At 34.3% G+C, this 58,051-nt stretch overlaps 7 protein-coding genes across 14 annotated transcripts; 4 read left to right on the top strand and 3 right to left on the bottom strand.

Annotated features, from left to right (window-relative positions):
• Positions 2,664–6,998, top strand: LOC18601148 (putative serine/threonine-protein kinase). Of its 4 annotated transcripts, XM_018119625.1 has the most exons (9): positions 2,664–3,410; positions 3,656–3,799; positions 3,905–4,122; positions 4,222–4,427; positions 4,771–4,897; positions 5,028–5,099; positions 5,297–5,501; positions 5,591–5,723; positions 6,473–6,998. In XM_018119625.1, the coding sequence occupies exons 3-9, from the start codon at positions 3,972–3,974 to the stop codon at positions 6,734–6,736; spliced, it is 1,158 nt and encodes a 385-aa protein (XP_017975114.1). In that variant the 5' UTR covers positions 2,664–3,410; positions 3,656–3,799; positions 3,905–3,971; the 3' UTR covers positions 6,737–6,998. The 4 variants fall into 4 exon arrangements, with proteins under 4 accessions (XP_017975114.1, XP_017975115.1, XP_017975113.1 ...); XM_018119626.1 differs by lacking the exon at positions 3,656–3,799; XM_018119624.1 differs by having other exon boundaries at positions 2,664–3,799.
• LOC18601147 (UPF0496 protein At3g19330) lies at positions 7,315–9,709 on the top strand. Of its 3 annotated transcripts, none has more exons than XM_018119633.1 (3): positions 7,315–7,479; positions 7,576–8,637; positions 9,281–9,709. In XM_018119633.1, the coding sequence occupies exons 1-2, from the start codon at positions 7,389–7,391 to the stop codon at positions 8,628–8,630; spliced, it is 1,146 nt and encodes a 381-aa protein (XP_017975122.1). In that variant the 5' UTR covers positions 7,315–7,388; the 3' UTR covers positions 8,631–8,637; positions 9,281–9,709. The 3 variants fall into 3 exon arrangements, with proteins under 3 accessions (XP_017975122.1, XP_017975121.1, XP_017975120.1); XM_018119632.1 differs by having other exon boundaries at positions 9,254–9,709; XM_018119631.1 differs by having other exon boundaries at positions 7,576–9,697.
• Positions 10,480–13,041, top strand: LOC18601146 (rRNA-processing protein UTP23 homolog). Its single transcript, XM_018119650.1, has 6 exons — positions 10,480–10,830; positions 10,942–11,022; positions 11,182–11,302; positions 11,530–11,832; positions 12,262–12,327; positions 12,610–13,041. The coding sequence occupies exons 1-6, from the start codon at positions 10,640–10,642 to the stop codon at positions 12,700–12,702; spliced, it is 855 nt and encodes a 284-aa protein (XP_017975139.1). The 5' UTR covers positions 10,480–10,639; the 3' UTR covers positions 12,703–13,041.
• Positions 17,145–21,711, top strand: LOC18601144 (LRR receptor-like serine/threonine-protein kinase RPK2). 2 transcript variants are annotated; one of them, XM_018119583.1, is made up of 3 exons: positions 17,145–20,724; positions 21,117–21,194; positions 21,319–21,711. In XM_018119583.1, exon 1 carries the CDS (start codon positions 17,592–17,594, stop codon positions 20,637–20,639), a length of 3,048 nt encoding a protein of 1,015 aa, XP_017975072.1. In that variant the 5' UTR covers positions 17,145–17,591; the 3' UTR covers positions 20,640–20,724; positions 21,117–21,194; positions 21,319–21,711. The 2 variants fall into 2 exon arrangements, with proteins under 2 accessions (XP_017975072.1, XP_017975073.1); XM_018119584.1 differs by having other exon boundaries at positions 21,117–21,206.
• Positions 21,830–27,440, bottom strand: LOC18601143. 2 transcript variants are annotated; one of them, XM_007031979.2, is made up of 15 exons: positions 27,045–27,440; positions 26,849–26,943; positions 26,633–26,746; positions 26,338–26,442; positions 25,608–25,679; positions 24,831–24,943; positions 24,587–24,730; positions 24,336–24,404; positions 24,059–24,146; positions 23,855–23,926; positions 23,660–23,760; positions 22,969–23,086; positions 22,713–22,772; positions 22,468–22,581; positions 21,830–22,125 (listed from the first exon to the last, which is right to left on the bottom strand). In XM_007031979.2, the coding sequence occupies exons 1-15, from the start codon at positions 27,139–27,141 to the stop codon at positions 22,015–22,017; spliced, it is 1,473 nt and encodes a 490-aa protein (XP_007032041.2). In that variant the 5' UTR covers positions 27,142–27,440; the 3' UTR covers positions 21,830–22,014. The 2 variants fall into 2 exon arrangements, with proteins under 2 accessions (XP_007032041.2, XP_017975098.1); XM_018119609.1 differs by having other exon boundaries at positions 22,048–22,090.
• Positions 27,892–33,806, bottom strand: LOC18601142. Its single transcript, XM_007031978.2, has 17 exons — positions 33,737–33,806; positions 33,492–33,605; positions 32,899–32,993; positions 32,691–32,804; positions 32,322–32,426; positions 32,116–32,187; positions 31,459–31,571; positions 30,959–31,093; positions 30,560–30,628; positions 30,081–30,168; positions 29,923–29,994; positions 29,707–29,807; positions 29,250–29,367; positions 28,733–28,792; positions 28,476–28,586; positions 28,211–28,335; positions 27,892–28,134 (listed from the first exon to the last, which is right to left on the bottom strand). The coding sequence occupies exons 2-16, from the start codon at positions 33,601–33,603 to the stop codon at positions 28,222–28,224; spliced, it is 1,479 nt and encodes a 492-aa protein (XP_007032040.1). The 5' UTR covers positions 33,604–33,605; positions 33,737–33,806; the 3' UTR covers positions 27,892–28,134; positions 28,211–28,221.
• LOC18601140 lies at positions 45,876–52,975 on the bottom strand. Its single transcript, XM_007031976.2, has 10 exons — positions 52,750–52,975; positions 51,105–51,509; positions 50,875–51,011; positions 50,477–50,590; positions 50,287–50,370; positions 49,781–49,957; positions 48,829–48,985; positions 48,196–48,356; positions 47,985–48,111; positions 45,876–47,804 (listed from the first exon to the last, which is right to left on the bottom strand). Exons 2-10 carry the CDS (start codon positions 51,420–51,422, stop codon positions 46,443–46,445), a joined length of 2,637 nt encoding a protein of 878 aa, XP_007032038.2. The 5' UTR covers positions 51,423–51,509; positions 52,750–52,975; the 3' UTR covers positions 45,876–46,442.

Genomic DNA, 58,051 nt, shown 5'->3' with positions numbered 1-58,051 from the left:
GGACACTTCCATTCCATAGAGAAGTTTTGTGTATATATCAATATGCCTTTTAGAAGTTAGGATTGAAGCCCATATATCCTAACATTGCACCGTGGGCTCGCTGCTTGGCTCGAAGAGCCCAAATCAGCGCACACAGTGCCGTTGGAGAACAATACTCTTTGTGAGAATAAACAAAAAATGTTGTATATACTGACCTTGCTCGCCACGGACATTATAAATCTCTGCCTCTTCCTTGATCATTAAAACAGGTTTAATGAATTTCTGCTTCCAATAAATTACTAATTGCATGTTTAAATCAATTCAATGTTAAAGTTGTTGGAAACGGGGTTCTTGGAACAACAGCCATGTTATACCAAGTGAGAAGAAAATTGTGGGTTAGACTGAGAAAGTAACTTTAGGGAAGAAAAGCAATTTCCTATCATTGGTAGTGAAAAACCCAATGTCCAAAACCTACAAAAGTGTTAACAAGATGAGTGTATTGATCATTGCTATTCATGTTCTTCCATGGAAATCCAAACTGGCATATCAACTTCCACCTTTAAGTGGGATTCATCAAGCTGGAAAGCCTTATTTAATTAAGGTTTTCAACAAAGGTCCATTGCTACTGCAATCATAGATCAACGAGCTTGGATGGTTGTCTTGATTTGATTGTCTCTGTAAACATAATAATAACAATTATACAAATTACAAAAAAAAATTTAGAAAAAATTATATAGATTATAGGTTAAAATAATAAAATTATAATATATGAAATTTAGATCAATAAAGGTTTATTGTTCATTATGATCCATTAGGTCTCACTATTTTGTCCACTAACTTGCAAGATGTTGTTCGCTTTAGCTTGTTAGATCTTACGATTTTACTTCATAAAAAACGTCCCCGCTAGATGAAAGTTGTGTGCATATTTAAATACTTAGCTTCACTATAATGCACAAATAATATTAGATTTACGACTCTCCTTTGCTACCATGACACACGTCATCGCTATCACCAACTTGGCAACTTAAGTTGTTTCAATTTCCATTATGGCAATTGGTATTGGATACTACATTTTGTAACAAATCAATATCACTATATTCGTATGATTTCAAACATTCTTGTAATTTTCAAGTGTTCCTCTTTGATCAAATCCTTGATCATAAGAGTATGGTTTGATTTGCTGATGACGGACATGGGTGAGTGAAAGTCATTTAAAGCATCAATTCAACATCCCATTCAAACTGCAACTAGGAAACTAGGAAACCGAGAGATGATGACTGCTAAATAAATGAGTTCCACCTAATTCTCAAAGCTTCTGCAAAAACAAATCAAGACCGATGCTGCTAACATTCTTGAAATGTGTTGTTTTCACATGTAGAAATTATTCCACGATGTAAATATGGTTGAATGGAAATTGAAACATTGATGAGGTACATAGTCCTTAATATCCTTGATTAAGGGGGGTGGATTATGGAGTGTGAACGCGGATTGGGAAAAGCAAATGGCAACCATTTTGGGTGAGACCAAGAGGTCCATATGACAAGAAAACACACTTTGAGTGAGACCAGGGATGAAGTTCTAGCAGTAATCCAGATTCCAGAGGTTCAAATGTCATTTAATCCACAATAATGCTGGACGTTGACATGTATTTAAACATATTTAATCAAAGTAGTTCCTGCATTACGATTATCCTTGGTGTCACACATTAAATAATGGAAGCCTGAAGTCATGGCTCTTCACTTTCAAAAACCCAATCATGCCCTGCATTTGGTGTTGCTGACTGCTGATATTCACCCATAGATGATACAACAAAAAAGGAAAAGAAAAGGGTATCTCTAACTGCAACACCTTTGGCCGCATCCTAGAAATCATCCCCCTCAATCTTCCATCATTCATGCTTAGGGCCACGAGAATCCAAAGTGTTTTCATCTTCCATATGAGAGTTTAGAATAAACAAAAGGCAAAAAGGGAGCAGAGAGCTGTAGAGGTAGCCGTTTATATATTTTCTTTGGACTTCGCTTTATAGTAGTTCTCAATACTTTTTTCCTTCTCATCTGCTGCTGTAAGCTGTATACATATATTATAAAATAAAATAAAGATAAAAACAACATTATTGAAATCAATGAGTTAGGAGCAATGTCAACATAGCTGGCTGGTGGGGATAGCAACCCCACAGCTTTGAATCTCTCTCACTTGTTCTTTCTTTATTGCGTACTTATACATTTGTTTGTCCTCTGTTTCATCATTATATAAAAGTTAGTGTGTTTGCCCCTTGTTTTTCCCTGATTTCATACACTATATAGATAGAAAATATAAAAAAAAATCCTTGGTTAGAACCAATAGAGTATATCGTTGGTAGTAGAATATTTTGTTATCAGAAATAAGAGTACAGTTTTTTGGGTATTGGGTGTATATTCTACTGCTGTAAATGCCATCTGTTGTTGGATGTAAAAATTGTGAATTTGTGAGTGCGTGGGGGTGGGGGTGGGGGTGGGGGGGGGGGNGGGGGGGTGTTACAGCCAAGATGCCTTGTACAGGGCATACCAAATAAAACCATCTCAACTTGCAGTACCAGACAACCATGATACTGCTTTACAGCCCACAAAAACAAAAAACCAAAAAGGAAAACACATCAAATTCAAATCAAAACAAAGAAAGAATTGCTTTTCTACCAAAAAAAACAAGTTCCTTCTTCTTTCTTGTTTATATTGTTTATCAGTAATCTCTTGTGCTTCAAAACTTAGAACTTTTTTCGGGTTGTTAAGTTTTCCGGGTTGTTTCTTTACTTTGGTGGGTGTGTGTATAAATTTGCTGAAGGAATTGTTGGGGGTGGTTTGGTAGAGAGAGAGGATATTAAACCCTGAGAGATAGTGTTGTCGGCGCAGGGTCACTTTCTGTCGGCATTGTCTGTATCCAACGATGATTCTCAGTGATTATTAATTTCTATTAAATTCTCAATTCATTTATATTTTTTTAATTCAAAAGTACAAGCGGAGATAGGTAGATGCTTCAGGGAGCGTGATTCGTTTTCATTAAACTTGCAGCCCAAAGCTGTCTCTGTGTTGTGTTGTGTTGTTTTGTTTTGGTGTTGTTTCATTGCTTTTGATGATTTGGACCTTCCTCCTCGTTTTTAAAGCCAACTACACCAATTCCAACAACTTCAACTATTGCTCCTCAATTCCTCATCATTGCTTTCTCTTCTCTCTGCCCACACCCTTTTCCCTGATTTCACTCATTCACTCTATCTAATTCTGGGCATCTCTTGATTTGTTCCCCCAAGATCATAAGATTTTCCTGTTTCTTTCAATGTGGCAATGTGGGTGATTTTCAATTTGGGTGATTCTGCTCCTAGGAGATCAATTCAATTTCTCATTGCCAAATGAAGCTGAGGTTTCTGGAGATCTGGCTGCATTATTTCTCTGGGAATACAGGTCTCAAGCTTCGGACTTTATTCTGTTTTCCCTATTTCCATCAATGTCTTACCATTGTTTGTCTGTGATTTGACTTAAAAAGTAATATCGGTTTTTAACCACCAATTGAATTGTTGCCGTGTTAGACTGTACTTTATATGTCCAATTGAATGATTTTGATGTGCATGATTCGGATAACTACAATGTTGAGCGTTTCTATTTAATGGGTATTCAGTATTACTGAATGTGAAACGTCCTCATGCCAGTTGCTTCTTTGCGTTTGGTCTGCTTCCATCTACAAAGTTTCTTAACAAACGCAAAACATCATCTCTGTTCTATAAGATTGTCTTCCGCCTGCTAGCTACCAACTTGCTTGCGTTACCTTCACATCTATACGAAATGGATCATATGTATGCCGTTTCTTTTTTATGCACTCTGCTTTTGTTGCTTGAAATGAATGCTTATGTTGATTCTAGATAAAGATTTATCTGCTTGTGCCATCCTATTTATTTCAGGTTCAATGTATAGTCAATCAAATCCCAGTTATACTTTACTGCATAGCTGAAGTAGTTCCCATACCAGATGTCAAGGACTCTTGCAGCAATATTAGGAGGTGCTGCAGGAGCCATGGCATTGGTGGGGATAGTTGGCTTGCTTATATGGTTCTGCCTATTTCATAAACGTGGTGTTTCGAGAAGATCAGAGACAGGGTCCTCGGATCCATCTGTTCAAGGTAACATTTATGTCATGTATGTTTTTTGGACTCCCTTAAAGGCCCACAGGCAGAGTGTACAGATAACTGATTTGTGGTGTTTCCACTGACATTTTCTAGGAAGACATCTTGGGGTTGAGTTATCATTACGAGAAGCTAAACGTTTTGAGATTGAGGAGTTGTCTTCGGCGACCAAAAATTTTAGTGATCGAAACCTGATTGGGGAAGGAAAATTTGGTGAGGTATATAAGGGTTTGCTTCAAGAGGGGATGCTGGTTGCCATCAAAAAGCGAGCTGGAGCGTATAGTCAGGAATTCATTGATGAGGTAACTATCACTTCCCTGCCATCTACCTAAAAGTGATTGCATAAGGCTGCCTGGATCATGCTAAAGGCGAATGATAACTAATATTTCTTCTACTGAAAACTATTTCAATTTAAGCAGTTAATTGAGTCTATTTCTTCCGTTTTAAGATTCGTGTTTACTTCTAAGTCAGGATTGCTTTGAAGTGTGGTAGAGATTTTTCAGTGGCTTCCAAAAAATTCTAAAATTTAGATTTGCCTTTAAATTGACCTAATATCTTTCCCAATTTATGCTTCTTTAGTACAAACTTTATCTTATTCTTGCACTGTTTATCCTTTGATCTAATGGCACTGAACTTTACTCCTAGGCGTGCTATCTTTCATCAATTCAGCATCGGAATCTTGTCACTCTTTTGGGCTACTGCCAGGAAAATAATCAACAGTTTCTAATATACGAATATATACCCAATGGAAGCGTTTCCATTCACTTGTACGGTAACTCTCTATCCAGTCACAATTTTTGCATTTGTGAACAAGACTTTTCCTCCTATATATTGTATATGTGTGTTTAGGATTTGGTGGTGAAAATGAAATGGTATTTATTTTTCCTGATTTGTTTCTGCAGGAGCTGGTCAAGTGTCACCTCAGAAGCTAGAATTCAAGCATAGACTTTCAATAGCTCTAGGTGCAGCTAAAGGTGATCCTCTGCAAAATCAGTGAGCATTTGTGGCTTTCCTGGTATCAGTTTTTCTTTTCTTTAGATAAACTATCCAAATAGCAATAACGGTCCTACAAAATTCTTTTGTAAGCTTCTGTAACACTTTGAAATTCAGATTTTCATCTTCTATGGTTGTAACATTTTGAAATTTTACTGCCTCATTTATGTTCTCTCAGTTATTGGTCCCTTTGCAGGTTTGGCTCATCTTCACTCCCTAAGTCCTCGATTGGTACATAAAGATTTCAAAACAGCCAATGTTCTTGTAGATGAGAATTTTATCGCTAAGGTTGCAGATGCAGGACTACGTAATTTCCTGGGAAGAATTGATGTTGCTGGTCCTTCTTCTCAAGTGACAGCTGATGAGATATTCCTTGCTCCTGAGTACTATGCTCTTGACTCCCTCTTCACTCTGTGACTGATCTGGTGATGCATCATTCGTTATTCTTACCTGTATGCATTGACTAATGCAGGGTGAGGGAGTTTAGACGTTTTTCTGAAAAAAGTGATGTATATAGTTTTGGAGTATTCCTTTTGGAGTTAGTAAGCGGACGGGAAGCATCAGAATTACCATCTTCAGACTCCACAGAGAACCTCGTTGAGTGGGTATGATTTCGGCTCCATATCTGCTTGTTATTTCTATGTTTTTGAATTATTTGTTTGGTACCACATGAGTTAGTGGGAGGGGGATGACCAGGGTGATTACAGCTATCGGTATCTTGCTATTGAAAGAATACTTGCAAGCTTGCATTTCTTTGTGAGGAAGCATTTGCATGTTTGTGCATCTATGGAATTTTCTGTGTCAGCATATGTTATTGGCTTCATAAACAGCATGGATGCAGACAGGCAAAGTTTCTGGCCGTGTGCAATTCATTTGTGTGTTTCTAAATCATGCATCAATGGCCACATGATTAGCAGGTAGGTGCTTACTATATGGATCATGGCTATCAGTATCTTGCTACTGAAAGATTTGACTTACAAGCTTGGGGATGTTCTTGTGTCTGCATATGTTAGTGGTTTCATAAACACCATGGATGCAGATATGCCAAGTTCCTGGTCCTGGGCCGTGCATTTTATTTGTGTGTTTCTAAATCGTATAGTCACAACCACATGATTTAGTAGGTAGGTGGTTACCATATGGATCATGGATATCAGTATCTTGCTACTGAAAGATTTGACTTACAAGCTTGCAATTTCTCCCCGAGAGAGCATTTGCCTGTTTGCAGACATCTACAGCAGTAGTTTGTGCCTGCACGGGCATGGTGATTGTAGCTTATCTTATTACTTTTAGACCAATGTAGGCTTAGAGGAAAATCACTACTGTTGCTTGTCTGATATCTCTTTTGTTTCGGAAGGTGCAAAATAGTCAGGACTATAGCAACATTTCCAGCATGATCGATCAGAGGTTGGGGAGTAGCTTCACAGGTGAAGGCATGGAAGAATTCATAAAGTTAATGGTCCGATGCGTGGAACCTTCGAGCGAGAGGAGACCTGCAATGAGCTATGTGGTAATGGAACTGGATAGGATACTCGATAAAGAGATGAGCTTGACAACAGTGATGGGGGAAGGAACCCCAACTGTGACCCTTGGGAGCCAGCTCTTCAGAGCAACAAAATAAAAAAAAAAAGAAAAAAAGGAAAGCTGTGTTTGCCGCCAAATTGTGAGAGTGTGATATTGGTGAAGTAGAAATTTTTGCATTGTCTTTTTCCTTTGGGAAAACTTAGAGAGGAGAATCAGCTGTTTGCTAAGTGTATAAAGAACAGCTGTTATTAATTTTTTCATTTTTTTTTTCTTTTTTACCATCATAAAATGCATGAGAAATCTTGTTGTAAACCATTATTTGTTGTTAATAGCAAAGTGCTGGTGTGATTTATACCTTCTTTCTTCCTTTTGGGACAATAAACATTTATCTCCTCTATTTTCACCATGTGTTAATTACTTCTTCAGTTCTTTCTTTTTTTTTAAGATATTTCAAAATGACCTCTTTTTTAATATTATTAATTAATTTTTTTATAATTTCTGTTTTAAAAAAATTGAGGAAGACAGATTCATCTTTACTCTTTTAAATCAGAAAATAATGTATTAATTAACGAGTTCAATATATATTTTAAAATAAAATTTTTTATTTTAATTGTTTTCATGAAAATAATAATAAAATATTTCTGTGGCCTCTTTTTCCCATCTTCTTCTAAATTTCGTCTTCTAATTGGTATATAAGTTATTACAACTAGTAATGCAAAGTAAAGTAGAGTATAGTAGAGAACAAGAAGATGCAGTGCCTCTCCTTCAAACCATCGCCTCCTCCGACCTCGCCTCAAACCCAAACGATCGATCTCAATTCCTGTCCCCCAGCTTCCCAAGGTAAAGATATGTCCTCCCCTCACCCTGATGTTTTTTGCTTGCAATGGAAGCGTTTGCGTAAATGCCTCAAACAAACTTGCTTTCTTCTTGTCCCAGGGGATTCCTCCGAGGGAACGCCCAGGTCCAGCACTCAGCCCTCACCTACCTTCAATCTCAGTCGGGAGTACACTCTCGCCGTGCAAACCAATTCCTACAACGAGATGCGGTCCAGGATTGAGGAGCGGGTGCAAGTTGAGGATATGCTTGAAAATGGGGATACCCATCATCTGATTTTGTCGCAGATGCTGCAGCCCAACAGAGATTGCGTCGCCCAAGCTCTTCGCCACACCAACCCCAAAGCTACCCTCACTCGCTTGGTTTCTACCTACTTTGAGCACAGCGAAAATATCACCGATCTCTGCCTCTTGCTCTGCCAATGCGTAGATCGTGCTCGTACCCTCTATTCCCCTATTACTGAGCTGCTTCAAGTGTTCCCATATGAACTCAATTCCATTAGTCAGGCGCAGTGTAACTGGGCGTTCGATGTTTTCCAACAATTCGATAGCCTTGACAATCCTTTTCCTCGTCCTGACTCCCATAACTTCAACGAGATGCGCTGTAGTTTCTCCCAGCTCAAGGAGCAGCTTGATCACAGAATCAACAAATCCCATTCTAGAGTTCGCTTCCTGCACCGCGCAACTACTGGCTCTGCCATTTGCTTAATTGGCACTGTCGTTGGAGTTGTTGTTTCAGCCGTGGTTATCTCCACTAATGCCCTTGCTTCCATTGTAGGCCTTGTGGCTACCCCACTTTGTCTTGTTTATGTTCCAACTGATCTCAGGAGGAAACAGCTTGCCCATATGGCTCAACTTGATGTTGCTAAAAAGGGAACTTCTGTCCATAACTATGATCTTGACACCATTGATCGCCTTGTTGCCTTGTTGTATACTTCAGTTGAGGCCGACAGGCAGCTTATACGATTTGGATTGGAGAGAGATAGAGACATATACCCCATCCATGAAGTTGTGAAACATCTACGCGGTAGCCATGACAATTTTCTTGACCAGCTCAAAGAACTTGAGGAACATATATGCCTATGCTTTAATTCTGTCAATAAATTCAGAGCTAAGCTACTCGACCAGATCCATCATCATCAATCTACTTATTCATGATCGATTGGTAGCATTTCTCGATTCCTATTTACTCTCCTAGGTCAATGTGTATAGCCATACAATCGTATAGCATGCTTTGACTATTGCCACTGGCCCTGCTTTTTAACTTTGGGGCTGTCATGACTATACATGCACCTTTCAAATTGCTAATTCTTGAATTCTTGTGCTTTAAACGGACCCTGCTTTGTTGGATTGATCATTGTGGGAAGAAGGATGTCTTCGTACTTCAAACTTGTACTTCTTGCCCTTAATTGATATGTTATCCAAAACTGATTTAGCTTTTCTAACAATGAGATGATTTTAGGCTGTTGATCTTTTGCAACTTTCTGATTTTGTCTAGGGTTGTGACAGTCATTATATTGTTATACATTGATAAAAGTGTTTGCCAGAGCCTTTCCTTCCTTTTGTTTAAAATTCTTTGTGCAATTGTGATTTGTGATAGCTATATCTAGCTTGATCATATGTGTAAGGTTCTCTGTTTCTCCTTAACCAGCTTAATGGGAAAATATGCAGAAATCACTGTCTATAAAAGTGTTTGCTATCCATACTGTAATTATTCAATGGAGCCTTTGTATTTTAATGAACTTTTTTTATCTCCTGATGGAAAGATTGAATTGCATCAGCATTGCCGCATTGCTATGATGTAACAGTTTACCAGCATCAAATCACAGATTGAAGGAATAGTTTTAGCAAGGAAGGCTGATTGCTGTGAGTTATGTGGCAATGGAAATTTGTTGAATAGTTGAGAGGTAGAGACTGATAACAACGGAATGCCAGATTTTGGCCCTCATCAGGCATTCACATTGAATGATGATAAAAGAATTTTGTTCCTTGAAGATTCGGGAAAGATCTTGTCTCGAACTCTGTGTATCATTTTCCTTTTGCATTTGAAACATAAGAGAAGAGATTTTTTATATGTACATACATAAGATCACAGATGTAACTGCCCAATAAGTGTATGAAGGCTGTGCTATGTAATGTTTCTGATTTCCCTGTCATAATGTAAAGGAGATACTCTCATTGTACACCTGTATTTGTTGCTAATGTTATAGGGAGTCTCTCTAGTTTCTTGTGGTTTAGACAGGTAAAAAACCTGTTGACTTGAAACAAGAATAGAATTCAAGCCACTAATGACAAGGATAAAGGTGGAACCATTATGCTACTAACAAATGAACACCTTTATCCTACTAACCAATGAAGAAAATTGTGTCCTAAATTTTGATAAACTCTTTGATGTATTAGGGTGGCAATGGATACTTTGTAATTGGTGTATTGACCTAATTAAACAGGATTATGATATCCTATAATCGGGTTCGAATTGGGTTCTATTAGTAAAATTACTACTCGTCACGAGTTCGGATAGTGATATTAAAACACTCATTACTTAAATCTAGTTATGAATAATAATTTTTAATATTAAATTTTAATTTTATATATTATTTTGTTTATAAATTTTTATAATTAATATAAAACTTATTAATATTCATGATTTAATTATGATTTTAAAATTAATTTTTATTTATAATATATATAAAAATAAATTTATAATTTTATTTATCTAAATATTTATAATAGTGTTTAGGATATTTAGATACATTTTAGTTAAAAAATTTAATTAGGTATTTATAGGATTTAGGCTCCCTATCAAATAATATAGTTCCGGTTAATATATCTAAAAAATTAAGGCATGCCTTACTCATTTATATCCCTACCAGTACAGTAAAATTTCAAAGTTGCCCTTTTAGCCATGATTGCAAATGGGTTGGACTGCTAAAGCTTTTTCATTTTGGGCCTAGGGTGGGCTCATGGCCTAACAGACCAGACAATTTCATTCCTATTTTTGTTCCAAATTGCCTTTGCTTAAACCCAAAATAAACCCTCGGAAACTGAAACCCCTGCCTTATCTAGGATCTGCCCTGACCGAAGTTGGATTTTGGGTGCTCTGTCTGCGACTGTCCGTGTGTGGGTTGTGAAGTCTCAACCTTTGGAACGGAAGAGAGAAGAGAAATATGAGATTCAAGAAGCAGAAGCGTCACAGGAAGACAGTGAGATTTTTCTCAGTGTGCTTCGGGTTCAGGCAGCCCTTCAAGGTTCTTTGCGATGGGACTTTTGTTCATCACCTTCTTCACAATGACTTAATACCCGCCGACAAGGCTCTCTCCAATTGTCTTTCTGCCCCTGTCAAGCTTTTTACCACCAGGTTCCCTTCTCTCTCAATTTTTTAATCTTTTCCTTATGCGGTTGGGTCGCTAAAGATAGTTTGCTTTCAATTAGTTGAAAATCAAACAACTTTTCTGTGTGGGGTTTTCAGCTGTGTTCTGGCGGAGCTGAAAACGCTTGGTGCTTCCCAGTCTGCATCCTTCCAAGCAGCTCGTAAACTCGCAATTGCAAGGTAACCCCTTTCTTTCTTTCTTTCTTTCTCTCTTTCGTCGTAAACTTTGAATCTTTTGACAATATTTGTGGAAAGTTGATCATATGCTATCTTTTTCCTAGTTTGTACTGCTTGCTATGGATTAATTTTGTTTGAACTGTAATTGAACCTCATATTCAGATGTGATCATGAGAAGAGGGTTAGTGCCGATGCTTGCATTGCGGAGGTCATTGGAGAAAATAATTCTGAGCACTTTTTTGTTGCTACCCAGGATGCTGATCTTCGAAAGAAACTTCAGAAGGCAACGTTCTTTCCTTTTCTTAACCTTTTATGTTTCTATTTGCTCCATTGTTTTGCGTGTTATGTACTATTCGTTCCTTCAAGGACATAATATTATTTGCCTCCAGCTTTAAAAGTTTATAGCATTTGGAGATTCTACATTCTCTGTTATCCGTTCTCTTTTATTGAATTTGTATTGAATTTTGCCTTTGAACATGTATTCTAATTAGTTTCACTTTCTTAATTCAGGTGCCTAAAGTTCCTTTAATATTTGGCCTGAGAAATGCCCTTTTCCTTGAGCCACCATCTAAATTTCAGCGTGAGTTTGCACAATCTTCTGAAGAAAAACGCCTTCATATGACTGACAAGGAATATAAGGCATTAGAGAAGAGGACTACTAGCATTTTGGCAAATGCAGATGCAGAGGGTTCATCTGACGAGGAAGGTTTAGGTTATCACAGTCCAGGGTTGCTGCCACATAATACAAGGAATTATGCAGGAAAGGAAAGAGATATAAAGGATAGAGTTCGATTTAAAAGAAAGAAAGCTAAGGTAAGGTCCTATCGCATATCCATCTTCCTACTTGTACCAATTTGGTCATGTTTGCTAATCTCTAAGCTATATGGTTACTATATGCAGGAGTTTTATGGTTTATGCATTTGTTGTTATGAGTTAATTTTCCCAGGTTTCTTGGACTGTGCAATACTTTCTTTACATCGACTCATTTAAACAAAACGTCTAGAATCGTAAGAATTCAATATCTGAATAATATATTTGGAAATTGGGGAAAAGTACAAGCTAATACCGGTTGAAGAAAATAAAAGGAGGATGGGAACTTTGGACAGTGCATTTTAAGTTGATATAAGATTAAAGGAGTTTATACACTAAGATATAATTTGGTGCTGTGCTATCATTCCTATGTAAATGCTTTCTTTAAGGTACTCATGGGATCAATTTTTTTTTTCTTTTTGAATTTTATAGGGTCCAAATCCACTTTCAGTTAAGAAGAAAAAGAGTCATGAAAACACAAGTCTTGCTTCTGGGAAGGTGAGCTTTGAATGTAGAACGATTTCTGGTTGCTTGTACTTCTCTCTTTCAAATGTGTATTCCTTGTTTCTGTAATTGAGGTAAATAATCTGATGTCTGATGATCCTCCTCCCACTAGTAGGGATCTCAGACAGAATGACAAACTCCATCATGGACATTGCAGTAACTTGATTGAAATATTGCGGGCTTGCAGCATGCATGGCATCATTGATCTATTTGACCTTTGAGATGAAAGTTATAATTTACTTTCATACGTTGTTTGATGTTCGAATCTCTTTGCAGGAAGCTAAGGGTGATGATGGCAATGCACAAAGCAAGAGGAAAAGGAAGAGGTCACGCAGAGGTAAAAGGCTTGATGGGACAGATGGTGTGTAGTGATATATCGGTAGAGCTTTGAAGTTTTGGCTTCTACTTTTGATGTATGACTTCGCGAGTGCATTAGCGCATGACTCCTTGTTGTAATTATGATGTTATGCTAATTGTGATGCAATCTATTTAACTAAATGCAACTGTCGTTTTCATGATGTTTTTCACTCTCCAAAAGACTTACAGCAGCTTAGACACTAGGGGCACTTCAGGGGGGATGTGTAATGCCATAGCATTCTATGCTTATTCATGTTGTGTCCCAAGAAGATGCCAGCATGGTGATTCATCATTCTTTTCTGACTTTAGCCCTGCTTCGCATGGCCCGTTCCTCAAGCATTATTCTTGTCATTTGTGAAGATTGACATTGCAAGGTGATCACATGTAAGTTTTACTAACTCAAACTGAACATGGCAATGATTATTCTGAAGATGGATTTGGCAAAAAGTTAGTTCAAATGATAAGCATTTGGCTCATTGGTTGATGCATGATTCTTTGTTTAAAGAGCAAGATTCGAATCTCCCTTCTTCTAATTATAAAAGAAAAAAAACGATGTTTTCTGTCTTTTTAAGATTTCTTTCAATTGACTATTTGAGATTGGTTTAATCAAAATCAGCTGAAAAACCATGGTTGTAATAGGAGTATGGTATCTTAACTATCTAGTTAAACTTGGAACTGAAATGGTATGAAGGGATGTTGTGAACTAAAATGGAGAAATAAGAAACACAGGAAAACGTGTGAGACAAACTGGAATCAGAGGGAATGAGATCAATTATTTGATTGATCACATGTGATGTCTTGTTTTTGTCTAATAATTTGTTCTGGACAACACTGACATCTGCAAGTAAATCAAAAGCTGGTGTTGATTCAGATGGACCATGCATGCTATCTCATCTAATTAAACTTTTCCACTCTAAATCTCAATCTTTTTCTTATTATTAGATATTTTTTATTTTAAAAATATCAACGTATCAATGCTTTTTAACATGGAAAAAGTTTATAATACAAAACAAAAAGGAATTAAGCATTTAAAATTGAAAGAAGAATTTTATTTCAAAATGTTCAAAAAGGAAAGATGAAACAAAAAAAATTGTGAATGACAATATTTTCTGTTCCCCTTTTTTTTACAAAATCAGTTTCGGAATATGTTCAGATTTCTCGATAAATTACTTGCATAAAGTTTTTCACTCATAAAAAAAAAGAAAAAAAAGATTTACTAGGTGTAAATGATATTATGAATAAGCATATATATTTGCATAAGTGATTCCCAGGACAAGTCATTTTGTCAGCATCAAACTCGAAAATGGGTCGACATCAAGTTCCAAGCTTTATTCCACTTTGATGGTGACGTTGGGATTTCAAAGCAATAGTACCTCTAAGTGGCACACTAATCGAATGCATGTGAGGCTTATGCTATACTTCATAACCCCACCAAGCTGCCCCTAACCCTCCTTATTTTTCTTCTCATTAAATATACACGCCTAACGACCAAATTAGGTATCAAACTCAATGCCTTGTCAATGTTTCTCTAGGCTTTCTTTCGACTTCTGTTCTCTGCTGGATATTCGTTTCATAAAAATATATACGAATAGTTACAAATTACAGTTTTAGTAGGAATATAAAATGGAATATGTGACATACAATTATAAAAATAATATCAAACAGGAATGTTCATATGTGTTGTATGAGGGAAGAAAATAAGGAAAGAGGATATAAACCTGACAACTGACAAACATTCAGCTGGATTCTTGGCTCATGGTCAGTTATGTCTCCAAGGATACATTGTGGGTGAGCTTCTCCTCGGGGTCCACCGATTTCTTTTCTAGTAAAACCTATCTTATAATAATTGGAAAGAAGAAGAGGACGGGGAGGAGAAGGAATCCTCTCTCCTGCGAATGGTCCCATGTATTGCAGGCATGCACATGCAGGGAAGTTTCTTCACTGATCAACTCAGCCATCCAGGTCCAAGGGGAGACCTTAAGAGTTCAAGTTCAAATCTCATCATGTACTGATTTTTCCTGTTCAGGGATGCAGTGGTAAATTTAAAATTTNTCCATATTTTATATATATATATATATAATATATATATCATATATATATATTAAGTTTTATACTTATAATAATAATAATAAATTAAAATTTGAGAGATGAAGGTGGCCACCACTCATATGACTTGATTATAAAAATGGCTAGAAATTTTAACTCTTTTATATTTTAGCCTTACATATGTATCATATCGTAATAAATATTGAAAAAAAATAAACGTATCGTTGTAATAAAAATGACTTGTTTTTTAAAATAATAAGATATAATATGTAAATTTAAATAAAATAATATTTTATAATTAATTTGTTTAATGATATGGAACTCACCGAAGCTTTGAAAAATTAGGAAGCGAGAATAATTATTAAATATAAAAAAAATTAAAGGAATAACCGATAAAGAGAAACAAAAGAAGAGAAACGTCAAAGAAACAAAAGAGTCGACTATTTTCTTCTTTCAAAACTCGAAGATCTTCAAGTCATGAGCATTTGGTTTCTTTATGTTTTGATAATTTGTGATTATGATAGACTATTTATTCACTATTTATAATTTTTTATATTACTAAAATAATTTGGTGTATGTAGAGATATAACCCAAGAATATTTTGGAAAAAATATATATATTTTGCAGTATTGATAATTAAAAATTTTCCAAACTATAAAAACATATAAAATAACATTTGTAATGTGTTATCTTTACACAAAAACAAAGCAATTTTTTTTTTTTTGCACTTGAGTTAATCTATAATTATAATTTTTCTATATTTAATAATTATAAATGTGAGTTTGTTTTGCTGAATGTAAATCTCGAATTCGTCTCTGCTTCCATCAATGTATTATTTGATATATTAAAAATTAATTTGATCGTAATTATAATTTTTACTTATAATATGTAATCTCATTAAAAAAATATAGTTTTAATTAAATAAATTTTGAATTCCATGTATTCGTGATTGAGCAGTTATTATATATGATTTTTCTCAGAATGACTCTTTATATTATTAATAAACAAATTTCCATTGAATGAGACAAAAAAATTAAACAAAATTTGAGTGATGGATGGACTGTTATGTTGGAATGATTAAATTTTTGAAAAGGTTTGAGTGAGTTCAAAAAGTTTGGAAGATGAAGGCATGTGTAACCATGTGTACATGCAAATGAAAAGTTTTGTGCCTTCTGCAAGGGGTCAATGTTGGTGGAAAGAGGCAAAGTTGCCTTGTCTTAGATGTAGTCAAAAGAAGGTATGATAGAGTGGAGAATGGACTCAATGGAGTGATTTGAATGGTCTCCCCTGGAGTGAATTGGGGGGTACTTCTTGATATGATTGTTGCTTGTCTACATGTTTAGAAAGTTAAACACCTTTTGTTTCAATAGTTGTATGTCCTATAGGGTCATGTGATACTCCCAAGCTGATCAAACCAAGTGAGAAGAAGAAAAAGTTGAAGCATCTTGGGAAAAAGCCCACAAACATCAGCATCAAGTCATTCATCTATGGCATGAACCCTAATCTTACAAAAGTGAGCAACTTCTATAATTTTGTTGAGAAATCGGCAGCCTCATTTGCCAACATCAGTCCTTAATAAATACCAGACCATCATCATTTCCTTCCTTAATTATGTTAACCCAAGGACTAGGAACAGATGATTTGTCTCTTTGATGCACCTATTCACATGATCATTTCTCTACTTAATTATGTTATCTTTTGTTAAGCAAAGGACTAGTAATAGTACTAATTTCATTTGTCTCTTTTATGTATTTACTATCTAATCACGATTATTTAAGAATAGGTACTTATCACATTACATGAATTATAAAAAAAAAATCAGAAAGAGATTTTCAAATAAAGACTATCGACTTTAATATCGTGTTGAATTTTTATTCCATCCAAAACTTATTGACAATAAATGAAGGTACCCTTGATACATTCTCCTTCGCTATTTGGTTATCAGGATTCCATGATTTAGTTTCTCTCATAAATTTCCTTCCACCTTCAAGGGGTTTGTTAATTTCTAATGTTGTGATACTGAACATAAAACACGAACACGGATTCATGCAGGTTTTGAATTTGTATAAAACGTGAAACATACAAAGGATAAGGAATCAATTGAAGAATCATAATTGATGCACAGAAAGCTACAAGGCTTGGGTTTGTAAGGTTTATGACAGCAGACAGATGAAAACAGAGTATGGCAGAGGCCCTGGAGCCGACAGAAATGATTCAAAAAACAACAAAGTGACGCTGTCGATTTCATTTCAAAAGAAGAAAAGACATGGATAGCACAATGGTAGTAGTAGTAGTAGTAGACTTGCTAGTATACTTTACGATGTGCAATACGATACCGAATGCAGTGTACAGAATGCAACTAGTGATATCATATGAGTCTGCATGGCATATTGGCATGTGAGTCTGGGGGAGATGTGACATACGAGGAAAAAAAATAATGAAAAACGTTAGCGATGTGGAAACCCCGTTGCTCACGCCGGCTCTGTTTGTCTTCTTCCTCTCTCTCTCCCTCCTTTATCTCTCCGGCCCTCTCACTTTTTAATCTTTGTCTTGTTTTAATCCTCTTGTTTTAAATTAAGTGTTTTGTTTATCTTTCTTTCTGACTTTGAAACAAATATAGAAAGGAGAGGAAAGGAAATGGTTTTCAAAGATGAATAGAAGAACAAAATGTTTTCCACTTTGGCTCTAATGAAGCCTTAAACATTTCACTTTCACTCTCTGCCTCTGCTTGTCCCTGCCTGACATTACCCATTTTTACAATTTACCCCCCACCAGTTTTCCGTCGAGTTCTCGCCGGAAACCACTTTCTTTCCTTTCTTTTGTTCTAAGCAGAAAGAACCCAACACACACAAAAAATGGCATTTCTCTGGTTTTTGCTCTTTTCTTTCAGCTTCACACTCTCAAAGTCTGCCCCTGACTCTGACTCTGCTGTTCTTCTCAGCTTGAAGAAGTCTATCTTTCATGACCCTTCAAACCTTCTATCCAGCTGGAACCCATCTATAACCCACTGTTCATGGTTCGGTGTCAGGTGCGCTAACTTCTCTGATAAAGTAACAGCTTTGTCGCTGGCTCAAAATGGATTTTCCGGAGAGATCCCCGCGGATATTGGAGACCTCAAGTTCTTGGAGGTTCTCGAACTCCAAGGTAACAACTTTTCCGGCCAGATTCCTTCCGAGATAAGCTATCTTCCTTCTCTTAGTTTGCTCAACTTGTCTTTCAACTCATTTTCCGGTAATATACCAGATAGACTCATTGGTAACGGTAACTTGAAAGTTATCGATTTGTCGAATAATAAGTTCTCTGGTAGGATTAGTCTTGATAACTCGAGCAGATGTGAGTTTTTGACTCACTTGAAGCTGTCTAATAATTATCTAGTTGAGAATATTCCCCCTGAGCTTAGAAATTGCAAGAATTTGAGGACTTTGTTGGTTGATGGCAACATCTTAGAAGGCAAGCTTCCGGCTGAAATAGGCCAAATTACAGAGCTTCGGGTTTTAGATGTTTCCAGGAACAGTCTCACGGATGTAATTCCTAAGGAGATAGCAAGTTGTAAAAAACTCTCAGCTGTTGTGTTAACCAATTTGGAAAATTTTGGTTCTGATGAGAAAACCAGCTCCATGGATAGTTTTCGAGGAGAATTCAATGCATTTGACGGGGGTGTTCCTTCGGAACTACTTTTCCTCTCCAGTTTGCAGGTTTTGTGGGCTCCAAGAGCGAATCTTGGTGGGCGGTTGCCTGCTAAATGGAGTGGGTTTTGCTCGCTTAGAGTGCTTAATCTGGGGCAGAATTATTTTGGTGGTGTGGTACCTGAAAATATTGGGATGTGTAAGAATCTTACTTTCTTGGATTTGAGTTCCAATAACTTGTTGGGATACCTCCCCTGGCACCTACATGTTCCTTGTATGACGTACTTCAACGTTAGTAGAAACAATATTTCAGGGAATATTCCAGAATACAGGAAGGGCAGCTGTGCTGGGAGCAGGATCTCTTATGGACTAGATTCTAGTTTGATTGAATTGGAAGATACACGGGTTGCATATGCTAATCTTCCTTTTTGGGGTTCTAACATGTGGTTGATGATGGATGAGGATTTTTCAATCGTCCATGATCTAAGCTGGAATAGGTTCACTGGTCTAGTACCTATGTTCTCCATTGGAGATCAATTATTGGCAAGGAACAGTAAATTTTCATACAGGTTGTCACTGAATAATAACATGCTTAATGGATCTTCTCGTAGAGAGCTAATTCCTGATTGCTGGAAGCTGAAGAGTGTCTCGGTTAACTTGAGTGCAAACCAGATAGGAGGTATGATGCAGGAGTCATTTTTTCTTGATTGTCTGCAACTAACAGAGTTTGAAGCAGCATATAATCAGATTGAGGGATCAATAGATTCTCGTATTGGCAACTTGATGATGCTTCAAGTACTTGACTTTAGAGGAAACAGACTCTTTGGATCTCTGCCAGATCAACTGGGGAAGTTGAAGAATCTTAGGTGGATATCTCTTGGAGACAACGATTTAACTGGAGAAATTCCATCCGAACTTGGGCAATTGGCCTCTCTTAAGGTTCTTGATCTTTCCCACAATTCTCTTACAGGATCTATCCCTGCTAGCCTGACAAATGCTACAAATCTTGAAACCCTGTTACTCAACCACAACCAGCTTTCTGGGGAAATACCCTCTTCTTTCTCCTTGCTTTCTCATCTGACTGTTCTGGACCTCTCCTTCAATGACCTTTCTGGCCCAATACCGAATTTCCAACATCAGAATAATTGCACTGCCTTTCGAGGCAACAGCCATTTGCATCAGTGTTTATTTGCTGCCACACCACCAGTAAACCCTGGAAGTCCAGGTAAATTTCAAAAAGGGAGAAAATTCAAATCTTTCATAATTGCAGCAATAACTTCTGCTTCTGTTCTGCTTTGTATGGTCCCAATGATCGTAGTTATCTGTCAATTTAGAAGGAGAAAGTTTAGAAGACTTGGTCCCTTGAAAGGAAAAGTGGTTGTGACTTTTGCAGCTGCTCCGAATGAGCTGACTTATGATAATGTAGCTAGAGCTACTGGTAATTTTAGCATCCGAAATCTTATTGGTACAGGTGGATTTGGTTCAACTTACAAAGCAGAGTTGGTCCCGGGCTATCATGTAGCTGTAAAGAGGCTTTCTATCGGTCGATTTCAAGGCGTTCAGCAATTTGATGCAGAGATTCGAACACTGGGAGGAGTTCGACATAAGAACCTTGTAACTCTTATAGGGTATTATGTTGGGGAAAATGAGATGTTTTTAGTTTACAACTATCTTTCCGGTGGAAACCTTGAGACTTTCATCCATGACAAATCTGGCAAAAATGTACAGTGGTCTGTGATCTACAAGATAACTGTGGACATAGCTCAGGCTCTTGCTTACCTCCATTACTCATGTGTTCCCCGGATAGTTCATCGAGACATCAAGCCCAGCAACATTCTGCTTGATGAGAATCTCAATGCCTTCCTGTCAGATTTTGGGCTGGCTAGGCTTTTAGAAGTTTCTGAGACCCATGCCACAACAGACGTTGCTGGCACATTTGGTTATGTAGCACCAGAATATGCAACCACATGCAGGGTCTCTGACAAGGCAGATGTGTACAGTTTTGGTGTTGTACTGTTAGAATTGTTGTCAGGGAAGAAGTCCATTGATCCATCATTTTCTGAGTTTGGGAATGGATTCAATATTGTTGAATGGACCAAGTGGCTGATCAAGGAGGGGCGTCCTTCTGAGCTTTTCTCTGCTGAACTGTGGGAAAATGGACCTAGGGAGAATCTCTTGGGAATGCTAAGACTTGCAGCAGCCTGTACAGCAGAGGCACTTTCCATTCGGCCAAGAATGAAGCAAGTTCTTGAGAAACTGAAGCAGTTAAAATCCTGAAAGAAACATCTACCACACAATGCTGACTGAAAACACAAAGCAGCTTATGTCCAAAGAATATTCTCCTTCCATATGTTGAAATGAGGTAATGCACAATTATAAATTCTTGTTAATGCCAATCTTATGTCTATTTCCAGTACTCTAGCATGCTGTTTATTTCCAGTACTCTAGCATGCTAAGGTTGAAGTTTCAAATGATGAAACATTTTTAGGAAAGGAAAAGTGGATATCATCTACTTTATTTTGCTACTTTGACATTTTATGATCAATGGTATTCTTTGCAGATGCTAGATCTGCTTCTGACTGTATTCTGTGACTAGAATATAACAGGAAATATTATGATTAGTGACATCAAAATCTCTTTAAGTAATCTAGAACATTTTCTCTTATATCATACAAAATGCCAATGCTGTTTTCGTAGGGGTGCCATCTAAAAAGCACTGTGACTCTAATCCTTTTCTGGTTTGGATTCTGACAGGTGACATTGGAATGGAACACTATAGCCACTCTTGCTTGGCATCATACTAAGTGATGATCCTTTATCTCGTTGGCTAAGGTTACATAGCATGTCCGTTATAGCATTGCTTTTCTTTCCTTGTGCAACAAAAATCTTCCATTTTGAGAATCACGTGCTTTCATAAACTAATCTGGTCGTCTCTTTTTGCTGAACTGGTTTGCAGATTGTTGTTCAGATTGATTGCACACGAGAAATATCAAATGGACTTTGCAGCTTCAGACTAATGGCCAGTTGGCTTTTCACTCTTCTGAAATTGAAGTGAAACGATAAGTATATAATTCATAAGCGCTTGATTTTCAGTAACAGGAATGTGTGATTCGCAGTAATCTTGAGCTGACAATAATGCATAATTGTCAAACATAGCAAGGAGTAACGCATTATTTGTTTCACTCTAAAATTCTTTGTAAATATGTTCCATTAGAATCTGATATGATGGCATTTCCTACACAAATGTTACAAGAACAAGAAATCTTGTATTCTGAATTGTGTGAATTGTTCAAGGATGAATTAGGTTTATATATATATATAAAGTTAACTGTCACTCACAGTATCATAATCTCACAGATTCACACTGATTTAGCTTATAATCTATACAATTACTATAATTATGTTAACAACACAAACATGAGAATAAATATAATTGAGAGACAAAACAAGGTTGACTTGCTGGAAGATACAAGAAGTTTGCAGATCTCATAAAGTTACATTACGAAAATATAGAAGATTGTTTAGCAAGGAGTTCATGTACATAGACAGAAGAGAGAAAATGAAATTATTAAAATCTTTTCTCATCTGCATGGAAGTGCGGATCGAGAACAATAATACATACATCATCTAGACATTTGTTTGTCTTCCCATGTCAAGGATCGCCGCCACCACCTTTAGCCTTGAGGACAACCTCCTCCGTCGTGGTTCCTATGATCTCATTAGCACGCCTGAGATTGACACATGTATATGTTCCGATGTTATCCTGAGTTCAACTACTGAGTTAGTGGCAGGCATTATGAAAGCTCAATGTGTACATGCATGTGCACTGGGGTCATACAAACAATTACGGATGCATTCTGATCAGTTTATTGATATATCATCAAGTGTTTTTTTAACGGTGTTAGATGTTGAAGCACATAAATAGACCAAGTAAAGTTCAGGTACCACACTGAATATTTTTTAGTGCAGGTACCACGTTAAACATTTTCCTATGCTATAGGAGTCAAACTTGACACTAATCCTTTTGAAGGGCATTAGCTGATCTCTAAGTCTGTAGAGCTTTTGATTTAAAGACAAGGAATATGAAAATAATAAGAAGTCTTACCTGGGAAACAATTCCCAACTTCTCTAACTTCCGTATTGCATCATCCACATCAAAATTACAGTCATCACCAAATTTTTCTATAATAAGTTGTTCACACAGCAGGTCAAGATCCCCCTTCATATCATTCCAAAGTTATTGATCAGCAGTGCCCTATGGAAACCTTCATTTTCTATTGGAATCAGGGAAGCAAAAAGAGAGACAAAAGGAAGGGGCAGAACGGGTTTGAAGTCGATCAACTTTTGTACCTTGCTAACACCTTTTCCTTGCTCCATCAATACAAAGAATGAAACAATCACCTCTTTTACCTGCACATTTCAAATTATGATTTTCTGTAAGCATTTAATAGTATTATTGAAGGGTTTCCCTTGTTTTGTTGACATTCAAGAAAGATCATCACCATCTGTTGCACAAAGAAATTATGATTTTCAGGTAGTTTCCTGTTATCCTGAGTATTTATATGCACACACTCAAAAAGTTCTCGAGCCTGTGAGTATGACTTACTTCCTGTTGTATCACCTCATCACACAGGTGAAGAAGAGTTCCCCTTCCACTATCCAACTGTTTATCATATACACACCGGGTGATTAAGTTTTGATAGTCAACCAAGTTTTGCTGAAACCTGGAGAAAAATATAAGTAAAAATTAGCCTGCATGATTAAATGTATGAATACAAAGCAAAAATGCAGACAACAAATGGGAGCACTAGGATACAGAAGAGGTGAAATCAACCTGAATGCCAAATAAAAGTACAACTAAGAATCTGCAAATAGTTTCCCTTTCAGGATGTATAATTTAGAATGATCAAGCACAAAGTCCTTCGGCCTGTTCAGATATACCAGTGAAGTCCATAGCAGCAGTGACCAGGAAGGATAATATTGAAGTTTTGATAAAACAAATCACACCGTTATTTAAAGTAGGGAATCGTGAGAACTTAAATATTAAAAAAAGGCATCTCCACTTATAGTCCATTGTTTTTAAATATGATGTCCGTCCTGAAAATTAGAAGTGGACATAGATTTTCTTTAGAAAGAAAAGGCCTAAACAGTAAATAGCTACATTTTGTCAGCAGAAATTAGGGCAGATCCCCTCAAAAACTATGCATTTCAACAAGCTATGTTGTTCCTCCTTTTCATTGCTAGAGAGATTTATTGCTTGAAGAAGAAGAAGAAGAAGAAGAAGACAGACACTTAACGAGAAATATGTTTTAACACAGTAACCAACCACAGCGCTGAGGATACCAAAAATGACCCGGATGTCAGGTTTTGGCATGCTGAGTGAACTGATTACAGTGACCTGTAAAAAGGAGAGCAAGATGTATTACAAAGAAGAGGGAAAAGGAACTTTTTGACTGACTTCCATAGCTGGGGAATTAGATGTAGTGACTGACCAATCCGATTGCGGCAGATACAAGGAACTTGACCCAGTCCATGGGAGTTAAACCTGGATTTTTCTTTTCTGGCTGTGAAAGATAAACTTCCAGCATCAGATTAACAACAGAGACACAAATTTTAGTTAGTTAAAGGACACTTTTAACACATGACAGTTGATACACACACAAGCCTGCAAAGAGAGAGAGTAGCTAGGAACTTACAAGTACTATCTCCAAATCAGCCATTGGAATGTTCTTGAAATGCTTCACATATATATTCCTCTGTGTTTCATGTTTTCTTGGCATTCGCCTGCAGATTTAGTTTCCATTAATACATCAAACTATGGTCTTTTAAACACAAAGGTACCTTCTGAGAAAACAAGAACCAATTTCAAGACTCAGCATCCTATTGTCAACACAAGTTACAATTGTCCTGAAACAATATTGGTCTGCTATGAACTTTACAATGTATTAACAAGGAAGATGGAAACGGCAATACCTGTAAACAACAATTATTCTCTCAAAGGTAGGCTCTTGGATTGTGATCTTTCTCAGAAAATTAGAAATACTGGGTAGACACAGAAGGCAATGTCAAATATTATAAGAAATCAATCATCAGCAATTTCGAACATTCAAAGAAACAATTATAAAGCATATGTATTCTTCAAACTTACTGTAAAAGGGAAAGGAAAAATTAAGCATCCAGACAACAACTAGAATAACAAAGATTATCAGGTTTCAACATAAGACCTGAATTTCAACTTCTCAATACGGATTCGTTCAACATATAACTCATTTTGCTCTCCCTCGATTTTCAGTTCAGTTGGCTCAGCTGAGGCTTTCTTATACGGTTTAACTTTCTTTCCAAAGAATAATCTTGTTAAGAATTTCAACCTACAAGGACAAAGCACCAGAAGAAAAACTGTATTCAATCCTCCCTAATATAATCTGATAATGTGGTGAGAGCAATCAAGAGTTCTAAGCATGGACTTACCCTGTCACCTTCGTGAAACATCTCCAAAAACGCACAATGATTGTGTTTACTTTTGCTTTGAAAAAGTATGCAGTCATGTGGTCAATTCCAAAGCCTCGTCGGAAGATTATGAACTAGCAATAAAATTACAAGTTCGGATCAAATGAGAGAGGCAAAACAGACAGATATAAAAGAAAAAAAGGTACAACAGCTCTGAACTAGCATATAACTGATCCATATATATATCTTTGATGTTAAACAAAAGGCAGCCAGATTACACCAATTATTTGGGGCTAGCACAATACATCAGATGGTTCACATTTAACTGATTCATTTTTTAATGACAAAACTAGAAATAGATGAGAGTCTATGTCACTGCTACTTGGTTGAGCCTTATTTTTCTCTTGAGTAGATCATAAGAACCGTAAAGCAATGTTTTCATTTAACAAGTTTTGACAGAGAAGATAAAGACTTACATGACACACTTGGACGAGGAATTAAACCTATCACATGGTAAAGTGCAGAAGTTTTAAACCCAGAAAAGGAGCAACTCATGCATGCACATCAATATTTATCTAATGTGCTGTTGGACTTAGACCTGTTAGCTAATTAACATTTAACATGATGCATTTGGATCTAGGAATAAGTTAACTTTCCATCCAACCCCAAGCCCTTCCTTGATATACCTTACACCCAAATTTGTTGGCACCTATCAGCTGCTAGTTTCCACATTGTAAGCCACATCCAAAAGGAATTTCATTCACCAGGCAATCTTTCAAGCTTGATTTAAGGAATTACCTTATCAGCAAAGTATGGAAGGTCCTTGTGAGGATTCTTCTCAAAATACCTTGTAAAAAGCCTTTTGTCCAGCTACATTCCACCAAAATTATAATTAGCAAAGGTGAAATCATAATTGAATAAACAAACTTAGTAAAAAATGTACTTATGTACATAAATATTGTTGGAAATTGTTACTCAAATCCCAAACGATTTGGATTTAATTTACTGATTTGTCGGAAGATATTGGTTGATAATCAAGTTTACTTTAGATAAGGTTGCTTGATGGACAAGGAGACTTGTTAGGCAACAAATTTTTAGAGGAAAGGGATTCTTATAGGCAAGTTAGTGTAGTTATAATAAGAGTAGAGTCTCAATAGAGTGAGGTATGAGAGAAAATTGTAAGTAGAGTTGGTTGGGGTTTGTTAAGACTGAGCAAATGGGTACATGAGAATGAGTTTGTGAGCGTTTGTGTTTGGTGGGATCAAGCAAGAGTGATCATATATGTTTAATTTCGGATTGTTTTGAGTGTTTGAATGTTAATGTTGATATGATTGTAATTCTCTATGACTAATGAATCTTTTATCTCATTCGTGGATGTGGACAAGTTGAGTACCCATACTTTCACTTCCACTTGATTAGATAGATGTTTGTGAAGATTGAGGTGTTTGTCAAATTCAAGCACATGTACATGCATGCTTATGCTTCTATAAAGAAATGCCTAAGGGTAAACATATAACCTCTTACAAACCTTTGATTCATTAACTACAATAGGAAGATTTAAACGGTATTCTGCAGAAAGCGCAACATCAATCTCCTCATCAGTCGTTATCTTGAAATTGCTCTTGTCCATCATCTGTTTAAGAAAACAGAGTACTGAAAAGTTAAAATTCAGGGGAAATTTTTTGTCTTTGATATGCAAAGATTCATAAAGGTACAAAGTTTATACATTTATCAGGAACAAGTTAAGCGTAATTTGCTCTGCAACTAGCAACAAGAAGTCCAGGAATGAACAAAATTAAGACCCTGTCTAGCAAGCAACATACCTCGAACAAGTATGACAAGAAGTTCTGTTCAAGATCATCAATCTCTTCTGGAGATAAGTTTTGTTGCTCCAATTTCTGTGCCCCATGGACAGGCTCAAAAAGGGCAAACAATTGCTGCAATACACACTACATATACATCAATGTCTGCGTAAAGAATGCATGGGGAAATAAAAAAAAAAACCCAGTTTCTGGATGGGAAGGAGAGGAATATTGTACCATTAGTTCATCAAACTGTAAATGATACCAAGCTCGAATCGTGTATTCAACCCTTTGGCAGAGCTTCAAGAACTCAGCACGTTCAGATTTACCTTCTGCATGCAGAAAACGTGAAATTTACATGCAAAGAAGAAGAAGAAGATAGCAATTAAGAAAGCAAAGCAAAGGTGGGAATGAATGAATGAATGAGAAATACCAATGAGATCGGCCAAAGTGGTGATAAGCTTTTGCTTGACAATGGGAATGACTGATTCTCTTTCCAACTTGATTATATCTTTCTTCTTCTTCCCCATTTTTGTATTTCTTGTGAACTGAAAGAATGTATCATACAATACTGAACACTCACAGCGGATCACCTAGTGCTTCTGATGAGTTTTTCAGGTTTTTCTATTTAATTTGTCTGTACCAAGAGATTCAAGGGGTAGAATAGAAAGCAGCAAATTGATTAAACAAACACAGTTTGCGTTGGAGTACTTGGTGTGCATTCAACGACCGGTTTCCCCGGCGGAAGATTCTTCCTTTCCTATTTTTCACTTGGAGCTCCGAACTGCTAGTACTTTTCCGCCTAGGGAATTCTCTCTCTGTTACTACTATTAACACGATACAAACACACTTTGTCACGACAACATTACTGATGATCGCATGATAAGATAATACCAGAGTTAGTCCGAACTCAATTTCGATATCTCCTCAAGTTAGCCTTTCAGGAAAAGAAAAATGAGCCCGGGTTTTGAGTTATAGCCTTCTACAATTAAGTTTCTTATTTCTACATGTCCATTTTTAGTCCCAAACCCCAACCCACTTGAAATTTTCAAGAAAACAATGCAAGCCAAGCAAGAAAATATGCATTCCAAGCCCCCTAACTCTCCAAAGTTAACCATGATGGAAATTTCCCCATCCGATTCGTTATTGGCTTTTTTGATATAGCGTATTTGAGATTGAGCAGGTAGGTTTAGTATACATAATCTCTATGTTGCATCAAGATATGCCAGCCCTGCTTATGGGGGGTGCTTTCACATGCAAATACCTTGGCAATTATCAAGGAAAATATGGAAAAAAACGAACCCAACCAAGTAAAAATTACATTCAGAATACAAAAAAATCATGAAAAGTTACACTCACATGGGTTTGGAAAGAGAAACTAAGAAGATGGAAAAGAATGTTTGCCATGGAATTATTTCTATTAACACTCTGCACAAGTGAAAAAAACTAGCAGCAAGGAAAGAAAAGACAATGCCTTCCATCTGAAACCTTGAAGCAAAGGTGCATATGGGTGGAATTGTCACCTGCAGATTTACGATTAAGTCATCAGGTTCTAAATAACAACCAATAGAGATCTGGAGAAAAGTTGCCCCGACTTACCAAGGCAGGAATTAAGCTGATGAAATAGATCCCTGTCTTGCCTTAAGCACAAGCTCCTCAGTGGTCACACCAATTATCTCATTAGCCCGTTTCAATCCAACACAGTAATATCGTCCGATAGAATCCTGAACTCAAAAACATTCTCTATTCACAAAGCAGTTTATCCAGAAGAAATCTACACATTACCTTAAAAGCCAACAAATGAAAAGATTGAACCAATGTGACTATAATCAAAGTTTCTCGAAAAAATGTTAAGGACCCTCACCCGAGAAATAATCTTCAACTTCTCTAGCTTTTCAACTGCATCATCCACATCAAAGTTACAGCTCTCCCCGAACTCCTCTTTGATTAGTTCCTCACACCGTATATCCAAATCCTATGTCAAATTATTCAAAGGTTATGCTATATTAAAAAAGATCCACATAAAAACTTTTTTCACCTAGAAGAATATCTACACAGAATTCCAACAACAAAGCAAGAAATAATGAAAAGATTACACTGAGTAAAACAGATGATGCATACCTCCATGGTAGCTTTACCTTGCTCCATTAGTATGAAGAATGAAATGATTACCTCTTTCACCTGAACATTAAGGTGAAACAAAAATAAGATATAACTCTAAAAGCCTACAAGATTTTATCGTTTAGAATGAAGAAAAAAAGTGGAACAAAGATAAGGTAGCTTGTAGTCACTCTCATTCAAAAGTAAGAAAGACTCTACGCTCATCATCATATCCTATATACACATCAAAGCTTGGCAACTATCTAACCTAGTCACTAGGGCAAAACTCTGATTTCATTCAGGTCAGTTCATCTTTCATAAAGTAACCTGATAGATTAAGGCTTAAACCGTAAAGGATATACATCAACTAAAATCAACTAAAGCTTCTCTTGCTTTCATTATGTAATCACAATAGAAAATTATATACTATATTTTCATTGCTTTTGGCAGAAAATCTTCTATATTTTTTGACAGAGTGAGAGAGCGACATAGAGAGAGAGAGAAAGAAGAAGAAGAAGAAGAAAAGATTGCAACTTACTTCCTGTTGAATCACATCATCACACAAGTGAAGTAAAGTTCCCCTTCCACTATCTAGTTGTTTGTCATACATGGACTGTGTTATTAAATTCTGATATGCAGCCATGTTTGCTTGAAACCTACATGGCAATATAGGAGAAATAATAATACAAATTGATAGGTCAAACAATTTGAATGCAGAAAGAAACAGAGGCACCTAGTAATCAAGTACATCTGCCTAAAAAGCCAGCCAAAGGCACATGGTACTGTAACTTGAAAACAATCAATCATGGCCCTTTGATACTTTACCACCTATAGGGCTAAAAGGAGGAAATGTATTAAGAAGATCTATCACTTGACTGGCTTATGTTTCTGAATGGATCCGTCGACACCAAGACCCACAATAATGGGTTTTTCACATGCATTAACAAAGCAAAGAGCATATTACATATATAAATCAAAGATTGAAGAAAACATACGTGAAGTATGTCTTAGCACAGTAACCAATCACAGTAGACAAAATGGCAAAAATGACCCACAGATCAGCTTTAGGCATTTCAAGAGAACCAAACACTGCAACCTGTGAAGAAAGGCACAGGAATAGTGCATTCCATCAATACGAATAACAGGCAGAGAAGAAAAGATGGAAGAAAGTCATGAACTGAAGAGTGAGGAAACATCATTGCTTAACTGACCAGTCCCACAACAGCAGAGGCAAGGAACTTGACCCAGTCCATAGGAGTTAATCCCGGATTTTTCTTTTCAGGCTGTTAAGACAGAACAAAAAGAAAATCATACACCAGATCACATGTTGTATAAAAGCTTTGAGCAGAAAGAGCTAAGAGAGACTCACAAGGACTATTTCTAGATCTGCCATTGGAATATTTTTGAAATGTTTTACATATACTCCTCGTTCTTTATTTGATTCGGTGCTTGCTCTCCTGGAAATTCACCATTCTTTTTAGATTTCTATGAATTGCTTTACATGAGTTTTATAAAACTAATTTAGAAAGACACCAGTTCAAAGAATAGTTTAGCTGTTTTTTCAAAAGAAAACAAGATTAGCTATGATTTTTATGAATCTTATCCATAGAAATTTATGTCATGGTGCCCTTTCTTTTTTTTTTTTGAACAGGATCATTCTCTCCGGATCAAAAGAGAATAAGAAACTGAGCTTCCTTAATAATACTGTTCCAACAATCAATATGTTCAATCTTGCAATAAAAATGACCAAGAAACTGGTTTTTGAATAAATGCATATCAATGAGCCAAGAAAGACATCATTGAATATCAACTGGAAACTTGTATGATAACAATGCAAATAAACAGTACCTGTAAACAACAATTATCCTATCAAAAGTAGGTTCTTGGATGGTAGTCTTGCTCAGCAAGTTCGGGATGCTGGTTTAACACAGAATAAGAAAGTTATTGACTAGCAACATCACCAGAAATTCAGGACAATGACATGATGTAAATAAGAAAATCACATCACATGCTTAAGAGGAAACAAATATGTAAATATTTGTAAACTCAAACTTAAACATCAAGCTAACAAAATTAACTGCACGAAATTTCTAAATTTTTAGGACTTGTTCAAAATGTAAAAATGATAGCATGGAAAGCACCCTTCAAGCTGCTTAGAAAGCTAGTATACTCAGGTATATGGTAGATCTGTTGATTAATAGATACAGTAGTACAAAATAACTGCATATGAAGATGGCAATTCACAACCTTAGGTCCATATTTTCAAGACGGATCCGCTCAACAAACAAATCTTCACTGTCTGCTTCGGGGTTGATTTCATCATCCTTTTTTGGCTCAGTCTTATGCTGTCTTCTTGATCTTCTGGCCAAAAGTTTGTCCAACCTGCAAGGACCATACCCCTCGAAAGCTTTAAAAGGAAGAAAAAATTCATGAAGCAATTAAGTTCATAAGGATGAGACAATAGAAACTAAAAGCATCTCATGTCCAACACTATATTTTACTTGGTAAGTCAACAATTTAGGACCCATAAGGAGGGAAGGCTGCAGAATGACTGGGCATTACCTCAATATGCCAATCATACTAATGCCAAGATATTCAAATAGGAGAAAACATGGTAAAATTACATTCCATAGGCTAAACACAAAAAAATTTCTAATTACTTCTAAGCAACAGTGTGCAAAGGTGCTTTCACCAAAAATATACCATAACAATTTATAAAAAGTAATGGTTGTCCAAAATTTACTAACCGAGTTAGCCTTAAAAGATATGCCCAAAGACGTGCAATGATCATGTCCACCTTCTCCAGGAAAAAGTAATCAGTTGTCCGATCAATTCCAATCCCTCGTCTGAAAATAATGTACTAAAGACAAGAAAATATATAGATTAGCTTGAAAGAGACAGAGAGGGAGTGCGTTATACTGCTAAATCAAATATGTACAAGCAAGAACACTAAAAACTGACATACTACCAAAATTTCTTCATTTGATGATATTGAATTGGCACTGCACTTGTAATATATTTAATGAATCTTTATTACATCTTTACAGTAATTTAGGACAGCATGGGCAAAAAATTGAGAAAATCATCTGATAATGATCTCATGCAGAGGAGTATGTCATTAACCAAAGCAAGCCTCTGGTCCATCTAATTGTACAGATACATTGCAGGCACCACATGACAAATGCTAAGAGAAAAGACAAACTAGTGTAAACTAGAGGCTCAATAAAGAGGATATCATACAAACAAGAGTTGATCAGTGCAGAGTTCAAAATCAAAATCTTTTTGGTTTCAGCATTATAAATTTTGATATGTCAAACTCAAGAAAAGAGAACCTTGCCCTACAAGTAATTGTTAGAAACAACACCAAGAATGCCGCAACTTCTACGCTAAATTGTGATCACTACCTTAACAGCAAAATCTGGAAGGTTTTCTTGGGGATGCTCAGAAAAATATCTCTTCAGAAGTGACTGGTCAATCTGCATTCAGTGAAAACAATAAGTCAAGATCAACAAATTTGAATAACACAGAAAAAGAGCATCCACTCTATATATCTAATAAGGACTTAATAATTGGCATGTTAATATGCATAACAAATGAAGTTGTAGATCACCTTAGATTCATCAACTGTTATGGGAAGATTAAGAAGATATTGCCCTGAAAGTGCAACATCAATCTCATCATCTGTAGCTATTTTAAAATTGCTCTTCTCCATCACCTGTACACCAAAGAAGAGAATTTCCAACATGAGGATAAATTGGTAACTGACAAAAGTTGCATCTATTGGGTTGTTGGATTCAATTTTAGTTATGTTTGGAAAGCATCAGAGACACTCTCATTTCGTAAATGAATTCAAGTCATATCAATAACAGTTGCTCACACGACTTAGTACATGTCTGTTACCCTACAGACATTTTACTGTCATTTTCTATGACAGACATTGTTTCTTTTTGTTCTGTTAACACAACAAGAAGAATGATACCTGAAATAAATATGTCAAGAAATTCTGTTCAAGCACATCAATTTCTTCAGAAGATAAATTCTGCTGCTGCAATTTCTGAGCCCCATGTACAGGATCAAAGAGGGAGTATAGTTGCTGCAAACATAAAATTCAACTAAAATTAGAACAAAAAGCAAGAAACATTAACAAAATGATTGTAGGGTTATGATTGTAAAGAGAAGACGAATACCATCAAATCCTCAAACTGAAGAAGATACCAAGCTCGAATTGTGTACTCAACTCTCTTGCAGAACTTTAGAAACTCAGCACGATCTGACCTAAGTTCTGTAATACATCAAAACATTTCAGACTTAAGAGGAACAAGATGATGTCATTAACAAAAAAACACACACACAAACACAGAGGGTGCATTTAGAGTTTGACTTGGAAAGTACAAGGACGATGCTCGTCAGTCACATAATTGAGAAGGGGATTAAAGCATGCATGCAGCAAGGATGCCGACGGCACCTCGCTGGAAACTGCATTCGAAGCTAGATTGTCTCTTTCTTATTCAGGCCAGAGGCTTTACATAAATCGAAACTGATCAAGTGGAGTATTTCCAGAAACGCATCTTCGAATTCAAACAAGGAAGAGTTGTTCAACGCCGAGAATTAAAAGCTAACAACAAACAAGAAACTGGGCATCAAGTCAAAAGCAAAGAAGAGCGATTACGACAATGATCCCACATTGCCATGGCAATCAGTACGAAGTTTCCAAGAGAGCAAATTTTGAGAAAATAAAGGGAACCCATAGTCAGAGACAGAGGAGGAAATGGAGAAATACCAATGAGGTTGGCCAAAGTCATGATGAGCTTCGGCTTCAGAATGGGAATCACGGATTCACGCTCTAACCGAATCACTTCCTTCTTTTTCTTGTCCATGTTATTGGTCTGCATAGCTGCGAAGCGTGAATTCAAGAAATTCAAAGGCCAAAAAACCAAGGATGAAGAAGCAAACTTTAGACAAAAATGGCAGTTTTCCTAAAGAGATTCATTGCTTCAGAAACAGGGCAAGGCAAAGGGTCGTAACTCCAAGGGTAACTGTCGCCACTGATTTTTGTGCTATCTGTTTCTGTTTTTCGACCTTTAAGTGAAATTTGCTAAGCCTTTAACCATCATTGCATTGATTGCACTATTTTATTTTATATATAATATGAATTTTATTTACACTACTACTATTAATATTATCTTGTTTAAATTATAACCTTTGGGATGAGGAAAGAGAGAACACATTACACATTATAGGTAATCTATCTAATTAAATTTATTTTAATAATTCATTATAATATAAGATTGCAATATATTTATAATACTATCAATAGATGTAATATGATTGTAATTCAAAATCAATACAATGACATTATATTGCATTCTGTAATATTATTAAAGATATTTTATAATGTTATAATTTATTTTTTTTATATAGATTTCGAGATATGTTTCTTTGTTACTCTAAGTAGTCATTCTCTATTAGATGGTGGATAGTAACTGTTAATAAAATTTATATTATCTTTTAAAAGATAAAAAAATAAAAATATAAATATAATGTAAAAAATTATATTAAGAAATGAAAGTAAAATATATAAAACTATAATAAGAAATGAAAATAAAATATATGATATTAAAAATATATTTAAGAGATGATATTATATAAAAATTAATAATAAAAAATACAAGTATATTAAACTTGCATTTTAATAAATAGGAGTAATTTCAAAAATTGACATTCTATTTTCAGTAAAGTACTTGTAAACCAAACGCTGTAATATTATCTTCTCTACTGTCATGCGCCAAACCCGATGCACAACAAACGCCACATACTTGTAAGATATAATTTTACAGACATGTAAGACTCAAATACATATACCTTATACCACTAACTAAAAGAAACTAATATACCTGAAGAATATAATAATTCATAAAACTAAATCTGTTAACAGAAATTTAAAAGTCATAATTCAACAATATTCAGAATCAAATCTTTATTACTATAAAGTTAACATGTCAAGATGAAATTCTAAATTCTAATTTAAGATAGTTCGGTGTTCATAATATGTAAACAATCCTAAAACAATTTAAATCCATACACTAGATTACAAAACATCACTCCTTGAAATTCTAAAGTGGTTGATTAAATCACAACCTGAAAAAAATATGAACGAAAGAGTGGATCCAACAACTCAGTAAGTAACTAATATCCCTTTAGCTGGTTTAAGCATACTCAAAACATTTAGACCAAAATTACATATTCTCACTTACGTATCAAAATAGAATTTTGAGTAATCTAATTTCAAATAATAAAACTATCTTAATTCAAAATTCTCACATAGTAGAACAAAATATAAATTTCACAAAAATTATGGATTTTAATGATCTATTGTTACATGTTATGACCACACTTTACTCCTGTGGCGTAGGTCAAAATAAAACCCCAATTAACCCAAGTGGCATGGGTCAGAATTAGAACCACAATTAACCCTAGTGGTATGGGTCAGAAGTATATCAGAAGCAACCATTGACTGCACTGATTAGATATCACAAATCCCTTAAACTCTTACCGTGGTCCTCAAAAAGTTTGGGGATACTTCTCTTCGATATTTTTTTTTCCAAATCTCAAGTCACTTCTCGTTCTATGTGATTACTCCACTAGACCTTAACATAGGAAATAGCCCACTTTCTCAAAACTTGCTTTTTCCTATCCACAATACGTATAGGACGCTTATCATTAGACAAATCTTCTCCAAGTCTCAAAGGAGTTAACTCCACCATATAACTAAGATTTAAAACATATTTTCTCAACAAGGAAACATGAAACACATTATGCACTCTCGACAGAACAGGTGGAAGTGCCAGTCTATAACCCATATCATTAACCCTATCTAAAATCTTAAATGAACCCACATTACGAGGACTAAGTTTTCCTCAAATTCCAAATCACATTACTCCTCTAGTATGTGAAACTAGCAGGAATACATGATCTTCAACCTCAGATTCTAATTTCCTTCTTCTATTGTCTGTATAACTTTTCTGTCTACTTTGAGCTGTACGAAGATGTTCTCTAATTAATTGAACGTTTTCAACTACTTACTGAATAAGATCTGGACCAATAATTGTCTTTCACCCACATCATCCCAACAAAGAGGAGACTTGCACTTCCTATCATATAAAGCTTCAAATAGAGCCATTTGGATACTATATTGATAGCTATTATTATAAACAAATTTTGCCCATGACAAACGTCGATCCTAAGAACCTCCAAAATCCATGACAAACGTCGATCCTAAAAACCTCCAAAATCCATGACACAAGCTCTCAACATTTCTTCAAGAATTTGATTAGTTTTCTTGGACTGACCATCTATTTGGAGATGAAAAACAATACTAAAATTAAGTTTGGTACCCAAAGCTTTATGCAAACTCTCCCAAATTTTTACCACAAATTGAAAATCTATATCAGATACAATGGACATTGGCACCTCATGCAATCTCACAATTTGCTCCACTTATAACTTTGCTAACTTTCCAATGACATTCCCGTAGGAATAGCCAAAAAGTGAGCAGACTTTGTTAATCTATCAACAATCACCCAAATGCCATCATTACCTTTTGGGGTTCTAGGTAAACCAGATATAAAGTCCACAGTAATTCGTTCCCATTTCCATACTAGAAGTGGGAAGGGTTGCAACAACCTTACTAGGGTCTAATGTTCAACTTTGACTTGTTGACATGTAAAACATTTAGCTACAAACTGTGCAATCTCTCTTTTCATATTATTCCACCAAAAAGTGTTCTTCAAATCTCTATACATCTTGGTACCACCAAGATGGATTGTATAATTACTATAATGAGCTTCCTTCAAAATTTCTCTCTTCAATTCTGCGTCATCTGAAACACAAATTCTATCACCAAACCTAAAAAGTCGTCATCATGAATCCTAAAGTTTGGTTTCGCACTAGATTCAACCTCAAGTTTGATGTGTTAGAGTCGAAGATCATTTACTTGGGTTGTCTTAGTCTTGTGAATTAAAGTTGGCTGTACTCGCATGTTAGCCAATAATGTTCTAGAACCATGCATACGTACACCAATATCCATCCTCCGTAAGTCCTTCAAAATTTGTTTTTGGGAAGTAATCATTGCAGCCATGTTCCTAGAATTCTTTCTACTTAAAGCATCAGCAACTCAATTCGCCTTATTTGGGTGATAATTGATAGTCAATTCATAATCCTTCAACAATTCTTACCATCCTCTCTGTCTCATATTTAACTCCTTTTGCATGAAAAGATACATTAAACTTTTATGATCTATAAAGACCTCACAAGACTCACCCTACAAATAATGTCACCAAATTTTTAAGGCAAAAACTACTACTGCCAACTCTAAATAGTGAATTCGATAGGTTTCCTCATAAGGTTTCAACTGCTTAGAAGCATAAGCGATCACCCTATCATCTTGTATAAGAACACACCCAAGTCTCTTTTTGGAAGCATCACTATAAACAACAAAACCTTTACCACTAGTAGGTATGGTAAACATAAAAGCGGATACTAATCTTTTCTTTAACTCCTCAAAACTCTTTTCACAATCATTTGACCACTCAAAGTGAATCCCTTTTTGGATAAATCTAGCCAAAGGAAAGGCAATACGAGAAAAGTCCTCCACAAATTAATTATAGTACCCTACTAAACCCAAAAAACTACAAATCTCATAAACATTATTCAGTCTCGTCCAATTCACCACTACTTCAACTTTCTTTGAGTCCACCGAAATCCTATCTTTCGACACCACATGCCCAAGGAAAGTAACATTAGAAAGCCATAATTCACATTTCTTCAATTTAGCAAACAACTACTTCTACCTCAAAGTCTCTAAAACGATCCTTAGATACTCTTCATGATCTGTTGAGCTATAAGAATACACCAAAATATCATTAATAAAAACAATCACAAACTTATCCCAATAAGGTTTAAAAATCCCATTCATCAAGTTCATAAAAGCAACTAGAGCATTTGTTAACCCAAAAGGCATAACAAGAAACTCATAATGCCCATATCAGGTACGAAAAGCAGGTTTGGGAACATCCTCAATTTTCACCTTCAACTGGTGGTAAGCAAACCAAAGATCAATTTTTGAGAACACTTGAGCGCTTTTTAGTTGGTCAAATAAATCATCTATCTGAGGAAAAGGATATCTATTATCCATAATCACCTTATTCAACTCTCGTTAATCAATGCATAATCTCATACTCATCCTTCTTCTTTACAAATAACATCGATGTTTCCCATAGAGGTACACTGGATCTAATAAAACCCTTATCAAAAAGTTCTTACAATTGCTCTTTCAACTCCTTCAATTCTACAGGAGCCATTTTATAAGGAGCTTTAAAAATAAGACTAGTTCTTGGAACCAAATCAATAGAGAAGTCAATCTCCCTATTAGGAGGCAAACTAAGTAGATCCTTAAGAAAAACATTAGAAAATTCCTCTACAATAGGAATATTTTCGATCTTTAACTCCTTCATTCTAGTCTCTGTAATAGTTGCAAAAAATCCTTTACAACCACTATTATGCACTCGTCTAGCTTTCAAAGCAGAAATGACTCACAAAAGAGTATAAGTACCACTACCATGAAAACTAAAAGGAGTTTCCTCAAGAATTTCAAAATCAACCATTTTCCCTCAACAGTCAACTTTAACAAAATTTGCAGATAACTAATCCATTCCCAAAATTACATCAACATATTACATATCTAAAACAATGTAGATTTGCAAGCAATTCTTTTTCTTTAATTCTTACCACACACATCTTACAAATCTAATTTGAGACAATTTCACCTATGACTGTAATGTCTAAGCATAGTTCATAATATAAAAGCATCCAAGGCAAGGTAGACTTTCGAACAAATGTAAAAGATATAAAAGAATGAAATACACCAATATCAAACAATTCATGAGCAAAAGCTAAGGCAACTGGCAGTGTACCTAGCACAATTATGTTGGATGCTTCTGCATCAGACTGAGTGATAGCATAAGCACACCTTTAAGTGCGAGGTCTTCCCACTTTTTGATGTCCAATAGAAAATGTCTTTGCAATTTGAACAACATAAGTGGGTTGAGCCCTTTGCGTTGTAGTTTCAAAGGTTCAAGAGTTTTGTGGCTTCTACACTTGAGATTCTTGAGGGATCAAAGGACAATCAGCAATATGATGGCTCCATTGGCCACAATTAAAGCAAGCACTAGTAACACGCCTACATTCAACAGCTCGATGTCCTCCACCACACACTGAACACCTAAGCTCTTGTTGGGACGTCTTGCCATGGTACAATTGAGTTCCTCGAAGAGGAAGTCTATTCTTAAGGTAGCAAAAGTTTGAGACTTTTCAATAGCTTGAAATTTGGAAGGGCTACTAAAAACTCTGTTGCCTCGAAAGTCTAAATCTCTACCCTTTTTTTTTTAAATCCTTTTTCATCTCTTGAGTCTTTATTCATACAGAATCTAAGGATTTCACCCTACCAACCATTTCATTGTCGTTAATCAAATGCAATAGAGCTAAGTCTTTACGAATGTCATCATTCAAACTGTTTTCAAATCTTCTAGGCCTACTTTTATCGTCAAAAACTAGAGAAGTGGTAAATTTGGACAATCGATCAAACTCAGCCTCATAGTTATACACTCTCATACTGCCATGAACCAAATTAAGGAACTCCCTCTTCAATTGTAACAGTTTACTTCAAGGAAAATACTTGGTATAATAGGCGGTGCAAAAATTTCTTCAGTTGAAGAACTTAGGGTCATTTTCATGAGTCTCTTTTTCATCAATTATGTGCACTTCCTTGCAACAGATAAACTGCAAATTTAATCTTATCCTTATTACTGGAATGCATGGCATCAAAAGCTTTCTTCACCTCCTCAATCCATAATTTCACATCATCAAGGTTTGAGGAACCCTTGAAAGAAAGATATGGTATCTTTTTAAACTCACCCAAGGCTTTCCACTTAGAAAACTTATTAACCTATTGGACTAGTTGCAGAAGTTGTCATTGTTCCTTAACCAAATCAGCTACCTCTTGGATCAAGTTCAACACTCTATCATCATTTCCAACCATAATACATTGTATCCCCTCGATCAAGTTGGCAACAGGTTCGTTAATTCCAACAACCATCTAAGCATCTGATGTTTTAACATCATCTTGATTTTAGTTTGGAGGATTCTGAAGTCTCTCAAGGTGAGACCTCCTAACACTAATAACTCTAGCACTAGTCGTAAATTCGTTGAAATTAGGCTCGCGATCTTGACAAAGAGGCATACTAATTATTCAAAGTAAGGAAAATTAGCATTAGCATTTTTTTTATTAAACACTAACATAAACCAATCATAAAAGTATATCAAACATGAATTGAGAAAAAATGTCCTAATCCTATTTTTTTTTACCCATCTCTCGAATCTCGCATAAGTGTCAAAAACTACATAATTATGCCTAAAGTTGGCTCTGATACCATTAAATCTATCACGCCCTAAACCTGAGGCACAACAAACGTCGCATACCTGTAAGATATAATTCTACAGACATGCAAGGCTCAAATACATATACCCACTAACTAAAAGAAGCTAATACACCTGAAGAACATAATGATTCATAAAACTAAATCTGTCAACAGAAATTCAAAAGGTCATAATTTGACAATTTTTAGAATTAAGTCTTTAATACTATAAAGCTAACATGTCAAGATGGAGGCCTGAATACTAAATTAAGATAATTTGATGTTCATAACATTTAAACAATCCTAAGACAATCTAAATCTATATACTAGATTACAAATCATCACTACCCGAAATTCCAGCGTGGTTGACCAAATCACAACTTGAAAAAAAATATGAAGGAATGAGTGAGTCCAACAACTCAACAACTAACATCCAATTTAACAAGATTAAGCATGCTCAAAATATTTATGCCAAAATTACATATTCTCACATACGTATCAAAATATAATTTTAGTAATCTAATTTCAAATAACAGAACTATCTTAATTCCAAATTCTCACATAACAGAATAAAATATAAATTTGACAAAAATTACAGATTTTAATAGTCTCTTGTAACATGCTACGACCACACTTAACCCCTATGGCATAAATCAAAAATAAAACCACAATTAACTTCAATGGCATGGGTCAGAATCAGAACCACAATTAATCCTAGTGGTATGGGTCAAAAGTATATTAGAAACAACTATTGGCTGCACTGAATAAATACCACAAATACTACTATTCTATAATCGGTGATGTTATTGGTAGATCGACCTCTAATCACAAAATACATATAGACATGGTCAACATTTAACCCCCATTAGCAGGGTCAAAGTATAGCCATACTAAGAGACAAAACAAAACATATTTTTAAATTACCTAATTTCACAAAATAATATATCCACTTTCTCGAAACATATCTCATACGCATCAAAAACATATTTATTTCAGACTAGGTACTAATGTTGTATTCACAAAAATAATGCATACTTTAGACAAAATTATATTCCAATATACAAAACCAAAATCGTATTTCAAAAGTCAACATAGAGATCATATTTACTTATATATATTAGCATGCTAACCCGATTAAACAAACAATAAAAAAAAATATTATTCACAAGTACAAAAATCACATTAAGAAAAATTTTAGGGTGTCAAAATACCAAAGGGATATCAGTTAGCTCCCTGATTTGTCAAGTTCACTTTTAAGCAGCAAATCAAAAAATTCTCCTAACAGCTTACTATTTCAAGAAAATATATACAAAAAGCATAATTGAATTTGCAAACCAATCCAACAAAGCGACTCTTCGTTGACCATCCTAAGCACTTAACCTGTGTAACAACCTCTATTGCTATTTAGTAACATTTTTTATTAATAAGGAAATATTTTATTTTTTTAATAAATTAATAAAATAATCAAATTAATAAAATAATCAAATAAAATTGAGAATTAAACTTAAATCATAAAATCAATAACGATTTTAATTTCTAATAAAATGTAATATTAATTTCATATAAAAATCTTATTTGTTATTTTTTCTTAATTTTTGATTTTTTAAAAAATATACTAACCTAAGAAGTAAATTTATAAAACATAAATGTATACACTTTTAGATATGAAAATACAGTAGATATCACATATACAAAACATTAATTAAAATCATATTTTTGAAAAATAAAAAAAAGAGTTTTCTAATTTTTGAAATTTTCAAAATCTAGATGACCATTTAGCTTACTTTGAGCTCTTGTAACTCTTAACTCTAATCGTTTCCATTGATAAAATCAAAACCAATTTGAAGTAATTGAAGTATTCAAATCATAATATAACACCAAAATTTGTTTCGGTTAAAAAGAATACAAGATTCTCAAGTTTCAAAAACCAAAAGTTTAGAAATCATCATAGATATACCAAGATTTCTAGGTTTCTCGTATCAACGAATCTACTTTGAGGCTTTAATTCTCTTAACACAGTAAGCCCCTAATCTAGCCATTGACACCAAATTAAATAGCTCATTTCATACTACAAAAGTCCTCAAAGAAACGACCCAAAATGTTACCGAAATATGGAGTTCCAGTGACCCAAAGTTGGGTCGTCAAAACTATTAAAAACAAGTTTCTAATCAACTTAAAAAATTCGTATCTTCTTAACCACAAAGTCAAACGAGGTGCTACAAAAATCATTAGAGAGATCTTTTTAAGACTTTTCCATTAGTACTTATCATACCACTAAAGAGTCACCAGAACAATACCGGATTTGAATAAAAATTAAGAAAACACAAAATAATTTAGAATTTTTGTGCTCAAACTGTGAAAATACAACCCTAATCATACTTTAATTAGCAATCTCTTAAATATTTTTCCCTTTTCTCTGTCTTTTTTCTTTTTCTTTGGGGTTAAACTCTTTTGACTGCCTATCTTTTAAGTCTGATGAAATGAATTGATGTTAATTTTTTTGTCTTTTCTTTTAGAATGTGGTAATGTAAAATTAAGCCTAACCTCCTCTATTTTTTTTTTCTTAAACTTGGTAACTGTCCTTAACTTCTTTCTTAAACGTGATTTAACGTGATATTGTCAGGTAAATAAATTGACCTTAACCCTTTATCTTAAACGCGGTAAATAAAAACTAACACCAATTAAAACTTCTTTATTTGCTTAAAGACCCCTTTTTTCTATTTATTCATTATTAAGGTACCAAGGTCATAATTATAAATAAATAAAATAAAAAATAAAACAACATTTGCTTATTTATTTTTATAAAAACTATAGGTTAATAAATTTAAATGTTTTTATAATATATATATATATTGAGGGGCATTACACTTGCATTTTAATCATTACTTTACTTCTATACCAAACACTACAATTTTATCTTCCCTACAATCACATTACTTGTAATCACATTACATTGTAAGGTACCAAACGCTACCTTGGTCCTTATACTCTAACAAAGTGGTGAATTTAGTCCTTATACAATAATTTGTGAAATTTGAATAGTTATATTTTTCAAAATTGACAATATTAGTCTAATGTGTTAAAAATTTTTTATTATTTATGTTGATATATCGTTTTACTGTGTTGACATGTAATTTTCATGTTGATATAACATTCAATTCGATGACATGAAAATAATAATATAGCATTTCACAAATAATGCAATAGTGTTAATATGACGTGAACAAGCACTAATATGAATTTTATAAATGCAGACATGAAATTATCCAATGTGAGCTAATGGTTTTAAATAAGATTGGAAAAGAAATAGATTAAAAATACAAATAGTTTTTTAGGATTTAGAAAAAAAGTGTTGTAAGATAGAGAATAATTGAATTTTTGTGATTCATAATTTAAAGCAATAAAAAGAATATTGTCAAATAGATCTAAAATGATATGTCAATATTAACACATCATTATATTCGATGTCACATCAGTAAGAAAATGCCACATTAGTATAGATAACAAAAAAAAAACATATTGGACTAATATTGTCAATTTTAAAAAGTACAATAACTTAATTTTCTTAAATTGTCGTATAGAAACTAAATCTACTATTTTGCTCAAATACAAGGACTAATTGCATAATTTAACCTAACTAGCTATCGGAACCACCGACCTTCATCACTACCGTGCCGACCCATTTTCTCACCTTTAAATTTTTTAGGAAAAAATTTTTTTTTGATAAATTTCAGTTACAACCTTGTGATTTTTTTTAATTATGATTAGGTAAATAACTTCTATTCTCGTTAAAAAATTAAATTATAAAAATATTTTTAAAAATGAATAAATAAATTATTTTGGAATTAATTAAAAATATTTCAATAATTTTATAAGATATAATTAATAATTTAATTATTTATGAAAATAAAATTATTCACGAACTATTAATTGAAAAAAATATTCACATAATATTAATTCAAAAATATTATAAAATATTATGTAAAAAATATTAAAATAACAAGAAATATAATTAAAATTTACTTGTCTCAACTATTATTGTTACTAAGTAAAAAGATCCCCTCTCCTCCTTGTTTTAGTTATCCAAACCTCGATGTCTTTAGCGTTGCCATATTGACCCATTTCCTCAACTTTTTCTTTTTCTACTTAATTTTAATTTTCTTTAAATATATGTGATTTTTTTATTTGTATTTCATGAATAATTTCTATTTGTACAAAAAATTAAATTCTAAAAATACTCTTAAAACTAAATATATAAATTAACCTTAAATTCAATTGAGAAAATGTTAATAATTAATGGTCTAACTATATGTCACAGATCCCACATAAGTAAGAGATAAGGTAAGTATTGGATATATAAATATAGATCTTCTACCACCTATCAAGCATGTCTTTTGAGTTGAAAATATAAATCTGTGATTTATAGATTTACTTAAACTTTATTTTCAAAGTTTAACCACATGAGGTTGGGCTTAAGTTTAGTGTAAGAGTCCTGCTCCTCTATTGATAAAGAACCAAAGCTTAGTGTAAGAGTCTCTCTCCTTTATTGGGCTTAAGTTTAATGTAATAGTCCTTTATTGGGCTTAAGTTTAGTGTAAGAGTCCCTCTCCTATATTGATAAAGAACCAAAGCTCAGTGTAAGAGTCTTTCTCTTTTATTGGTAAAGAATTAGTGCAACAAAAACGTTGCACAATTGAATAGGGTAAAATTGAGTAGGGTAAAATGCCACAAATTCTACGTCAGTAAAAGATGGGGTGAGTTTTGTGTATATAAATGAGTTTTTGGGTGAGTTTTGAGTATATAAATATGAGTCTTTCACAGCTTACTAAGCATGTTTTTTAAGTTAAAAATGTAAGCTCATAATTTATAGATTTATTTAAAATCTATTTTCAGAATTTAAGATTATATGAGATTTGACTTAAATTCTGACATGTAACACTATATATAAAGCAAAAATTATTCGTAAATTATTAATTGAAAAAAATATTCACATCATCATTATTATTATTATTTGTCAGAGGTGGGGCCAACGGCCAAGCCCAAACAAAGGGATCCAAACCATTGTGCTCCTTAAAAATTGTCGGCCCTGGGATAGAATAATGAAACTACCAGCACTTTCTATCTATAGTATTTTTCTTCCCTTTTGCCACTGTTAATATAATTATAGTATAAGACAAAATCACAAACTAAATTGCCTCTAGTCATGATTTCCATTGTTAACAAGGAGATACCAACATGTGTTTTATGTTTTGGCCGTACATTGTCAGGACTGTGTGACTGAGTTTAGTTAGGAACAGGACATTGTCAAAATGTTGTTTCATCCGATGCTTTGATATCCTGGAATGCACACTGCTAGTACTAGTTAATAGTTAGCATCATGGCACGACCTGAATGTATCTGTGGTTTATATTTAATACACCGTATAGAACAAACCATATGTTATTTTCGCACATTTATGAGCCAATAATTAATATTTTGTAATAATGTAATATACTGACAATGCATTAAATATAAACTCTTTTGTTCGTATGCAAATTATGCAAACAGTTTGCAGTCAAAAGATGGGTCTGTCATTCTGGGAGAAACTTTGAACCCAAGCGAGTACTTGTAATCTTTAAAACAACTCCTACTTCGAAAATTGAAAATCCTGCATCAACTATGTTCTTAAAAGTATATAATGGTTAACACTTGACTGACACAGTCAACTCAGCTGCCTCCCATGTATTATTAGCCCACTCACAACCTCATAAAAACATATTGTTCAACTAAGACAGAAAGACAAAGTTTCAATTAGAACTTCTAAAATTATTGCAAATACTTCAGTCAATGGGATAAGAGGATAACAAAATTAAAAAAAAAAAAGAATCCCCAAGAGAATATTGTAATATGTAAATCTACCAAATATGAGATGCCAGGACTATTTCATCCTTCACAACTTACCCCCCACCAGCCCCTCTAACATCTACCTATATACAAAGGTGTCGAGTTCAGTTGGCTCTTTGTATAGGTATGTACAAAAACCTATCCCAGAGTCTTGTATACTCCGCTGCTGCAAATCTGCAGTTGTAACCTAGAAGTCTCTTCTAGCATTTCTCTAAAAATAATTTAAGAAACAAACTCCCATCAGATGAAGTTTCACATTCGGCATATCTTCCAATCCTCCAAACCAGCCCATGACTATAAACTTTAACCCTCCAATTAATTCCACTATAATTTTAGACCTCCCTTCCTCAACAAGGCAATATCAAAAAGAGACCCTCTTATTGATTCCATGACCTCAAATATGGTTTCCCCATTGGATCATGCAAAGCAGAATTCTGATGTGGCAAGGTCATCCATCCCATATCATCAGGCATCAGTGAGGTAGTTGCATCACGACCCCCTAAATAATCAAGTGGATGAGCAGCTTGCTGTAAACTATTTCCAATAATTCCAGAAGTGCCCCCACTCACCAATCCATTGTTCCTCTGTGAAATGAACTGCTGGGCAGAGCTCATTGATTCATAAGGGCTACTTGAACGAAGTTGGTTACATTGAGATAGAACGCTAAATAGGCTCTGATCTGCATTGCTTCCACTCGGAATACCCTGGCTTGGGCCACTAAAACCATCTGAACCAGCCCACCCACCACGAGCTTGAACTTGATGCTCTCCAGTAAACCAGTTTGGACTCAATAATTCTCCACTATTCAACTGATGTTGGAAAGGTGCTGACATGCGGACAGGATTGACAGGCCAAACCTGCATATTTCCTGAAGGCAAGTGTTCTTGCCTTGGGGTCAAGTACCTCTCCCCATCAGAGTAAAGGTTTTCTGACATGTTTTGTTGCATATAAACCTCATTCTGACTCTTTTGCCCCTCCTCTAATGGCAGTGATGACTGCAACTGCTCCTGAAATTGCCCATTAAAATGACCATCTTCCATCACCAAATTCTTTGGGGGCTGAAAATCTAACCCTGCCTGTTTCTGCTCGCTATGATATGACAACATTCCCTGATCCTTGAAAAAGGATTGAAGTAGCTCATTTCTTTCTTGGTTTGCATAAGAACTAAAGGAACCATCTTCAGAATGTCCATGCAACAAAACCTTCCCAGTACTGTCTTCATTCAAGTCTGACTCCAGATCAATCATTTGGTTCTGTTGGTCTTCATTGGCTTGATGTGCAAGTGGCAATCCACTGGCAGGTGTGTATTCATGGCCTGCAGTAGAATCATGGTAAGAGTGTTGCATGTTATCTGCTGGCCAGACATTTTCTGCTGAAGAGACAGGAACTTCCTGACTAACAGTTGCATCAGCAGTGTTCAAATTCTCCGAGTGCTCGCATGCATCTGAAAAAGAATCATCTGATTTTGAGAGATTCTCATTGTTTTCAGACTCCATATCCACACGGTTGCACGTGTGGCCACTATCAGTAGAAGAAATCTGCTGTGGGGACTGGTTCTGAGGTAAGGCCAGACCAGACTCCCCCTCTTGCATGCTGGACTCGCTGTCTGTTGCTTCAGCATCCTTCTGATCCTCAAGAAACTCCTCAGGGTCCTCTTTCTCTACATCTAAAACAGCCAAGTTTGGACCACCATAGTCTTCCTGATCCTGGACCTTTCCAGTATCTTCCTCCTCATCATCCTGACATGCCAACAAGAAAGATCAACATGATAGTAGCATGGAAGATGTTTAAAGCCACATAACAATAGAAACACATATCCAATGAGTTTGGTGAATATCGAACAAACAACATGTATGCAAGCATCCAAAATAATACATATAAAAGGGGAAAGGACAACAGCAAAGGACAGAGTAATAAACCTCCAACACCGGATTTAGTTTTTCTTTCATATCGTGCTTCAACAACTTGGTTATTTCCCATTTCTGTAACTGCACTTCTCTCCAGTTTGCATATGCTGCAGGGAGATCTTCTTGTGCCAATCTCAACCTATTAAAACAATGATTCATTTTGAGCAGGGGTATAATTAAAATTTTCATAGTTCAAGAAAGAATTGTTCGCTTCAACACTCACCAATGTTCATGCAACTTCCTCTGTTCTTCTTCCATGAAGACTTCATATGGCTGCACATGCAAGCTATCAATGTCACCTAAGACACGGTTGAGGGACCTTGCCTGAATGCTTCTACCAGACTGCTTCATATTCTTAATAAGTTCATGTTGCTTCTTGCTTATCTGGAACATATCAAAGGCAAATAATCAGAAATTACCTCAGAGAAACATGAGAGAACAAGAGAGAAGGCTGAGTAGTAATAGATACTAGAGAGACCCTTGTTAAAGAATATAATGGAAAACATGCTAACCGTCTCTAGTACGCTAAAATAATTGTTCCTGACCAATGGTACGGTGGCTAGAACCAAGTTTATTTGCTACAAAAGCTACAAAGTGACAAGATAACAGAGCAGTAATGGCTCAACCATATCTCAGTAGAAACAATCCGAGCTAGGTATCTGACCAATGGTTTAGAGGAAAACTCATAAAAGAAGCCTCCAGATGTTGCATGCTTGTCTTAACTAATCCAGAATATAATTAATGATTAATCCTATACCAGAAAGGATAAACTCTAATCCAAGGAGATAACTGATAAAAATAAAAAGCACCTCCTCAATTAATCTTACAACTTATGTCAATCAAAGCAGATGCTGACCTTAAAACATGACATATATTTGGCACCATCACTCTGCTGAATATTGTGCTTGTGTAGCTTGTCACCCTTCTTGGGCCTTTCTTCTGCAGTCAGTGCATCACCCGAACCAGTCAAGAGAATTCTACATTTTTCCTTGATGAAACCTTTCTCGTACATTCTGGCATCCATGATAACTAATAAGATTCATTCACCTTGGATAAAAATAAACTGAGTAAATCAAAAAGAACCTAGTGCAGCCACCAGAAGACCTAATGCTGCAAAAGTTTCTCACTCATAGTTATGGTTAACATAATTTCTAATTCAGCAGAAAAATGACAAGATCAACAACCACCTAAACCACAAATAAAGACAAGAATGAAGCAAAAAAATGATCTTAGGAGCTGAAAATAGCATTACAAGCAGAGAAAGTTCCACTGGGATATCTGCAATGTTACTTCCCACAAAACCTGACCATTTACATCAAACCTCTTAGATGAAAAACTAAACTGAGATTTTTTCTTAGGTAGGCACACAATTTAGAGATAAATATAGTAATAACGAGGAAAAGCTATGTGCTGCAAAAGAAGCAACCAAGAAAACTACTCTAAAAAATAATAAGCAAGCTATAGTTTCTCTGCTCAGAATTCGAAGGTATTTCACCCAAGATGGGGATGAGGGAAAAACATCCAGGGTCAACTTTGTTCGGTCGAAATCTTACCATTTTCATTTTGTTAAACCCACTATGAGATTTATGAGGGTTACAAAATCTCATATATCACCTAAATAAATAAATCACATTCTCTTTTTGCAGTTAAAAGAGAACCAGTGGAGGAACTATGGAAAATGAACCACAAAACTCACACAAAGCATGCATTTTGAAAGCAATATTCAATCTCTTACTTTTGTGAACTTCAACAAGTTGCACAAAATGACAATAAATGCAGCATGGTGGTTCACCATGGGAAGACGTTACCTTCTTTGTTGTTCTCCACCCTTCATAACAGAAGAATTCTGATTATCACTACTGCATGCTTTCTCATCTGCAACCCAAGAACAAGATTCAGAAGTAGCTGTAACATCCTGCTCAACACTGCCAAGCCTAGATTCATTCGAATTTGAGAAAACCCTCTTCTCGCCAACCCTTCTTGACCTACCAAAGAAATTGATTGTAACCCAAAATTGAGATTTCGTCTTAACACATAAAAGAAATAAATATTAAAAAGTGAACACAAAAGTTTAATCCCTCATTTTTGTTTTGAACAACCCATTACAAGAGAAAAGTTTCAAAATTGAACAACCAATGGTATTGTATTCCGTATTTTGATGCCATCATATAACAATGAAGCTGAGAAACAAGTTCCTAAGGGCACATCCTTGCCAATGTATATGTCCATTGGTAGCACCTATTTAACACAGAAAAGCCTTCATCTGCTATAACCATCACTTACACATAAAGTAAAACATGTAGAGAAAACAAACCTCCAAAACTTCTGTACAATTTCTTGTTCTGGGTCTTGGCAGCTTTCCCATTTCTCCTTCAGTTTCTGCAAACACTCTATAATACTGCCACAAAAAGCAAAACAATGTTGCAACCATATCATCAGCACCAAGCGCACCTGTACCAAGTCTACCTTATATTCATAGGTAAATTCAGCCACATTCAACATACTCATCATGGTAGTCCTGTAACTCTGAGTAGTATGCTTTCTTCTCTGCCTTTAAACGCTGTTCCCCCTGAATAACTGCATCAGGGTGAAGATGACCCAAACAAAGTGATGCACCCCTGTAAGCATAATTCCAGTTAAATCTAGCAGACTCAAACTCTACATTAGCATCCTCAAATACATATCTCCTGAAAAGCAGAACTAGAGAAATAAAACAGATATTCCCACAAGAGCTGTAACTTTGTTGTAATAAATCACAAGTAGAAAAGCTGCAAATACATGCGTGCATCTATGTGTAAATCTAATAGTCACATGTCTAAATGCACGGCTGACAGAAACTGCAAGAAGAAAGGATCCATTGTCCACACGGAGGAAACAGTGTCAAAAAAGAATATGTACTCGCCATTTAAGAAAAGGATTTCCAAAGTGAAAGTTCTCTTCTGCAAGCAATGCTTGCAGAACCTGCTCTTTGTCTGTTCCTGTAGGAAGAAACTGCATCAGAAGATTTCTCTCATTTTCAGACAGATGATTCTGCCAAACCTGTAACAATTTCAATGCAAATTCCATAAAGCATGAGATCAGCAGACAAAGGACATTTGAAGCAACTGTGATAAAGAATAACAAGAATATTACCTCATAAGAAAGCACCTCTGTCAAGTTCTCTAAGTCAAAAGTTTCATGAGGAAGCGTCAAAACATCTGCCAAAACTCTGTGGTAATGTGGTGCGGAATCAATAAATGGCCTCAAATGCCTCCGACTCAGGCCAATTTGTTCCCTTTTGGCAACAACTCTTTTTTTGTTGCCATCCCACTCAAGGGAAATACAACATTTTGTGTTTAAATCATTTTGAAGTGACTCTAGTTTTCTCTTTTTGGTTCTGTATTGGTCCCGAGAATTGCAGCCAGCAATGCTGGCACCATTCAGTCGCTTTCTTCGTTGATCAGCCGCCATTGACACCAGATATCAACAGAATCGGCAAAAGAATGTTGTAGAATTATACAAGAAGATATGCTCTTGACAATACATACCAATCATTTCCTGCATGTCCAAAGTGAAAACCATCACTCAATTGTAAGCCACAAAAGGAAGCCCTTGAATCATCAAAAGAATAGCAATACATCCACCTTTTAATCAGAAAAATGCAGAAGACTGCTCCAGCAGTGCAGGGCACAACACATCCAATGGTTTTAGGTTTATATATACAGTTCAGAATATATCAGAAAACAAATCCCACGCATGCCAGAAACTACAAGTTGAAGTAAGTGATACTGTGATAGAACCACAAACTCCAAAACCCCACCCTATATAACAATAAAGAGATCTTTCCAAATTTCTAAATTGAGTACTTCTTTGAGAAAGAAGGCACCCCTACTGATTTGGACCCTAAAACACAATCCTCCAAATGAGGCAAAATATAAAGAAAACAACTTATCTAATTGATAATATGAGTATGCTTAATCTAAAACTGGTTTTTCAAAATCCCAAGATTCCATCTAGTATGGAAATGTCCAAATCCACCACTACCCTTACCCCCATATGAGAAAAAAAACAAAACAAAACAAAATGATAAAAAAAATTAGTATTTCAACCGAGTACACAGTGTACATACTGACATTTTTTTTTTTTTTGCAATATATTTGCCATAAAAATTAACAGTAGCCTCGTTACCATAGCAGCTGCCACAACATCAAGTCCAAAAATATAGTCCACTCCGAAACAAAATAAAAACAGGTATACTGATTCGATAATTTCTTTTAGTCATTATAATCAAAAGTTGAATTGAAGCCCAAGGAAGTAAGTATTGCAACAAAGCAAACCAAGTTGAAAATCTTTCATCTGCACCAAGTATTTAGGCGAGAAAGTATTACTTGAATTTAACTCAGCATTCAGCAATCAACATATAGTAAAGAATACAAAACTCTCTCCACAATAAAATAACAACAAGAGTAATTCATGAATAAAGAAAAAATTTAAAATAAAAAAGGAAAACTTTTATAATCAAAACAAGATAATTTGAATTGAAACAGTTAGCAAGCATCAAACAAAAAGATTTCCCCGAATCAGAAACAAAAAGAGACGCATTGAATCAATAACACAAACAACAAAACCAAAAAAACGGAAGCCAACGCACAATTTTCACCAACTGTAACAGCAGCCAGTCTTCAAAAGGAAAAATAACGAAACAAAGGTACCTCCTTTTATCAATCAAAAACAATCAAACCCTAAAAAAAACAAAACCCAAAAAGATAATAAAATTTTTACAAAAAAAAAAAAGTACCTTCAAACAAGTCGGAATAGGCGTTCGAGAAAACGCAAAATCAGAAGGAAAAGACGGTAAGGAAAGGGGCAGAGAAAAGCAGGGAAGGCGGCGAGAGAAAGAGAGAAAACAAGGGTTTGGAGTTATCCAATAGAGGGAGAGACAAACACACACACACAAACAGGAGATAGAGTATGGTTGAATACAAGGGAAGAGAGAGAGAGAGAGAGAGAGGAGGGGGAGGGGGGGNGAGAGAGAGAGAGAGAGAGAGAGAGGGGGGGGGAGGGTTGAGGACGATCGGACGGGTGCGGTTTCTCGGAACCGTTATGTGAACATTGAATCGTTCATTCGCGCGCAGGGAGGCTCGGCTTTGGCTCCAGCCGCTTCCTAATCCTAGGTTCGCTCTCCGTCTCGTCGGTGCAGACTAATCTTTTCTCTCTCTTTTTTTTTATATTTTTTTCTGAAATTTATTTATTTATATTTTCTAATATTTAAAGAAAGTCATCCTGAACCGGATTGGGATTGGATGGATCCTTTAAGGAAAGGTCATCTGACTGAACGGAGGAAAATAGTTTATTGTCCACGTCATAAAATCACTTAAATTTATAATATTAGTAAATATTTTTACTTGATAAAATAAAATTATAAAGAAATTTATCACTTATTTTCTTGTTTTATGAAATTAATAGTTGAGTTGTTATCATGAATTAATGAAATACCAATTTAGTTGATAAAATTATTAATTAATAAAATAATACTATATCAAGTTAAAGAAAAATATGTAAACTTATTTTTTTCCAAATAAAAGTCACTTTTGTAACTATTTATTTTTATCCAAAAAATACAGTTAAACCTCTATAAATTAATACTCTTGAGATCATGAAAATTTATTAATTAATTGAGATATTATTTAATTAATAAATTAATAATTTATTAATTTATACATCAATTAATAAAAATTTAATTTATCAAGATATTTTTTTTCAAAATATTAAACTTAATATATATGTATTGTACATAAACACTACACCAAAGGTTCTTAATGTACTAAAAAGAGTTAGAGATGAGATCTAAAAAGACATCAATTTCAAGACGAAACAAATAATATTGGAGTTATATATTACAAAAACCTCTTAATTGAGTTATGTATATATATAATTTTAATGTATAAAGAGAGTATTAAATTACATATCTAGTGGGATCTATGTGTGTTTTTTTTAAATGTATTATCTTATACATTTAATAAATTATTAATTTACCGTATTAGTCCAAAATCAAGATCGATCAAAAATATTATTTAATTAAGATTATTAATTTATTAAGTATTAATTTATAAAAGTTATACTGTATTACATATTTAATTTGTTTTTTTTAAATTACTTATTTTTATATATTTAAAAGAGAAACTCATTTTCTTTGCTTTTATTTTTTTTTCAAGTGTTACAAGATCTAGTTATAAATAGACATTAGTAAATGTCTTTAAAGCCTTTTTCACCTAAACTTTTATTACCAAAATTCAAACTTTTACCTTTTTTTTATCTTCTTTTCGAAGGAAAATGGTCAATGAAATTAATGGTTTGGCCTTTAATGGAAAGCAGAGTCATCTCCCTTACAAGTCTATTGGTACATGCAACATACTAAATATCATGAATTCTATATCAGTAAAAAATATAGTAGGTTTTAAATATATAAATATGTGTCTTTCATTACCTATCAAATATGTTTTTTTGGTTGAAAATATAGATTTATGATTTATAAGTTTATTTAAACTTTATTTTCAAAGTTTAAGTTCACACAAAATTAAGCTTAAATTTTAGACCTCATGAGAGGTATAGGACTAAGTGTAAGAGTTTCTCTCTTATAAATAGCAAGTACAATAAAAATATTATACAAATGGCTGGAGTAGAATGTCACAGATTGCATATCAGTAAGAGACAATGTAGGTATTATATATATAAATATAGACCTTTCACCACTTATCAAACATGTATTTTGAGTTAAAAACGTGAGTCTAAATTGAGAATATAGACCTATGATTTATAGGTTTATTTAAATTATATTTTCAAAATTTAAGAAATGAATGAAAGAAAACAACTAATTAATATATTTAGAAATACATAAAGAATTTATATTTTAATATATTATCAGTAAATCAAATATTATCATCTTTTTAATAAATAAATTTAAAATTTCAAAATTAAAAAAAATAAATCTATATAATTTTAAAAATATTTATTTTATTACACATTTACGAGATCATATTCTGTGAATTAAATGATAATTTATAAATGTTACATGCAGATACTATAATAAATATAAATCCGTACATAAATTGAATAGTAGTATATTATTTTTAATTGTTTGATTTTGATGGCAGATGTTTCGGCTCGGCTACTAGGCTAGTGCCTTTGCTTTAAACTGGGCTTATGGCCAAGGAAGACTAGCGGGGGCTTGACGGTAATATAAAGTCATTGGATCCCGTGGACTTTCCGGTCTCAAAGTAAACGTTTTATCCTTCTTTTTATTCTTATTATTTTTTTATGCTCTTCCTCTTCTCCTACACAAATCCCATACCCTCCTTTTCTTTTTCCCTCTTTTCAATTTCACCCTTTTGTTTTGTTGCTCTATCTTTTTACTAAATATCAATACCATCCTCCAATTTTTACTAAATGTTCGATTTGGAGTCAAAATTTTTGAATTTTTATCAATTTAGGGTCAAACGTTTTAATTACAACAATCAATAGTCAAATATTTTCGATTTTTTATAATTAAGGACAATGGCGAATCTAAGGGGTGGCTAAAGACTAATCATACAAGCTCGTGGATTGGGTCATGGATCAAGTCAGTGGCAGAGCTAAGATTTCGCACTAACATTCATACTAGAAGTTCAATATTTGACATAAATATAAAACAACTTAAATAGAAAAAGTTCACATAAAAATTATATAAATAAATTCTAAAATTATTCAAAGAAATCAATCTTAATAATTTACTTAAAATTAACAATTTAATAATGACAATAATTCTAATTTCTATAAAAATTTAACAACAAACAAAAATTAATGAATATAATAACAAAAATCCCAATAGGAGGTAATCTCTTAAAAAATATTAAAGGTTACCAATAAACAATTCAATGGGGAAGAAATTCCCTAAAATTAATAACAAAAATTAAATACAATATTAATAAACAATTCAATGAGGAAGCAATCCCAAATAAAAAAAACTTAATTGTTCGCAAGAATCTATTCAAAAAAAAAAAACATAGAATTTGTAGGAAAGCAATCAAGCAATCCCTAAATAAATAAGTAATAGTTAACCTTAGGTGCTTAATCAAATCTCTATTTATTGCTTTCAATAAAAAATGGCTAAGACAGTAAATTCTAAATTAAAATCACCAAGTAAAAATTATTAAAGAAAGAAAAAATTTAAAGTTGAAAATATTAAAAATAAAATAAGTAAATAAACCAAACTTATCAATTTTCATAACATGAAAATTGAGTTACTGATTAGAGGTTTTTTGCACAAAGAATGTTAGCAAGCAAAAAAGTGTAAAAAAAAAATATTTTTTTGTTTCTATAATATTTGGTAAAAAGACAAGAATAAGAGATGTGGTTGTGAAGTTTTGGAGAGGTGGGATTTGAGAATAATTCTATTGTAATAGATTTTATTTTAGTCTTATTAAAATTAATTGTTGACTAATTGTTGTGGACATCTCACCAAATAAAAAACTATTGTAAGGACAAAATTATAAATTTTTAAGAAATAAAAATACGTTAGAAAAATTTTAAAAATTTTGCAAGGGAGAAATTATAAGATTTCAAAAAAATAAAGGTAAGTTATAAAAATTTTAAATTGTTGGGGGTGGGGCCCCTACTATCCCCCTCTCCTCCACCTTTGGATTGAGTCAATGATTCGATTCAAAGTAAAAAAATTAATCACTTTTGAAATAAAATTAAATTATAATATAAAATTTCATTAAAAATTAATCAATTTTGAAATAAAATTAAATTACAACATAAAATTTCATTAATAATTTAAATAAAAGTTTTCAAATTAACCAATATAAATAAACATTAAGTAGAAAAAAATTAATATTAGATTTTTACATTAAACATCATAATAAACATAAAGCAAAATGAAAAATTTATGTTAGATTTTCACATTAAGCATCATGACTTGTGCTCAACGTGCTTCCATGTTTTCAAAGTTATAGATGACTAAAAAAATAAAAGGGTTTAGTATAAATATAAAGGAAAAAAAAAGAAAAAGGAAAAAAGGGAAAAAAAGAAAAAAGAAGAAGAAGGAAGATTTAGTATACTTATAAAGGAGAAAAAAACGAAAAGGAAAAAGGAAAGACAAAAAGTGCAAAAAAGAAAAGAAAAAAATAGGGTTTAGTAGACTTATAGCATAATATATAAAAAAAATCCTTAAACTATTTAGGAAAATTTAAATAAATTTTTATACTTTTATTACGTTTAATCAAGATTTTATACTTTTATTTTGAACTAAATAAGCTTTTTTACTTTTATTTGAGTCAAATAAATTCTTATTACTAATGATTGACTTAGTTAAAATCTCACTTATCATTTTATGTCACATGACGTTAATGTAGCATACTAATATATCATAATTGATGATGATGTAATATACTGACATATTATAATTTATGATTACATGACATATTAATTTGTTATAATAATATGATCATGTAGCATTGTTCACCATTCACATTAACATTATGTCTATGTTATGTGGATATAAAATTACAAGCGACATTTTAACTAATGACAATTAGTCAATTATTAATTATAAAAGTTTATTTGATTTAACATAAAAGTATAGAGACTTGATTGAACGTAATAAAATAATAAGAGTTTATTTGAATATTCTTAAATAGTTTAAGGATTTATTTGAATATTATGTCTATACTGATAATAGAAAAAAAAAAGAAGAAAAAAACTAATTCTAAAATTTAGGCCTAGAAAGAATTGAACCTAGCCTTTGAAGGTTAATTTAAATTTCTTACCACTACTCTAAACTAACTCATTTACTTTGTGAAAGGGTGGCAAAGCTACATATTATGAATTTTATACACAAAATAAAAAATAAAAATGGAAAAGGTACTTTTCTACTGTTGATTAAGGGCTAAGGTGAGAGGTGTCTGACACATGTAGGACATGAGTATGACGTAGACGCTGACTTAAAAAGGTAGTTTTGTCGTAAAGACTTTTTTGTCAAGTCAAAATGGTTCAAATTATGGTGTGCCGTGTAATAACTTTTTCACCATGACATGTAACAACTAATGTGGTGTTTGGTAACC

Source organism: Theobroma cacao, chromosome 4 (genome assembly GCF_000208745.1).
Source record: "Theobroma cacao cultivar B97-61/B2 chromosome 4, Criollo_cocoa_genome_V2, whole genome shotgun sequence".
Lineage (NCBI taxonomy): Eukaryota > Viridiplantae > Streptophyta > Magnoliopsida > Malvales > Malvaceae > Theobroma > Theobroma cacao.
This window is presented reverse-complemented; position numbering and strand designations above follow the sequence as displayed.

Excerpts from the sequence above, each read along its gene's own strand:
- LOC18601148 (XM_018119626.1), top strand. The coding sequence starts at position 3,972 with ATGTCAAGGACTCTTGCAGCAATATTAGGAGGTGCTGCAGGAGCCATG. Across the intron at positions 4,898-5,027 it reads CGTTTCCATTCACTTGTACG|GAGCTGGTCAAGTGTCACCT; the intron begins GTAACTCTCTAT and ends TTGTTTCTGCAG. Across the intron at positions 5,502-5,590 it reads GAGATATTCCTTGCTCCTGA|GGTGAGGGAGTTTAGACGTT; the intron begins GTACTATGCTCT and ends TGACTAATGCAG.
- LOC18601144 (XM_018119583.1), top strand. The coding sequence starts at position 17,592 with ATGGCATTTCTCTGGTTTTTGCTCTTTTCTTTCAGCTTCACACTCTCA.
- LOC18601147 (XM_018119633.1), top strand. The coding sequence starts at position 7,389 with ATGCAGTGCCTCTCCTTCAAACCATCGCCTCCTCCGACCTCGCCTCAA. Across the intron at positions 7,480-7,575 it reads CTGTCCCCCAGCTTCCCAAG|GGGATTCCTCCGAGGGAACG; the intron begins GTAAAGATATGT and ends TTCTTGTCCCAG.
- LOC18601140 (XM_007031976.2), bottom strand. The coding sequence starts at position 51,422 with ATGGCGGCTGATCAACGAAGAAAGCGACTGAATGGTGCCAGCATTGCT. Across the intron at positions 51,012-51,104 it reads CAGAGGTGCTTTCTTATGAG|GTTTGGCAGAATCATCTGTC; the intron begins GTAATATTCTTG and ends AAATTGTTACAG. Across the intron at positions 50,591-50,874 it reads GGAAATCCTTTTCTTAAATG|GGGTGCATCACTTTGTTTGG; the intron begins GCGAGTACATAT and ends TTATGCTTACAG.
- LOC18601142 (XM_007031978.2), bottom strand. The coding sequence starts at position 33,603 with ATGCAGACCAATAACATGGACAAGAAAAAGAAGGAAGTGATTCGGTTA. Across the intron at positions 29,368-29,706 it reads TGTGCTAAGACATACTTCAC|GTTTCAAGCAAACATGGCTG; the intron begins GTATGTTTTCTT and ends ATTGCCATGTAG. Across the intron at positions 28,793-29,249 it reads ATGATGTGATTCAACAGGAA|GTGAAAGAGGTAATCATTTC; the intron begins GTAAGTTGCAAT and ends CTTAATGTTCAG.
- LOC18601146 (XM_018119650.1), top strand. The coding sequence starts at position 10,640 with ATGAGATTCAAGAAGCAGAAGCGTCACAGGAAGACAGTGAGATTTTTC. Across the intron at positions 10,831-10,941 it reads GTCAAGCTTTTTACCACCAG|CTGTGTTCTGGCGGAGCTGA; the intron begins GTTCCCTTCTCT and ends TGGGGTTTTCAG. Across the intron at positions 11,833-12,261 it reads TTAAAAGAAAGAAAGCTAAG|GGTCCAAATCCACTTTCAGT; the intron begins GTAAGGTCCTAT and ends TGAATTTTATAG.
- LOC18601143 (XM_007031979.2), bottom strand. The coding sequence starts at position 27,141 with ATGGGGAAGAAGAAGAAAGATATAATCAAGTTGGAAAGAGAATCAGTC. Across the intron at positions 25,680-26,337 it reads TTGTAGTTAATGAATCAAAG|CTGGACAAAAGGCTTTTTAC; the intron begins GTTTGTAAGAGG and ends GGTGGAATGTAG. Across the intron at positions 22,773-22,968 it reads ATGAGGTGATACAACAGGAA|GTAAAAGAGGTGATTGTTTC; the intron begins GTAAGTCATACT and ends TGAAATGTGCAG.